We start from the raw sequence: 72,089 nt of genomic DNA, 5'->3' as shown, positions 1-72,089 counted from the left end.
TTACAACAAGACAAACAAGGTGCAGGTACAATAACCAGCTTGTACAGCTGCTACCAGTTTCAAAAATAAAGTATAGGTGCTGAAAATTAAAAAGGATAAATGGTCATTTCCAACCAAAGTGCTAGTTACTGAGACAGAAATTTGTCTGATGGATTAACTTTGCTCATTATAATCTCATTTTAATACCAAAACACACCTCCGTCTCTCAAAGGATACATGCCTCCAGCCTACCTATAAGCACGCATAGTGAGGTTTTTACCTTAAAAATCAAAGTGAGGATTTCTAAACGAATGCATAACAAAGTCATGCATGGCTAGAGTCACTCAAGCTCCACCTAAACGTAGAAAATAGTATAAAATTCCCTAACAATAGAGGAAGGGTGGGTGGGAGCCATCATCACTGAGAAGCAGACAGAAGAATATACTGGGACTTTTGGGACCAGTCGACGGGCTGAGCCCATCTTCTCTGCCCTCAGGAGGACGCTCTTGCATAAGATTTGTGCACTTAGTTATACCAGATTTTCCCCATAACACTTAGACTTCAAGCTTGTGTTTCGTAGTCACATTCATAGCACTACATAGTCATCTCAGAATTTTTATATATATGGTACCAATGCTTATTTCTTGCAACTAATATCTTGTTTCAACTGAAGTGCACTTTTGCAACTAAAGTGCGTTTTTGCAGACAGTGTATTTATCAATGGCATCTAAAAGAACTTGCACCTGTTGCTTTAATAAACCTCATTATTTGTGAATCTAGTAGTGAGAATTTCTCATTGAATGCACCCAGAACTATAGTATAATGTGCCCAGACCAATAGTATATAGTATGCTATTTGTGTATCTGTGCAGCACATATATTATACTATTCATGAATCTATGCAGCACAAAGATTCAATGATCACGACTGGCCTGCACTATTCATGAAACTAACTGTATGAAATAATGTTAATGTGCCCTGACATATAGTGCATATTATACTATTCATGTATCTGTGCATCAGACTGGCCATTGAGCACAATTAGACGTACAGTGCTGACTTTAGGTTATTTGACCTAGCCACCTTGCACGGGGCTTAATTTCTGCTAAATTAATTATCTTAATGCAACACCCACAACCCAGGTAAGCGGCTTCAGCCCTGAGCCCATGGTTTGCTGAGTACTTGAGGATGAAGAACATGCATTCCGCTTCAGTTTTCATGAAAAGCTTTAGCCTGAACACAAAAAACTTCTCTTAACAGAACTAATATATTTTCTTAATCAAAATGTTTTCATACCATCACCCCACCTCCCCAGCCAAGCTGCACTGAAAACCTCTCTAGCCAGCACAGAAAGGAAAAAAACCCACACTTAATCAAAAGTCTTTTTAATGAATTCGTAACAATGGCTGCAGATGGAAAGCCGACAGCAAATTAATTCTTTTAATTCTCAAGCTTCACTTTATAAGGATCAGTATTCAAGACAATAACCATCAGGAAAAGACCCTAAAATTCTTTCGTTCAGAAATTGCAATTCAGTAGTGAGAAATTTATTTGCATCTTCTACAACTACACACATACATCATTTCTGGAGGAGTCAGAATGCAATACAGACACTTTTCAGCTCAGTATCCTCAGAAAATAAGACTTAGACAATTACAGGTGTGGCTACTGTCCATCCAGCATTCATGATTTTTTACTTCATTGATGATTTCAGTGATTTTGTTCCTATAGTTATTTGAAAGCAAGCTACTGAAGAGGCCATTGTTAGCATTCTCATGATGGGCAATGCTACAGCAGGAATCTGTATTTTATAAGACATCAAAGAAATGGAAATGACATTATAAATTCTACAATTGTAGGAAAATCTTCCACCAAGAACCACATTTTATTATAGAGCAGGAACCTCCAAGGTCTCTCTCATATGTCTTACAGACTAAAACCATTTATAACTTTTCTTGATATTAAAGTACCGTGTTTCCTTTTTTTTTTTTTTTAATTTGCACAGCACATTCACCATAAAGAGTAATTTACAGAAAACTGGTTTATTTTGCTACCAATCTGACAAAACTGTTTCTTTTACAGGGTCCAAGGGAGTAGGAGCTCTGTTTTACCACCAATTCCTGTGCAGAGGCACTTGTATGTTGGTTGAATTGATGTGTAAATTTTTGTCAGTGTTATCACTAGTTACAAAATCACTAAGCAGTGAAAAAATGCTCTGCAATGAGCAGAGTATGACTACTTTCTCCTGGCTTTCCAGCACAGTTTGATCACATTACTAAAGGCTGAGACTAAGTTAGCAGAAGGTGTCTGATACACTCTGTTACACTAAGACACTTGTGTATTATCCAAGCTGATATTCAACCATCCTTCAACATCATATATAAACACCCATATCAAAATGAAGTCTGTAGAACAGGCACTAATTAAGATCTGCTTTGAAAAACAGATCTTGCATCACTGCTCATTCTTATTACACCAAGCTTCTTGCTCTTCTGAAGTGATGATTAAGAGGAAAAATCCACATTAATTAAGTCACTAAAGCTATAGAATTAATGCTTTGGTTCTTCCCTCACCAGTAGTACACTGGTGGAGCTTGTTTTCTAGTGGTCAGTGCAAGAAGAACAAAACACAAGTATGTTACATCATTCTGCTTGAAAGCCATTACCTATTGGTATTTCTTTCAACCATTTCTCTACTTCCAGGAATCTGCAAGGACAAATAATGATCCTTATCCATAGCTGGTAAGTGAAACATGAAAGGCTTCAGGAACACCATTAAATCAAGAAAAATGAAGCAATGAATCAGTCTCAAAACAGGAGATTTCAGATGACAGTGGTGATCTTCTCTGGCTCATGGTGGCTCTTCCAGGCAATATTGAGAAAGAAAGTCACCCGATGTAGCTAGTTTGTGTGCGATGGCTAAATTAATAACGCAGAAAAAGTCACCAAGTGCTTTTTAAGGTACCAGCACCCAATGGGTCACTGCAGTACAAGGAGTGCTTTTGAAAGGTACTCAGAAATGGCAACGTACTGAGAAATGGCACAGTTGTATCCACAGTGAAATACTTATGGTTTTAATCATCAAGCACCTCAGGTGCTCAGTGGACTGATGTGTCTTTCAGACACTTCACTAAATTTATATGCACATGATATACTCCTTTTGCACAAAGTCACACTGCTGTTTTTCAAGTACCATGCCACTGTGTGCAAAATCAGAGATACAATGCGGATTTCTGCGGGAGAGAGAAATAATACTGAAAAAAAAACAAACCACATATGAATCCAATTCAGTAGTCATTGATGGCATTTTTAAAATGCATCATAAATAAGCAATGTAGCATTATTGTCAGAAAAGCATATGATTTCCAGGTGAATTAATACTGTGAAATACCATGCCGGTTCAGAGATACTTCCCCATCATGTTAATTATTTCATTATACAAGCGGTAAGGTGCATCAATGCCGTAGATGAAATCCAAATGTTCCCATTCTGGAATGTTTTTGTGGTAAACCAAGTCTGTGATCTGAGTGAGCAGCATCGCAGCGTCCTTTGTGTCTGCCAGCCAGTCATGTCCACCAGTCCACACCGCGGTCGGCACAGTCATCTCCTTTATTTTGTAGAGAGGGGGAGTAGACTGAGGAGAGGGAAAGGGAAAACAAAGGCATTAGAAAGAACAAGTCTTCATTGTGATACTGCACCACAATGTAACATACGGCCAAATGCAAGAAGAATGTGTCAGGTTCACATTCTTTTCTTCCTCTCTTGGGCAGCTAGACATGGAGTCCTGACTCAACAGAAACTGTAACTCCAAGAGTCTGCGATATTACAGCATACGTAGCAGTAAAGATGTGGCTTGAAGTGTTTACAAGACATTACCATAGCAGAAGTCTCAGAGAATGCATCCCATTCAAGTTGTTTCTAACCCGAATGCTAACAGTGATTGCTACTCTGGAAGTATGATGCTGCAATCTGTCCCAGTCACTAAAGTCACAAGGGGCAAAATATTTTTTAGTATCACATGCAGCAATTTGGAAACAAACTTGTGTTGAGATTAAACAGGCTGAAGTAAGTAATACACAAGAATTGACAGTCTATGCCTTACAGTGAGAAGTGTAGTGGGATCTCATGACCCAAGCAGGCAGGACCACCCTCAAGAAATGTTGTGCCAGCACAACTTCATATCAAAGTGGGGGCTACATAGCAACTTAGGACAAACTCAGGGCAGTGTAGTCCTGTTTGGGGTTTTCTGGTATTGTTTGTCTAGTTTGGGTTTTTTTGTTTTCTTCTTATTTGGTTGGTTGGTTTGGTCAAAGCATCCAGAGAAGTGCCCAAGGACTTTTTTTCTGACACTTAAGAATTGTAACACATCTATAAAAGATGTCTACCTGGTTGTAATGAGCCATATTTGCAGCCTTGCTTCCCCAGTCATAAGCTTGGAATTCTCCAGTCTTCAAAGCCTAGAAATAAATATTCACACATACCAAGAAGAACGGCAAACTTTCTAATGCTGGAATAAAAAAGTACAGTTCATCTGGAGAACTTAAAAAGGCAACTGACAGAAGAAACGGATTTCACACTCTTTCATAGCAACAGTAGGAAAGATTAAGGAAAACAGATTGGCGTACCCAAAGCCAGGATGTGGAAGCTCCGTGCTTACTTCTGAAATATCTACCCTGCTCTCTAAATGTATATGAACACACCAGGGAGCTTTCTTAGCAATTCCACTCTATATGATTTACCATCTAATACTTTTCAGAAACAGAAGTCTATATAATAGTCATCTGGAAAAAAAAAAAATTAAAAAATCACAATTTTCTTTCTGAGCCAACACATGAGCAGCTCTGTACAGCACAACACATTGAACACATTGCTGCTGAGTGGGTGACCAAGTCCAGTTACAAGTTCACAAGTAGCACTGACCATTGCTTCCATGGCAAATGTCTTCTCGTATTTATCAGCCTGCTAAGCAAGCTTCAGGCACAAGAGCATCACAAGCGTGAAATTGTGCACTGAGTTGAAATCTGAAATACACTAAAAAAATAGAAAATGAAGCCAGACAGAATATAACAGAACAGAAAGCTCGCTGCTTTTCACAATTCAGGAATTTCACTTGGGCTATGCTGTATATATTTTGGCGTTTTATTCCATTTAAATATCAGGCACATCATTATTCTGCAAACAAGCTAGAGACAATGGACATTTTAGATTCTGGAAACTCTACCTGGCTCCAGTGGATCATGTTTTGCACAGACGTCCCCGCAGGGCAGTGTGTTGAATATACATCCACTCGGCTCTGCAACAAGAGAATTTGTATGCTGTACTCCTCACAGTGCAACAGTGCAATCATCATTGCTTCTTGAACAATTAGCAGAAATTTTCCATTCTTTTTAATACTGCCATAAAGAAAAGTTAACTGGAGCCATATATACAGATGAAGTAAGAGGTTCAAATGTTTGGGAGATTACCTACAATTAACTGCAGAACTTTAAAGCTGAACTTTAAACCCAATAATGATATACCTTAAGCATATATATATATGCTGAGTATCTTTTAATAAGTGCTAGTATTGTAAGAATTGTGAGCACATTAACTATCTAAATACTGATGGACCTCCAGAGAAACCTTGCATTACTCTACATCTAAACTAGCAGCTGTCAGTCCAAGGTGATTCAGAACTTCACACACTGAATCCAGAAGTACAAGATAGCCGGGGAATCTTAAATCCTGGCAGAAAACAAATCCAAACCAAACCAAACAAACAAAAAACAAACAAACAAAGACCAACATTAAACACATGATATTTGTATGTGCTAGACAAGAAAACATACAAAACCCTGCACTTTCACCTTGATATAAAACACAAGAAAATGTACATTTTTGCATGCAGAATGGTGAAAAAAAATCATGCTAATCCTATCTCACTCCCATCTAAAAATCCTCAGCCTTCATCCAGCTGTGGGTAAACTGATACCAGCTTCTACTGGTTTCAGGGAGTTAGAAACACTTTAAGATGCATTATGAAAAAAGGCAGTGTCATGCCAGTTGCTGTTAACTAGCTTTTAGATAACAAAACAAGTCCTAAAAACAAGTTATTTGCAACTAGAACCACAGATAAAGTCATCAGCAGGGTTAGAAACCAGTCCCCCAGAAGACAGTTGCACACATCCACCAAGAGGACACAAGGCTTCAGCAGTCCTCTTGAAAAAGCCTGAAAACTGTATCGTTGTTACTCACTTCACCACACCGTCATATTAATTCACTTCTCTTACCCATTTCCCCAACAGATCCACAACAATGTATTTTAGCTTTCCAGTAACTGTTTAACAGGTTAATTCTGTCCATCTAAGACGGGCAACTACATCTATATCAAGGAAAGACATTTATTCAAACTCAGCATGATGAAGAAGGCATTAGTTTTTTTCTAATTACATGTAAAGGGCAGTCAGTACAGGGATACACAGCCAATGCTGTGTTAGAATTCACAATAACTCAGCTATTAAAAGTTAGCAAACCATACCATATTCAAGTTTCTCTCGTTAAAACCACACAGAAGAAAGAATAAGTTGCCGCAAAGATCATCAAGTATTCTGTGGGTGCAAACATGGGTAGCAAGCCAGTTGAGCACAAAATTCTGAGGGAGGAATTGTTTATTTCCAAATATTTTCTACAAAATAAGAAACACACAGAACAATTGTGATTGCATTGAATGACCTGAGTTATTTTCTATACTGGAGCATTATTTCAATTTGCACTGGCAGTAGGTGTGTCATATGAAAACAATTTATCTCCTTATGAACCTTGTTTCCAGTTCAATGGGAAGGTCATGGTTTGTGCTTCTGCTACAAATGATGCAGTTCATTACCCCCACAAAAAGTACGTGGGAACTGCGACCACCTTAAAGATGATGTCCTCTTTAAACAAAGTTTATTACACAAGGAACAGGAGATCATATCTGTTTGTATCACTTTAATATATCTGCCTCTGGAGCAAATAATTGATAATGCATGGACACACATTAAATCTACACAAGGTACATTAGAGAAGATTTTACCTCACAGAGGACAGTGCTCTGTGTGATGGAAAGAATGGTTAAAAACTGATTAAAGTGGTTAAAGATGGTACACAGCATCTGACATCAGGCACTTCGTGCAGGCTGCCAGTCTGCATACATTCCCTTCGATGTTAAGGGGGAAAGGTAAACTCCTCCAGAGGATGATTCACGGCATCCAAATAAAGCCGCTGCTCTTAATGACCCTCTGAAGGATCCTCTTCTAATACTAAATGGTTAATGGTGAAACAAATCTGTTAATGTTCATGACAGTTCAAATTCTTCTAAAACAGAACTATTTAATTAATCATGTGATTTCTGTAGCATAAATTCTAGAAACATGTACATGGAAAACATAATATTATTCCACCCATTAAGTTGTAATTACAATATATTAGTTTAAACTGATGCCTAGAAAACTGTCTCTTTAGACAACAGTATAGCCAGAGAAGCCACTGCTTACTTCCATAGCATTACCATTGAAAAACTGGCTGTCCTCATCTCAAACATGTTAATCTCACCACAGCTCTTAACATTCCTTGCTATGCTGTTTTCAGCTAGAAACATGGGGACATCACATCTGGCTTAAAACACCTACAGTCAAATACAAACCTTGAATGCCAGGTCTGGAAACACTCTCAATTTTGCCAAAGGGCTAGTGGCAAACTGGACTGTAGCTACTGGTGCCAAGGCAAAGAACATTTTGATTTTCTTAGCCAGCTGTGGCAAAGTTGAAAAAGCAATGAAAGCTGTAAATAAGATGAGAATAATTAACAAACCTCAGTGACACAAGTTAGATGAGAGGGTTACCTGGCAGTGATTCTATAAAATCTAAGATGTTGAGAATACAGAAGTAATTTTACATTAATAGATTGATTGCTGTATTTTTGATCCATTTACATATTTTAGTTCAATCTAATTTCTATAGAAGTCAAATGAGGCAAATCAGAAGGATTTGTTTTCTTCTGAAAAAGAATTTTGTGCTAAGTAACCCAACACTCCTCCAGCTCTTTCTAACTGCAGCTTTAAAGCATCTGAGCCAGGCCTTACATACAATAAAATATTTGGGAAGTGGGAATCCTTATCAACTATAGCATAGTTCATCCTTTTGTTTTAACAGAAGCTCTACTGGTGGCTACCTGTGACTTCATTTTTTCATTTCAACTGCTTCCCAATCACAGTAAACACAGAAAAGAGATGTCTTTCCTTTTTAATGTTGATGAATAATTCAGGAAGCAGCTAAAAACCAGAAGCAGTAGATTTCAAAAATATTTCCTCATTAAATCATGCATGTGGAACTGGATATAACTTCAAACACAACATATTCTAACAAATGCACCTGTTCACATACCCATTGTGGTGCCCTGTGAATGGCCAACGTAAAATACTTGTTGCTGACCCGTCTTCTTCAAAATAAAGTCCACGGAGGCTGGAATGTCATACTTAGCCATTTCATCAAAGCTACAAAGCAAAGAGAAAAAGTCAGTTCTGTAAGTGAAATGGAACAGCTGCACAGAGCTTTACTGCACTGTAGATCAGTTTTTGGGATATAAAGAAAAGCTTCCTTTGAATGAAGCAGAACTCTCTGCTGATGGAGTCTTCCCAGCAAGCACCAGTGAAAGCAACTACTGTTCTAGTGATCACATATGGAGGCTGTCTCAGGACTCAATAGTGACCACAAAGCTCTCCTTCATTGCCCCTACATACATGACAGCACATGCAGACAGAAAGAAATATCTTGTCCATTCACAATGTGATTGAACTGACATGATGGGCAAAGAGAGGACAATGAGTCTGCTCACAAACAGCACGTATAGCTCCTCTAGCAAGTCAAGGATACCTGAAACCCCAAAATTCTTCTTGCTTCACTGTGAAGTGTGTATGTTTCTTGGACCAAGTGTTCCCTCTGCTGTTGCCCAGCCACACATCATAGCCAGCATCTGCCAGCATAAAGCCAAGACTGTTGTATTCAAAGTTTGCGATCCAGTTGCTGGCATCTGCAAGCAAACCATGCTGGAGAAACACAGCAGGCCTTGGACCTGAAAAACAGAGTATTTATCACAGCTTTCTGTTCATCTGGAATTGAACATCTAAGAATACTTCAGTAGTTAAAAGAACAACAGTCAAAATCCAGGTGGAATTTAAGAAGCCTCTCTCCTGACTTCTCTGTCCTGAAAAGGAAAGCGACACCTTCATGTGGAATATAGAGTAAAAAAATGGAAGATTCCTGCTTCTACACAAAGAAAATAAATTAACAATTAATCCTATAGGAGGTATATGACCTTCAGAAAAGCCAGAGACCCATCTCTGGATCTCACAGTAGCACAGGTGTTTTGGTGTCTTGGTTTTTTTTCTGCTTTAATACCTGAAATCTGATAACATGGTAACTTTAGCCTCAATGCCAGAGCTGACACAGCATTCTACTGCAATACTAATTCATGCAGTACTTCCTCCATTAATAATGTAAACTTGGATCTTTCAGCAGAACAGTCATAGCACAACTGTTCCAGTCACCTACACCCTCTGTTCCAGGTCATGTCCATAAACGTCTGCTGTGAGTTCCACAATCCAAATTACCAATATTCCTGCCTCCTGGCACTGCTGTGATGAGGAAGCTTTTCAATGCCTGCTTTTCCCTTTTTGTGGCGCACTATCCCTGCAACCAGAGCAGATCTCCAGCAGTGCCGAACTGGCACTGGAGACAGGGCAGCTCAACACAGCTGTTAACTCTGCTGCAGTAATACCCCATTGCCTTATGAACACTGTGAAGGATTTTCAAGCCTAATATCAAATTTGTTTTCAGTGATGTTCACTTTGATACCTTCTTGCCCTTTACTAAATTCAGATCCGCCAACTTCTGACGTTTTTGAAGAACAGGCTCTTGTCAAACTACTACTTGCATGTTTCATACCATAGGAAGAGGAAAACTGTTCAACTGCTTTAATGCCTTCATTCTGTTCTCCTACTAGCCTCCAGTTGCTGACAGTTCCTTTTTCACTTTACAAAGCAGTCACCAGATCTGCACATGAAATACACAATCATATGACAAACTGACTTGGACCACAATAACTTTATATCACCTCTGATCCTAAAAACTCCAGATGGGGAACAGGAAAGGTAGGTCCTTAAACCACCCTTTCTGCTATAGAGTATTTTGTTCTCTTCACTGCACCCCTAAGAACTGAAGACAAATTAATTTCCATGCCCTTCTTACCCATGCTATGCAGTTGGTTTAGGTTTTTAGTTAACACTAAAATAAAAAAAAAAAATGTTTTGCTTTTAGGTTCTCTGGACATTTTCCTTTCCTTTCCCCCTTTTTTTTTAGCTGAAAAAATTGAAGTTTTGTTCCAAAACATCGTATGATACATAATTCCAATGGATCCCATTCACATTATGTAGGTATTGCAAAAGAAGAATCATGGTATATATCTGCTAAGTCAGCAGAAACACATTAATCTTTCTCAGAAAAGATACCAAGTCTGTAAAAACTTAATATCAACATGAACTTTGAAATCTTCTTCTAGAAGACCACACTTCAAGGGTGTGGGAAGGGGAATGTGGAGAATTCCCACAGATCAGGAAACTTCTGTTTGTCTATGTCATCGATGAAGGATTCTGCACCAATGAAGGCAGCCTGTCTTTTTCCTGTGGACTTCTCTGAAATTCCAAAGTTCAAAGACACCTGCCAGGTTGGACTGGCCTCCTCCATGCACTGACCTTTACACACGCACCTAGTGAGAGACAGTGGACGGCACAACCATCCTAACTCATACCAAACCTACAAAGAAGGTCAGGAAGACTGCTGCTCGGCCTTTGACAGAGGAGATGGTTTTTCCACAGGTCTTGTTCACTCCCAGGGCTATAGAATAACCACCAATTTCTTTTGCAAACTCCATGCTTTTACCTCTCATCCCAGTTTTTTCCAGTCCAAAGGGTTCTGAGGCAGTCCTTAGAAGATGTGCATTTTCTATGCAAACAGGCAGCTGTTGTATGCAAGAGATTGTAGGATCTTTGATACAGGGTGGCAACAAGACTGATACCAAAATCAGCCATTGTTGTACAAATACACTGTTACTTCCATATGCAGTGTATGAGCATAGCAAGTCAAAGGCTACGTGTCCTCTTCTACACACATTTGACTCATTTTATAAGCATTCTATCATTCAGTCTTTGTCAAAACCTCTGCCCATAGTACTCCGTTAAGTTTCAGCTTACATTCCCCCACCATCCTTGCCTGTACACTCCCTGCATCTCATCCATGCTTTTATACCAGCTTTCACAGTAATTCTTACAGCCTTTAACAGTCCCCCATCAAATCACATTGATGAAACCACTTAGTCTGGGCTGACTGTTGTCAACTACTTGCTACATATCTTAATTTGCAACATATTTTAAATGTATTATACTCATTCTGAAGGGATTTTATGTTATTACATCATTTTACTTATTTAAGCAAATGTGAAAAACATGACACCCCAATAATGTGCCGTATCGGTCTGACTTGTACCTCACTGCAAAGAAGCTTCAGGGAGGTTAAAATTTAGAAACAAATTATCATTTTACGCAAAAATCAGGCAGTAATTCTTTTGTTAACATGTGAGTGGGAACACTTGTGCTTCAGTTCTATTTCACCAAAAGAGGTATGTAAACTGTACCTAATTCTGAAAAAGCTCAGGCATTTTTAACAAATGGGGTTTGAAATAACCCCATGATATTACAATCAATCTCTTCTAAAGAGACTTCATTACCTAAAAAACCTCAACAAATCTCAACCCTTATTCTCCACTGCCTACAAAATCCAGGACCCTCAGTCCCACAGAAAAGTCAAAGAACAATGAAAGGCTTGTACTAATGTCACAAAAAGGCAATGTCAGGAAAATACAGCTTTCTAACTCCCTTTCCCTTCCTTTACTCAAGTCACTCTACGTATGTGCCTAAACTTTTTTGGCCATAGCATTCACCAATAAAACATTCTAATAGCATAAGTCATACAGTCTTTAATCTTTTTCTCTGGATTCTTAGAGAAGCAAACGTTTTAGAAATCAGACAGAGATTTTTTGTGACTTCCTGTTTTTTCAAGCAGACGTAAATCTTACCTTTGCTGCTCTCACGGCCTTTTCTTCCATAAGGAATTCTGTTAATGGAAAGGATATAGCCATCTTCAGTTGTCACTTCGTACTCTTCACTAGGGTATCCCCGGAAGGTAATAATTTGACTCTGAAGAAGGAAAAGAAACCGCCTTGGAGTCCAACTGCCAGCCTCCTCAGTTCATTAACGTGTGAAAATTTCTCTGGGTTCCTTCCAAAGATTGAGATGTGAAATTAAAGATGTGCTAGCAATGTGTCAGACCAGCCACCTACTCGATGAAGACAGGTTTTCTTATAAGACTTAGTCCAGTATGGAATCAGGAACTTGCCAGAGCACAAAACTTATCCCCAAATTTCAGAGGACTGTCTCACCTGTCTCTATCTTGTTAGTCTTATTAGTTACATGCTGCTTACAGTGAGAAAGGAGACTAAAGTGTTGCAAACGAGATTATGATAACAGGGAAATCACCAAGATATGGATTTAGCAGACAAAAAATTGAAACTGTCTGTTCCCAAGGAAGGGCAGGGAAGAGTTAATCTCTCCTGAAGTGGAAGGCTTCTATAAAAAGCAATTCAGATTTATATCTGCACTTTATGCTTAATGTTATACAGAGGGCACAATCACGACTAGGCAATGTGCTGATATGACCCACAAACACAGCAGCTTTAAAATACTAAGGTTGCTAATACTGGTTATTAACAACAAATCTTTTCTGAGGTTGGTTATTGCAGCAGCAGAAGAATAAAGTTAAGAGAGTAAATGCCACACAGGAAGAAAAGCAGCTACGGGTGAGGACACGGGGGCATCGTGCCAGCAGGACAGGTATGCTGCATAAACACGCACTCCTATAGCTGTTATGAAAATGTCCTGATTCTAGCAAAAACCACAGATCTGTTTCAGGAAATGTGTGAGAGAAAGATCAGCCACAGGTTACATGGGACCGAGAAGGACCTGGCAGGAGGAGGAGAAGAGAAAGGCGACGTGCGAGCAGAGCGTGCGAGCAGCCGCCGCAGGCTGAGCGCTGAGCGCTGCCGAAGCCTCCGCGCTCCCACCGCGGCTGCGGAGGCCGGGAGGCGCCGGTTTGAGCCCGTGGAGCCGTAACGGGACCGCCCGCCGCCCAGACCCCCCTCCGCTCCGCGGTCCGTGACAGCCCCGCGGCCACAGCCGGTGGCAGCCCCGGGCGCTTCTGCCTCACCGACGCGCCCCGCCTGCACTCACGATGTTCATGTTCGCTTCGGGGTCCACATTTCTCCTGCCGGTGGCGAGAGCGCCTGAACCGGCGATGCTCTGCAGCAGAAAAGCGGCGACCAGCAGACCCCGCATGCTGGCCCTGCGGGAAGGAGCCGGAGGCCGCGGCGAAGCAGAACCCGGCGCTGGAGCTGCAGCGAGCGGGCCCCGCCGGGGCTTATGTGCCGCCTCCGCCGAGCGAGGCGACCGGCACGGGACCGCGTGACAGGGGCGGCCGCCCGGGTGACAGGGTGAGGAACGGGACGGCGATTAAGATTACATTGCAGTCAGCTGCCTTTGCCAGTTCCCCAGATGACTTATAGTTTTTTATTGCTGCAATAGAAGGGTTGTGTTTCTTCTTTGAATGGGTAAATATTTATTTCTAGGCTGCGAAAACTAGGGAACTCCAAGCTTATGACTGGGGAAGCGAGGCTGCAAATATGGCTCACTACAACTAGGTAGACAACTTTTATGGATGTGATACAATTCTTAAGTGTCACAAAAAAAAAAAGTCCTTGGGCACTTCTCTGAGTTAGTCCTAAGTCGGTATGGAGCCCACACTTGCATACCAAGTTGTGCTGGCACAGTGTTTCTTGAGAGTGTTCCTGCCTGCTTGGATCATGAGATGCCACTGCACTTCTCACTGTAGGGCATAGACTTACATAGATTACACAGATTGCTTACTTCAGCCTCTTCAATCTCCACATGTTTCTCTCTAAATTGCTGTATGTGACAATAAAATATTTTGCCGTTTGTCATTTTAGTGACTGGGACAGATTGCAGTATCATACTTCCAGAGTAGCAATCACTTTTAGCATTTGGGTTAGAAATAACTTGAATGGGATGCATTCTCTGAGACGTCAAAGCAAAACATCAATGTTTTTTTGTTTTAGAATTAACTACAAACCTAAACCAACTACATAGCATGGGTAAGAAGGGCATGGAAATAAGTCTGTCTTCACCTTCTTGGGGGTGTAGTGAAGAGAACAAAATATTCTATAGCAGACAGGGTAGTTTAAGGACCTACCTTTCCTGTTCCCCATCTGGAGTTTTTAGGATCAGAGGTGATATAAAGTTATTGTGGTCCAAGTCAGTTTGTCATATGATTGTGTATTTCATGTGCAGATCTGGTGACTGCTTTGTAAAGTGAAAAAGGAACTGTCAGCAACTGGAGGCTAGTAGGAGCACAGAATGAAGGCATTAAAGCAGTTGAACAGTTTTCCTCTTCCTATGGTATGAAACATGCAAGTAGTAGTTTGACAAGAGCCTGTTCTTCAAAAACGTCAGAAGTTGGCGGATCTGAATTTAGTAAAGGGCAAGAAGGTATCAAAGTGAACATCACTGAAAACAAATTTGATATTAGGCTTGAAAATCCTTCACAGTGTTCATAAGGCAATGGGGTATTACTGCAGCAGAGTTAACAGCTGTGTTGAGCTGCCCTGTCTCCAGTGCCAGTTCGGCACTGCTGGAGATCTGCTCTGGTTGCAGGGATAGTGCGCCACAAAAAGGGAAAAGCAGGCATTGAAAAGCTTCCTCATCACAGCAGTGCCAGGAGGCAGGAATATTGGTAATTTGGATTGTGGAACTCACAGCAAACGTTTATGGACATGACCTGGAACAGAGGGTGTAGGTGACTGGAACAGTTGTGCTATGACTGTTCTGCTGAAAGATCCAAGTTTACATTATTAATGGAGGAAGTACTGCATGAATTAGTATTGCAGTAGAATGCTGTGTCAGCTCTGGCATTGAGGCTAAAGTTACCATGTTATCAGATTTCAGGTATTAAAGCAGAAAAAAAACCAAGACACCAAAACACCTGTGCTACTGTGAGATCCAGAGGTGGGTGTCTGGCTTTTCTGAAGGTCATATTCCTCCTATAGGTTTGTATGTTGATTTATTTTCTTTGTGTAGAAGCTGGAACCTTTCATTTTTTTTAATCTGTATTCCAGATAGAATCATAGAATCATTTCAGTTGGAAGAGGCCCTCAGGATCAACAAATCCAACCATAACCTAAACCTCATCTAAACACCTTTTAAACACCTCCAGGGATAGTGACTCTACCACTTCCCTGGGCAGCCTGTTCCAATGCCTGACAACTCTTTCTGTGAAGAATTTTTTCCTAATATCCACTCTAAACCTTCTCTGGTGCAACTTCAGGCCATTTCCTCTTGTCCTATCACTTGCTGCTTGGGAGAAGAGACCAACACCCTCCATGCTACAACCTCCTTTTAGGTAGTTGTAGACAGCAATAAGGTCTCCCCTCAGCCTCCATTTCTCCAGGCTGAACAGCTCCAGTTCCCTCAGCTGCTCCTCATCAGACTTATGCTCCAGACCCTTCACCAGCTTCATCACCTCCTCTGCACTCTCTCTAGTACCTCAATATCCTTCTTATGATCAGGGGCCCAAAACCAAACACAGGATTCAAGGTGGGGCCTCACCAGTGCCAAGTACAGTGGCACAATCACTTCCCTAGTCCTGCTGGCCACACTATTCCTCATACAAGACAGGATGCTGTTGGCCTTTTTGGACACATAAAGGTGTCATTTCCCATTTCAGATGGAGATGTCAGGAGAGAGGCTTCCTAAATTCCACCTGGTTTATGATTGTGGTTCTTTTAACTACTTACGTCAAGGGGAGAAAGTCCTTTGAAGCAGATTCCCTGGTTGGTGACTCTTACTGCTCTTCAGGTTCTGCCAGAGCTTTGGTAATGGAAGGGAATTGCATACTGATAAACTGATTCTAGAGACAACAATAAACTATTAATGTAAAAATACTTGTGCACACTCAACATCTTAGATTTTATAGAATCACTGACAGGTAACCCTCTCATCTAACTTGTGTCAGTGAGGTTCATTAACGATTCTCATCTTATTTATGGCTTTCATTGCTTTTTCAACTTTGCCACAGCTGGCTAAGAAAATCAAAATGTTCTTTGCCTTGGCACCAGTAGCTGCAGTCAAGTTTGCCACTAGCCCCCTGGCAAAATTGGGAGTGTTTCCTGACCTGTTACTCAAGGTTTGTGTTTGACTGTAGGTGTTTTAAGCCTGATGAGGTGTTTCCCTTTCTAGCTGAAAACAGCATAGCAAGTAATGTGGTTAGATTAACTTGTTTGACGAGACGAGGGCCAAGTTTTCATGATAATGCTATGGAAGTAAGCAGTGGCTTCTCTGGCTTTACTGTTGTCTAATGAGGCAATCTTCCAGGCACACAGCAGGTTCATCAGCTAACAAAGTTGGGAAAACACAGGATTTAATACACCCTGCTATCTTGACTGCACATCTGCTGTATTCAGAATATACAGAAAGGTAAAGCCTGAGCGTATTTATTATTGAAGATGCCAAAGGTCAAAAGTTGGGTCAAATGTACCACAGCAAAGATATCCTGCCTTAGTATAGGGTTAAATGCTATTTATGAGATTACTAGACTGTCCACTAAGCAATCCAATTATCCAAGCTTTAAGAATGTGATACAAGAAGCTTTCCACCATGTCAGTGGTTTGAAAGGAGCCTCACCTGGAGGTTTAGAAAATTACTTCTTCTGAGTAGATATTTACAATTGGTACCTTACTTAAAAGTCTCAGAGAAGTCATCCAAAATGAGGCAAATGACCTTTTAGGCTTATGGAAAGCCTAATTCAGGACAAAAGTAAAATGGAAGCTTACTTAGCAATTTTACTTTTACATTATACTTGTTCTATGCATCAATCATTGTGAAAAGCAGACTCAGCTTTCTGGATTCTGTCCCAAAGATTCACATGCATTTAGGAAACAGTAAGTGAAACACAACACATCACTCTGCACTCCAAGCAGGTCTCCTGTTTATTGAAATTGCTCTAGCTTAATAAACGTGACACACAAAGCTCTTGCTGGATCACATACCCTCACAACTACTAAGTTAGCCACTTTCTACAGAAACTTGCTTTCAGCACAGCAAGGTGAAGCAAATACAGCTGCTACAAATACAAAGCAAAAGCAAACTCAGAGGTCCTGCTAGGAATTGCAACAGAAATATCATGAGCCGCTTTTTCCTTAAAAAAGCCTGAGGATTCCCTGAGTCTGAATTAGGAACAAGAGAGAGGCCAAACAAAAACACACTCATTTATGGCTTACTTATCTTTTTGCAATTTTTTAATTTGTTTTTGTGGGGTCTTTTTTTGGGTTTTTTTGGTGGTTTTTGGTTGGTTGGTGGGGTTTTTTTTGGGGGAGGGGGGGTGGTTTTGGGTGTTTTGGTTTGGGGTTTGTTTCTTTTTGTTTGTTTGTTTAGGTTTTTGTTTGTTTGGGGTTTTTTGGTTTTTTTGTGTGTTTTTTTTTGTGTTGTGTTTTGTTTGTTTGTTTTTGGTTGTTTTGTTTTTTTACAAAAATGTTTGCCTCAGTTTAAAATGCACATTTTTCTATGCCATGTAGAAAAGCCTTTTATCCTGTTGGGATTACTGAGAGAAATCCAGGTTGAATCTAATCATGGTACAGAAATTGTGAGCTGGACTGAGGCAACTGACTCCGGAGACTGTCCATACAACTAAATTTGGCACAGAACTTTTGTGCAATTCAGAGAAGTCAAACTCCTCTGTATACTTGATGGAAAGAGCAAGGCACCTGTATTACAGATGATTACAGCTCCAAAGTCAGACCCCTGAAGGAGATGTGAATCCTCTCCCCCCATGAGGGCTTAGCCCCATTTTGAAGTAGCAATTAAGACAAATGCAAACTGCTGTTAATACTGCCAGGTTTCACCAAGGTGTTGTACAGTTCCTGAAAACAACTGTGGCAAGCACCACATAAGCACCTAAAAAGTAAGCGGATTTTCAAAGCAGCAGGTGATTAAGGGGAAAAGTCCACACAAATCACATCACTCAAGCTATAGAATTAATGCTTTGGCTCTTCCCTCACCAGTAGTACACTGGTGGAGTTTATCTTCTAGTGGTCAGTGCAAGGAGAACAAAACACAAGTATGTTACATCATTCTGCTTGAAAGCCATTACCTATTGGTATTTCTTTCAACCATTTCTCTACTTCCAGGAATCTGCAAGGACAAATAATGATCCTTATCCATAGCCGGTAGGTGAAACATGAAAGGCTTCAGGAACACCATTAAATCAAGAAAAATGAAGCAATGAATCAGTCTCAAAACAGGAGATTTCAGATGACAGTGGTGATCTTCTCTGGCTTCATGGCAGGTCTTCTGGGCAATATTGAGAAAGTAAGTCACCCGATGTAGCTAGTTTGTGTGCGATGGCTAAATTAATAACGCAGAAAAAGTCACCAAGTGCTTTTTAAGGTACCAGCACCCAATGGGTCACTGCAGTACAAGGAGTGCTTTTGAAAGGTACTCAGAAATGGCAACGTACTGAGAAATGGCACAGTTGTATCCACAGTGAAATACTTATGGTTTTAATCATCAAGCACCTCAGGTGCTCAGTGGACTGATGTGTCTTTCAGACACTTCACTAAATTTATATGCACATGATATACTCCTTTTGCACAAAGTCACACTGCTGTTTTTCAAGTACCATGCCACTGTGTGCAAAATCAGCGAGATACAATGCGGATTTCTGCGGGAGAGAGAAATAATACTGAAAAAAAAACCAAACCACATATGAATCCAATTCAGTAGTCATTGATGGCATTTTTAAAATGCATCATAAATAAGCAATGTAACATTATTGCCAGAAAAGCATATGAATTCCAGCTGAACTAATACTGTGAAATACCATGCCGGTTCAGAGATACTTCCCCATCATGTTAATTATTTCATTATACAAGCGGTAAGGTGCATCAATGCCGTAGATGAAATCCAAATGTTCCCATTCTGGAATGCTTTTGTGGTAAACCAAGTCTGTGATCTGAGCGAGCAGCATCGCAGCGTCCTTTGTGTCTGCCAGCCAGTCATGTCCACCAGTCCACACCGCGGTCGGCACAGTCATCTCCTTTATTTTGTAGAGAGGGGGAGTAGACTGAGGAGAGGGAAAGGGAAAACAAAGGCATTAGAAAGAACAAGTCTTCATTGTGATACTGCATCACAATGTAACATACGGCCAAGTGCAAGAAGAATGTGTCAGGTTCACATTCTTTTCTTCCTCTCTTGGGCAGCTAGACATGGAGTCCTGACTCAACAGAAACTGTAACTCCAAGAGTCTGCGATATTACAGCATACCTAGCAGTAAAGACGTGGCTTGAGGAGTTTACAAGACATCAGCACAGCAGACGTCTCAGAGAATTCATCCCATAGATTGACAGTCTGTGCCTTACAGTCAGAAGTGCAGTGGGACCTCATGACCCAAGCAGGCAGGACCACCCTTAAGAAACGCTGTTCCAGCACAACTTCATATCAAAGTGGGGGCTACATACCAACTTAGGATTAACTCAGGGCAGTGTAGTCCTGTTTGGGCTTTTTTTGGTGTTGTTTGTCTGGTTTGGGTTTTTTTTTGTTTTCTTCTTGTTTGGTTGGTTGGTTTGGTCAAAGCATCTAGAGAAGTGCCCAAGGACTTTTTTTCTGACACTTAAGAATTGTAACACATCCATAAAAGATGTCTACCTGGTTGTAATGAGCCATATTTGCAGCCTTGCTTCCCCAGTCATAAGCTTGGAGTTCCCCAGTCTTCACAGCCTAGAAATAAACAAATATTCACACACACAAAGAAGAACTGCAACCCTTCTAATGCTGGAACAAAAAAGTAGAGTTCACCTGGAGAACTTAGATGGCAACTGACACAAGAAACAGTGAAATGTCAAGTATTAACAAGGACAAGTGTCACTGCTTTGCCCAGTGTCACAGGAGTGGAAATGTTAACATTCCACACCATTAGACATTGTCCCTTATGATTTCACATTCTTTCATAGCAACGGTAGGAAAGATTAACGAAAACAGATTAGTGTACCCAAAGCCAGGATGTGGAAGCTCCATGCTTACTTCTGAAATATCTACCCTGCTCTCTAAATGTATATGAACACACCAGGGAGCTTTCTTAGCAAGTCCACTCTATATGATTTACCATCTAATATTTTTCAGAAACAGAAGTCTATATAATAGCCATCTGAAAAAAAAAAAAAATCACAATTTTCTTTCTGAGCCAACACATGAGCAGCTCTGTACAGCACAACACATTGAACACATTGCTGCTGAGTGGGTGACCAAGTCCAGTTACAAGTTCACAAGTAGCACTGACCACTGCTTCCATGGCAAATGTCTTCTCGAATTTATCAGCCTGCTAAGCAAGCTTCGGGCACAAGAGCATCACAAGCGTGAAATTATGGACTGAGGTGAAATTTGAAATACATTAATAAAACAGAAAATGAAATCAAACAGAATAGAATAGAATAGAATAGAATAGAATAGAATAGAATAGAATAGAATAGAATAGAATAGAATAGAATAGAATAGAATAGAATAGAATAGAATAGAATAGAATGAAACAGAAAGTCTGCTGCTTTTCACTGGCTAAAAATACAGCTTGCCATCAAAACGCTGTTTACTGAAAGGGGAGGAAATTCTTATCACGGCATCTCTGAGTTAACATAATATGTTGTATGGTTTGTTGGCTCAAAGTACTCACAGTTAGCCTTTCTTAAAAAAAACAGGGGAGAGTGATGAGCCACCATAAGTCAGTATTATGTTATCAAAGCAGCTGTAGTAAACAGTTGCTCTTCTAACAGCTGTCAGTTCAGAATTTCACTTGGGCTACGCTATATATATTTTGGCATTTTATTCCATTTAAATATCAGGCACATCATTTTCTACAAACAAATTAGAGACAATGGACATTTTAGATTCTGGAAACTCTACCTGGCTCCAGTGGATCATGTTTTGCACAGACGTCCCTGCAGGGCAGTGTGTTGAATATACATCCACTCGGCTCTGCAACAAGATAATTCATATGCTGTACTCCTCACAGTGCAACCATTTTGCTTCTTGAACAATTAACAGAAAATTTTCCATTCCTTTTAAAACTGCTATAAACAAAAGTTAACTGGAGGCATATGTACAGATGAGGTAAGAGGTTAAATGTTTGGAGGATTACTTAAAATTAGCTGCAGAACTTTAAAGCGGAACTTTAAACCCGATAATGATATACCCTTAAGCATTTTTAATAAGTGCTAGTATTTTAAGAATTTTGAGCACATTAATATTTAGATGGACCTCCAGAGAAATCTTGCATTACTCTACATCTAAACTAGCAGCTGTCAGTCCAAGGTAATTCAGAACTTCACACACTTTCAGTTGAGAAGTACAAGACAGTCGGGGGAAACATAAATCCTGGCAGGAAAAAAAAAACTATTATTCACCATTAAAACCATACGTGCTGATCAAGAAAACATACAAAACTCTGCACTTTCACCTTGATATAAACCACAAAAAATGTACATTTTTGCATGCAGAATGGTGAAAAAAAATCATGCTAATCCTATCTCACTCCCATCTAAAAATCCTCAGCCTTCATCCAGCTGTGGGTAAACTGATACCAGCTTCTACTGGTTTCAGGGAGTTAGAAACACTTTAAGATGCGTTATGCATCTTAAAGATGCAAAAAGGCAGTGTCATGCCAGTTGCTGTTAACTAGCTTTTGGATAACAAAACAAGTCCTAAAAACAAGTTATTTGCAACTAGAACCACAGATAAAGTCATCAGCAGGGTTAGAAACCAGTCCTCCAGAAAACAGTTGCACACATCCACCAAGAGGACACAAGGCTTCAGCAGTCCTCTTGAAAAAGCCTGAAAACTGTATCGTTGTTCCTCACTTCCTAGCCAAAGGATCTAAATATTTGCACTGTCATATTAATTCACTTCTCTTACCCATTTCCCCAACAGATCCACAACAATGTATTTTAGCTTTCCAGTAACTGTTTAACAGGTTAGTTCTGTCAATCTAAGATGGGCAACTACATCTATACCAAGGAAAGACATTTATTCAAACTCGGCATGATGAAGAAGGCATTAGTTTTTTTCTAATTACATGTAAAGGGCAGTCAGTACAGGGATACACAGCCAATGCTGTGTTAGAATTCACAATAACTCAGCTATTAAAAGTTAGCAAACCATACCATATTCAAGTTTCTCTCGTTAAAACCACACAGAAGAAAGAATAAGTTGCCACAAAGATCATCAAGTATTCTGTGGGTGCAAACATGGGTAGCAAACCACTTCACCAAATAATTCTGAGGGAGGAATTGTTTATTTCCAAACATTTCCTACAAAATAAGAAACACACAGAACAAACATGTAATTGCATAGAATGACCTGGGTTTAGTTTTTATACTACAACATTGTTGAAGTAATTATTTCAATTTGCACTGGTGACAGGTGTGTCCTATGAAAGTGATTTATCTCCTTATGAACCTTGTTTCCAGTTCAATGGGAAGGTCATGGTTTGTGCTTCTGCTACAAATGATGCAGTTCATTACTCCCACAAAAAGTACGTGGGAACTGCGACCACCTTAAAGAATTGCAAGCCTAAACTCAAATTATAATCAGTCTTAAATTCAGTATTTTACAAGAGTATAACTCAGATTCTTGTCATCACATTTGTTTAAGGCTAAAATATTTTAAGCTGCATCTGCTAATGTAAAACGGCTTTGTGCTTGGAACTTCCTCTCTTCCAAACATGTAGGAAAAAACAAGTTGCACAAGCTGTGGTGGCCACTTCCTCTTGATGAGTATTTTTAAAACATCCAAGGATTTGAAAATGGCCCACCCAGCACTTCCTTAAGAAGTGACACAGCTCTTTAAAGACATGACTGACCCATGGGTTTGTAGCTGTCCTTTACTCCTTGCACTCCAGCTTTTTTGCAAGTCATGATGAGAATCAAGTTCCTTAGCATAACATGAACATCTACACAGGGCACTGGCCAGTGACTGTCCTCCTTAGACAAAGTTATCTACACAAGGAACAGTAGACCACAATTGTTAGTATCACTTTAATGTATCTGCCTCTGGAGCAGAAAATTAATCATGCATGGACACACATTAAATCAGCACAAGGTACGTTAGAGAACTGCGAACTGCTCTGTGTGGGAATCTCCATGGGTGGTAGAAAGAGAAGTGATGGTTAAAAACTACACATAGCAGGGTGTTCACAATATCTGACATCAGGCACTTTGTGTAGGCTGCCAGTCTGCATACATTCCCTTCGATGTTAAGGGGGAAAGGTAAACTCCTCCAGAGAATGATTCATGGCATCCAAATAAAGCCACTGCTCTTAATGACCCTCTGAAGGATACTCTCCTAACACTAAATGGTTAATGGTGAAACAAATCTGTTAATGTTCAAAAGTACTCTGTCTAAAGCTATCATATGACTTCTAAAACAGAACATCTATTTAATTAATCTCGTGATTTCTGTAGCATAAATTCTAGAAACATGTACATGGAAAACATATCCCATCCCTTATGCAAATTGTCTCATCAGACAACAGTAAAGCCAGAGAAGCCACTGCTTACTTCCATAGCATTATCATGGAAAACTTGGCCCTCTTCTTACCATAAATGTTAATCTAACATCAGCTCCTAACATACCTTGCTATGCTGTTTTCAACTAGAAAATGGGGATGCCTCATCTGGCTTAAAACACCTACAGTCAAATACAAACCTTGAGTAGCAGGTCAGGAAACACTCCCAATTTTGCCAGGGGGCTAGTGGCAAACTTGACTGTAGCTACTGGTGCCAAGGCAAAGAACATTTTGATTTTCTTAGCCAGCTGTGGCAAAGTTGAAAAAGCAATGAAAGCTGTAAATAAGATGAGAATCGTTAACAAACCTCACTGACACAAGTTAGATGAGAAGGCTACCTGTCAGTGATTCTATAAAATCTAAGATGTTAAGTGTGCACAAGTATTTTCACATTAATAGTTTGATTGGATCACTTTAGACATTTTATATGAATCTAGTGACCACAGAACAGAAACTAAATGAGACAAATCAGAAGGATTTGTTTTCTTCTGAAAAACAAGTTTGTGCTAATTAACCCAATACTCCTCCAGCTCTTTCTAACTGCAGCTCTAAAAACATTTAGGCCAGGCCTTACATACAGTAAAATATTCGGGAAGTGGGAATCTTTATCAACTATAGCATAGTTCATCCTTTTGTTTTAACAGAAGCTCTACTGGTGGCTACCTGTGACTTCAATTTGTCATTTCTACTGCTTCCCAATCACAGTAAACACAGAAAAGAGATGTCTTTCCTTTTTAATGCTGATGAATATTTCAGGAAGCAGCTAAAAAACAGCAGCAGTAGATTTCAAAAATATTTCCTCATTAAATCATGCATGTGGAACTGGATATAACTTCAAACACAACATATTCTAACAAATGCACCTGTTCACATACCCATTGTGGTGCCCTGTGAATGGCCAACGTAAAATACTTGTTGCTGACCCGTCTTCTTCAAAATAAAGTCCACGGAGGCTGGAATGTCATACTTAGCCATTTCATCAAAGCTACAAAGCAAAGAGAAAAAGTCGGTTCTGTAAGTGAAATGGAACAGCTGCACAGAGCTTTACTGCACTGCAGATCAGTTTTCGGGATAAAAAGAAAAGCTTCCTTTGAATGAAGCAGAACTCTCTGCTGATGGAGTCTTCCCAGCAAGCACCAGTGAAAGCAACTACTGTTCTAGTGATCACATATGGAGGCTGTCTCAGGACTCAATAGTGACCACAAAGCTCTCCTTCATTGCCCCTACATACATGACAGCACATGCAGACAGAAAAATACTTTGTGCATTCACAATGTGATTGAACTGTCATGATGGGCAAAGAGAGGACAATGAGTCTGCTCACAAACAGCACGTATAGCTCCTCTAGCAAGTCAAGGATACCTGAAAACCCAGAATTCTTCTTGCTTCACTGTGAAGTGTGTATGTTTCCTGGACCAAGTGTTCCCTCTGCTGTTGCCCAGCCACACATCATAGCCAGCATCTGCCAGCATAAAGCCAAGGCTGTTGTAATCCAAATTTGTGATCCAATTGCTGGCATCTGCAAGCAAACCATGCTGGAGAAACACAGCAGGCCTTGGACCTGAAAAACAGAGTATTTATCATAGCTTCTGGTTCATCTGGAATTGAATGCCTAAGAATAATTCAACTGAGTTACTGGAAGTCTGCTTTAGATTTGCACTTTGAATATTTAATCTACTTGACTTAATCTACTAAGTTTACCAATTTGTGTAACATTCATAGTGACATGAAATCACATCTTTGCACAAAAAGCTACTTTTTATCATTGAGAATTTTAAACTACCAACTTGTTAGTCTCCTAACTAGACTGAAAGACTCCTTAAAGTTAAAAAACAGACAGCAAATGTGCATGAGAAAAGCAGGAGGTACAAAATACAGGTAGCCATTACTACTGTTTCAAGCTCACAAATACTCAAAGTGATCCAAACACAGGGACAGCTAAACTAATTCTGACCCTTGCCCTGCCCCTAAACCTGGGGAAGGCATTCCCATATATCTGCTACTGATATATTTGTTTTTTACTTAAGACAATGCCAAATTAGGGTGCTGAACTGTGAAAATCTCGCAACTGGTACTGATATTATCTCCGTGCAACTCCCTTCCATTTAGGTTAATAGTTTATTGTTGTCTCTAGGATCAGTTTAGATATTATCTGTATGCAATTCCCTTCCATTACCAAAGCTGTGGCAGAACCTGAAGAGCAATAAGAGTAGCCAACAAGGGAATCTGTTTCAAAGGACTTTCTCCCTCTGACTTAAGTAGTTAAAAGAACCGCAGTCAAAACCCAGGTGGAATTTAAGAAAACTCTCTCCTGACTTCTCTATCCTGAAAAAGGAAATGACACCTTTATGTGGAATACAGATTAAAAAAATGGAAGGTTCCTGCTTCTACACAAAGAAAGTAAATTAACATATAATCCTTTAGGAGGAATATGACTTTCAGAAAAGCCAGAAATCCATCTCTGGATCTCACAGTAGCACAGATGTTTTGGTCTGGTTTTGTTTGTTTGGGTTTTTTTGTTTTGTTTGTGGTTTTTTTGGTTGCTGTTTTGTTTGGTTTTTCTGCTCCAATAACTGAAATATGATAACATGACCTCATTCAAAGACAGAAGATTAATCTTGCCTCTTTACATTTTTCTTTAAATGTCACTTACCTAGATAACCCTTCACAGCAACATATTTACAATATCTAAGGAAATTTAAAAGGATTAACTGCTTTATATCAATGGAGATTGAGTGTATTTTTACAACAAAACCCTTCCACATTAATCAAATTTCCTAAAATTATTTAGATTTTTGCAGTTTTACATGCTGTTGTGGGCTTGTTTTGCTTATCACCAGAAACATTCATTGAAGGAAACATGGGAAGTGATGGAGTAAATAAAGTTGCTCTGAGACAGGGACAAGTGAACTAAGGTCATTTTACCCAAAAATGTTTAGCAAACAATTTCTCAGAACTAGAACATTCTCTCTGAGGAATGTCTCTTACTGGAGGTTTTAAATTGTCTTATAATTAGGAAGTTTTCTGAAATACCTATCTTAAGTTTGCAAATAAATATATTTCCAAGTCAACATTATGCATTAGAACTGGGGAAGTTTTCATCATTATTCTCTCCTCTGCAACATGTTCTGTATTTTCAGACGGTATTGATGATCAGTAACTGTGTTCTTTGTATGCTCATTAGGCCCATTCTGTCAGCTTCTTTTCCTTGGCTGCTGTTTCCTTGCTTCCTTTAACTTTTGTTGATCTCATCTCACCTGTCTATAAAAAACAAAAATCTATCTTTCTCTGAGTGTGTGCCAAAAACAAGACTAAATACTCCAGCTAATGCCTTGCCAGCAACAAATTATGCAGAATATCAGCTGCTGTGTCTTGTCTATAATATTGCAAAATGAGATTTGCCTTTTTAAATGTTCTGTTATAATGTTCACTCTTCTACAGTTTGTGCCTCAATGCCACAATTTACTCAGAAATTTACCTCCTCCAATGGCACATCAGTCTGCTGCAATAACAATTCACACAATAGTTCCTCCATTGATAATTTAAACTTGGATCTTTCAGCAGAACAGTCATATCACAACTGTTCCAGTCACCTACACCCTCTGTTCCAGGTCATGTCCATAAACGTTTGCTGTGAGTTCCACAATCCAAATTACCAATATTCCTGCCTCCTGGCACTGCTGTGATGAGGAAGCTTTTCAGTGCCTGCCTTTCCCTTTTTGTGGCGCACTATCCCTGCAACCAGAGCAGATCTCCAGCAGTGCCGAACTGGCACTGGAGACAGGGCAGCTCAACACAGCTGTTAACTCTGCTGCAGTAATACCCCATTGCCTTATGAACACTGTGAAGGATTTTCAAGCCTAATATCAAATTTGTTTTCAGTGATGTTCACTTTGATACCTTCTTGCCCTTTACTAAATTCAGATCCGCCAACTTCTGACGTTTTTGAAGAACAGGCTCTTGTCAAGCTGCTACTTGCACGTTTCATAACATAGGAAGAGGAAAACTGTTTAACTGCTTTAATGCTTTCATTCTGTTCTCCTACCAGCCTCCAATTGCTGACAGTTCCTTTTTCACTTTACAAAGCAGTCACCAGACCTGCACATGAAACGCACAACCATATGACAAACTAACTCGGACCACAATAACTTTATATCACCTCTGATCCTAAAAACTCCAGATGGGGAACAAGAAAGGTAGGTCCTTAAACTATCGTTTCTGCTATAGAATATTTTGTTCTCTCCACTGCACACCCAAGAAGGTGAAGACAGACTTATTTCCATGCCCTTCTTACCCATGCTATGCAGTTGGTTTAGGTTTGTAGTTACCAATATAATTTAAAAAAAAAATGTTTTGCTTTTACATTCTCTGGACATTTTCCTTCCCCTCCAACCCCTCCCATTTTTTTCTTAGTTGAAGAATTGTAAGTTTGTTCCAAAACATCATGTGATATGTAATTCCAAGGAATCTCATTCACATCATGTAGGTATTGCAAAAGAAGAATTATGGCATATATCTTCTAAGTCAGCAGTAACACATCATTGGTATCTTTCTCAGAAAAGATACCAAGTCTATTGGTATCTCAGAAAAGATACCAAAACTTAAGATCAACATGAACTTTGAAATCTTCAGTTCTTCTACAAGACCATACTTCCCTAAGCCTGCTCAGTAATGCTTGTTTTTAAAAATGAAGCAATTTGCAAAACATGAACTTGGAGTCGAGGGTGTGGCCAGGCAAACGTGGAGAATTCCCACAGATCAGGAAGCTTCTGTTTGTCTATGTCATCAGTGAAGGATCTGACAAAAAATAAATCAACAGGTACAAAGGCAGCCTGTCTTTTTCCTGTGAGCTTCTCTGAAATTTTGAAGTACAAATACACCTGCCAGGTTGGACTGGACTCCTCCATGCACTGACCTTTACACATGCACCTAGTGAGAAACGGCTAGGGGTTCCTCCTCTTCCATATTATTTCTCTCATTTTAAAAACATTCCATTATTCAGTCCTTGTCAAAACCTCTGCCCATATTGCTCCCTTACTCTTCAGCTTATGTTCCCTCTATTCTCACCTGTACACTCCCTGCATCTCATTCATGCTTTTATACCATGTTTTATATTATTACATTGTCTTATCTATTCAAGCAGATGCGAAAAACATGACATCCCAATAATGTCCTGTATGGGTCTGACCTGTACCTCACTGTAAAGAAGCTTCAGGGAGGTTAAAATTTAGAAACAAATGATCATTTTTCACAAAAATCAGGCAGTAATTCTTTTGTTAACATGTGAGTGGGAACTCTTGTGCTTCAGTTCTATTTCACCAAAAGAGGCATGTGAACTGTACCTAACTCTGAAAAAGCTCAGGTATTTTTAACAAATGAGGTTTGAAATAACCCCACGATATTACAATCAATTTCTTCTAAAGAGACTTCATTACCTAAAAAATCTCAACAAATCTCAACCCTTATTCTCCACTGCCTACAAAATCCAGGTCCCTCAGTCCCTCAGAAAAGTCAAAGAACAATGAAAGGCTTGTACTAATGTCACAAAAAGGCAACGTCAAGAAAATGCAGATTGCTACCTCCCTTTCCCTTCCTTTACTCAAGTCACTCGACACATGTGTCTAATCTATTTTGCCCATAACATTCACCAATAAAACATTCTAATAGCATGTCATACAGTCTTTAATCTTTTTCTCTGGATTCTTAGAGGAGCAAATTTTTAGAAATCAGACAGAGCTTTTTCATGACTTCCTGTTTTTCCAAGCAGACGTAAATCTTACCTTTGCTGCTCTCACGGCCTTTTCTTCCATAAGGAATTCTGTTAATGGAAAGGATATAACCATCTTCTGTTGTCACTTCGTACTCTTCACTAGGGTATCCCCAGAATGTAATAATTTGGCTCTAAAGAAGGAAAAGAAATTGCCTTGGAGTCCAACTGCCAGCCTCCTCAGTTCATTAACCTGTGAAAAGTTCTCTGGGTTCCTTCCAAAGACTGTGATGTGAAATTAAAGATGTGCTAGCAATGTGTCAGACCAGCCACCTACTCGATGCAGACAGGTTTTCTTATCAGACTTGCCAGAGCACAAGCCTTATCCCAGAATCTGGGAGGGACTCACCTGTCCGCATCCACTGTCATATTAGTTATTCACATGCTGCTTACAGTGAGAAAGGAGACTAAAGTGTTGCAAAGGAGATTATGATAACAGGGAAATCACCAAGACATGGATTTAGCAGACAAAAAATTGAAACTGTCTGTTCCCAAGCAAAGCAGTACATTCCAGTAACACACAGGTGAGGACAGCAAAAAGCCACTGGCAACACAATGGTGAATATGAGAGGCAGGGAAGCGCTAATGTCTCCTGAAGTGAAAGGCTTCTATAAAAAACATTTCAGCTTTATATCTGCACTTTATGCTTAATGTTATACAGAGGCCACAATCACGTTTAGGCAATGTGCTGAAATGACCCACAAACACAGCAGCTTTAAAATACTAAGGTTGCTAATACTGGTTATTAACAACAAATCTTTTCTGGAGTTGGTTATTGTAGCAGCAGAAGAATAAAGTTAAGAGAGTAAATGCCACACAGGAAGAAAAGCAGCTACGGGTGAGGACACGGGGGCATCGTGCCAGCAGGACAGGTATGCTGCATAAACACGCACTCCTATAGCTGTTATGAAAATGTCCTGATTCTAGCAAAAACCACAGATCTGTTTCAGGAAATGTGTGAGAGAAAGATCAGCCACAGGTTACATGGGACCGAGAAGGACCTGGCAGGAGGAGGAGAAGAGAAAGGCGACGTGCGAGCAGAGGGTGCGAGCAGCCGCCGCAGGCTGAGCGCTGAGCGCTGCCGAAGCCTCCGCGCTCCCACCGCGGCTGCGGAGGCCGGGAGGCGCCGGTTTGAGCCCGTGGAGCCGTAACGGGACCGCCCGCCGCCCAGACCCCGCTCCGCTCCGCGGTCCGTGACAGCCCCGCGGCCACAGCCGGTGGCAGCCCCGGGCGCTTCTGCCTCACCGACGCGCCCCGCCTGCACTCACGATGTTCATGTTCGTTTCGGGGTCCACATTTCTCCTGCCGGTGGCGAGAGCGCCTGAACCGGCGATGCTCTGCAGCAGAAAAGCGGCGACCAGCAGACCCCGCATGCTGGCCCTGCGGGAAGGAGCCGGAGGCCGCGGCGAAGCAGAACCCGGCGCTGGAGCTGCAGCGAGCGGGCCCCGCCGGGGCTTATGTGCCGCCTCCGCCGAGCGAGGCGACCGGCGCGGGACCGCGTGACAGGGGCGGCCGCCCGGGTGACAGGGTGAGGAAGGGGGACGAGCGCGGTCCTGTCAGCGGCAGGGAGGCAAGCCGCGGGCCGGAGGCGTTTTCGAGCCCCGAGTGGCTCAGCGAGCGCGGCTGGCTCCACCGCACAGCACTGCGCGGCTAGACCCGCGAATGTGTCCCGCACCCCATCGCACCTCCCTCTTCGGGTGACGCCGGCGGGCCCGCCCTCCGCAGAGCGCTGGTGCCTCGCCTTCCTGGCGCTTCCAGCGCAGCTGAGCGTGGTGCGGCGGGAGGCGGGCGCTCGGCCGGCGGCGCTTCTCAGGCCATGCGGCGGGGCCTATCAGCGGCGGCGGGCGCCGCCCGGCCCAACGCGCCAGGCCCCGCGGGGCGGGAGGCCGCCAGGGGGCGGTGCCTGCCGAGCCCCGTCAGCCCCCGGCCGCGGTTGGCGCTCTCAGCGGCCCGTTACCCTCGCCCGGCGGCGGGTGGGGGGTGCGCTGCCTTGGGCAGCCTGAGCCGGCGCGATTGTGGGTTTCTCAGATAAAACCTGTGCCCCCCGAGCTCCATTTGCAGAAACCTCTCAGCCCTGAGGGTTGCGTCCATGACTGTTAACTGCCCAGCCCTCCTCGTCTTCTCCGTGCGGCCGTGTGAGGTCTGCGGAATCCCCACCGTGCTGCCCTGCGAGGGTGTATTTTATTTGCTGCCCTGATCCGCCGCAGCGGTCCGAGGGCGAAAGCAGCAGCGAGCACAGGGTGACCCAGCGCCCCCCGCGGCCTCTCCCGGCAGCGGCAGCAGCCCCGGGGGTGCCTCCCCCATTTCCCGAGCACCTGCACCTCGGGAAGAGCCGGCCCTGTGTACGGGCTATAGTGCATTGCCAGCAATCGCTGTTATTCTTAAATAGATCATCTTTGAGCATATTCTAAATATATAAAATTTAACACAGGTGGGTTTAAGTTACATGCGGGAACGCAGTTCCAGCAGGGTTACCGTCAGGTTTCTGCTCTGAGGCAACTCGTTGGCACTGTTTGCATACCTGTAATTTCCCAGAGAAGTGTGTCTGTGGTCAGGGGACACATGACCAGGCTTGCAAAAACTTGGAACAAATTCAATCCTGTAATATAAATATTAATGTTACTACATCCATAGCAATATCTTCACAGTAATACAAAAACCTGATATAAAATATCAGAACAGAAATGTTTATTTACAAAGCATTACGATTTTAACAGAAAATAATTGAAGTTTTGATAGAATCCCCTTGTTTTGATACATGAATACATCACTTAATACAAGTGACACTATGCAACCCTTTGCATTCCTGGATCCCATTTCTGAGGGTCATTTTGTTTAAAAAATCTTGGACAGCAAAAATATTGCTTAGTGATTCACTTCGGTTTGCAATCAATTTAATGACAGGGGAAAACCCAAGTTATAAAGTGCCACAAATGCTGCTGTCAAACATAGTAATTATATGCTAAACTAGGCTAATTTGAAGCCAGCATAAAATAGGATATTTAAAGTGATCCTGTCATTTACTATAGTATAGTTCATTTACAATATTTTAATAATAAAAACTGCTTTTCAGGCAATTGTTTGGCTTAGCTAATGATACTAAGGGAGAATTATTTCTCAGCAGGTATCCATTTCAGCGCCAAAGAAATGTACAGAGATGAGTTTTCTCCCTAAAACATGTATATCATTTTGAAGCCATTCCCTATTCTTGTATCTGTACAGAACGCTCAAGTAAACAAAGTCTTTGTATTAAATATGAAAGCAGTTGTTGTTTTCAGCCCATTTCTGCACAAGTGTTTTCCAGGAAGCTCTCGCCTTTGCTGCTGTGAAATGCAGCTCTCTCTGATTCCAGTAAAGCCAAAGTGGAAGCAGCACGGCTGTGGAAGTATTTCTGAATTTTCCTGTGCTGTGCCAAGAGAGTTACAAAGATGGCTGTGAAAAAGCATTGCATAACTTTTCACTTACTCTATTTTAACCATTTTTCTACACTTATTCAATAAACATTTGTGTCAAACCAAAGCATATAGATGCAACTAAATTTGTAAAAATATGTATACTTCGCCAAATTTTTTGCATTCCAGGAGGGAAATCCCCGCATTTTCCCATATGCACTAATCTAGGTACCAAGCAACAGGAAAACAACCACTTGGGACAGAAGCAGAGACAAGAAACTCATAGATATTTAGTAGCATCGTAAATCATTAGTGTCCACATTTGATTTTGGCCTTGCAGAAATCTTTTAAATGCATCTTTTTAGAACTACTTGCAACCTTTATTTTCCATAAAATACATGAATCTGTGTAGATACCCTAATCCTTTTTCTTTCCTAATTTACTGCCTCTTTTCACCACTTATCAAATACCTGATCGTTAGAGGGTTACAGAGTAGCAGCCATACTAGCCTTTATCTTGAGCCCTGGAATACCAGCTCCAGCAAAAAAACCCCAAATATACACAAACACAAAAAATCACTTAAATGAGTCACAAGAGGTGTGTATGTTACTAAGGCTCTTCAACTTCTTGTAGAAACTAGAAGTTCTCATATGTAAGACTGTTTTGCTTTGTTTTTAAAATAAGGAGGAAGGAGGAAAAGAAGGGAAAGGAGCGAAAGGCAAAGGACAGCTTTGTTCTGAAGTCACTGCCTCCCAGAATTCACTCCATGCAGGCTGTAACCTCCCAAGCCGCCAGGCTCCTTCCCCAAGGAGGGCTTCCCTAGTGGCTTGTAGGCTGCCTCGGCTCCCCCTGGACAGCCTGAGGGTCGCTGGAGCCACCAGACAGAGCCACGACCTGGCCACGCCCAGAGGATGAGTGCAGCTTTTACCACCAGATCCAGGGGTTCATTCATGTCCCATGTAGATACTTCCCACACACTTGTGAGGGTGGGGATATGGACTGTTCATACCACAGAAGATAAGCTTTCGTAAGCTAGAATCTAAAATTATTGGAAACATACGAATTGGCAGTCAGAAATCATACAGATTTTTAAATAAAAATGTGGCATACTGTTAATTCTGGTCTGTAGTTACAGAGATGCATGACGGCAACAGCAGCAGTTCTGAGGTGATAACAACATTTGATATAAATGACTTTCTGGCTTGTTGGGACCAAGGGATGACATCTGCTAAAAACCTCACAAAGTGAGGGGAGCTGACACTGTCATATACCAGGAACAATGAGAAGCCTGTTGAAGGACCTTTATATGCATTTTTATTTACTTATTCCTACAAAATATGGTGGGCCACCTCAAATTCTGCACATATTAATTATGAAAGGACATTAGACAGTATCTAATTAAACATATTTCTTAGCAAGATGCTTTCACATTTTAAAATTGAATGGATTCAAGAATGGAGAGAGGTTCTGTGATGTTATTTAAAGATCTTATTTAAAGATCTTATTTACGGGTAAAGTGGAAGCAAATCTTATATAGATAGGTAAACCCAATTTTTTTGTTGTATATAATGTATAATGACAATCTTAGTTTAATGCAAGTATTATCAGAAGTCCAGATCTGATTATTACAAAAAGAAAAATAATGCAGTTAAAATACTTATTTACAGGAAAAGTCACAATAATAGTAATATTGTGGTTAAAATTGATACACACACACATATGCATGGACATTTCTTTGTTTCTATTCCTGCTTTTCTGGACATTCAGATCAGTAGGTTCAGGCTGTTGAAGGGAAAAATGCCAACAGTCATCAGCTGCCAACTTCCTATCTTGGGAGAAACGTGGTGCTAATAGTGCTGGTTTCTCCTTCCTCTCCCCAGGATCCACTTTGGGTCATAAAAAGAAAGGCCTAAAAGCAAGTTATCAAATATTTAATATATTGCATATACATATATACAGGATATATTATACATATATACAGGATACATTAAATATTTGCTAACATGCTTTTGCACCTTTCTTTTTCTTCACTGGTCTACAGCTGCAGGTTACATCCAAATTTACTACATATACATATTTATATATATTAGATACTATTTCTTCGATCTCTTTTTTACCCCTATAATCAATTTTATCAAGACAGGTATTAATTTCTTTTTTTTTTTTTTTTTAACTAAGCATCAGTGAGTTGTTCATATCTGTAGGTGCTCCAGTACCCAGCCCATGCCCCATCTCTTTGTTAACCTGTGGCCCTGTAACATGGCATTGCTGATTGCTGGCAGCAGGCCGTAAGCTTTGCACTGAGTTTGTATGGCCTCGGGACAGAGCCTTGCCAGGCTTGCTGCACCTGGGCTTGTCCTGGCCTGCCTGCAGCTTTGTTTTGCTTGGGAGATCTGTGACAACAGTTTATTGAATTGATTGTCTGTATCTAATTTGTTTTACTTTTATCTTTGCACAGTACAACTGCAGTTTTACGTAGAGAGCAGCAACAAACAGTTGTTGTAGGTGGGATTAAATATTTGGTACTCTTACACAGTTACATAGTGCAGAGAAATACCAGCTTGGTACAATAGCAGAGACCTTGCAATGTGGAGACAGCAGGACCTGCAGGAGTGCAGGCAGAGGTGATGAGATGTTGTATGTTATGTGTATGACACGACACCAATAAACCGGGACCCCAAAGCATGGTGCAAAATAGTGCAAAGATGCATCAGCAGAGACAAGAGGGGTAAATGACCCTTCCCTAGCCTAGGCATGATAACCAGGTCAGCCTACAGTAGCCTGAAACATTCTCCTTATCATGGATACCTCTGAATTTGAACACAGTAAATGCTGGGAGCCGCTAGGAGCTGTTGTGCATTCTCCACAACACAGTGTAATGTATGGCACAGAGCCAGGCTGAAAAAAACAGCTCAGTGACTCATAAGTTTCGATTCCCCTGCTGGTAGTTGTTCCAGCTTCTTTTACAGATTCTGACATAAACTGAAGTTTCACTTTCTGGTTCTCATTAAATTGGTCACAGACCATATGAGGGCTGGAGTATATAAAAGGGAAGTCACAAGAACACTGAGTAGCAGACTTCTGACTTTCAAGCTACCTTAAGACAAGTGAGCGGAGAAGGAAAACCATGAGGTAAGCACACAACCCAGTCTCTGAAAGATGCTTTTTTGCTATGATGCAGAAGATAATGCTTATTATTTACATAAATATATGCAGTGAGGGGCTTTATTGATCCAAACAGCAGAAAATACTTTGCAGAATATTTACTGGAAGAAGCAAAATAAAATAAGGATGTTATTGAATATGGTAATGTTATTGCATCTCCAACAAGGGACAGTCTCTGAACAGAGCTGACAGTCAGAAAAACTGTGTTCATGCAGCCAAATGTGTAGCTGGCACTTATGCATCTGAGAATTTATTTTCTGATCTCTGTAACTGTGAGGACCAGCAAACAGGATAGTGTAGCTTCTGGGCTACAGCGTGGAGCACAAGATGCTGTCAGGGGTGACACTGCTGTGGGCGTCTATTACAGGCCACCAGATCAGGCTGAGGGAGTTGATGAGGCCTTCTATGGGCAGCTGAGAGTGGCCTCACAGTCACAGTCCCTGATTGTTGTGGGTGATTTTAACTTCCCTGATGTTTGCTGGAAGGACCATTCAGCCAGCCAGCCACAGTCCAGGAGGTTCCTCCAGTGCATTGATGATAACTTCCTCATGCAGATGGTGGAGGAGCCGACTAGGAGAGGTGCACTGCTGGATCTCATCCTCACTAACAAGGAGGGTCTGGTCGGAGCAGTAAAGGTTGAGGGCTGCCTGGGTTGCAGTGACCATGAGATGGTGGAGTTCAGCATCTTGTGTGGCAGGAACAGAATAGCAAGTAGAATTGCAACCCTGGACTTTAGCAGGGCTAACTTTGGCCTTTTCAAGCAATTGCTGGGGGAAATCCCATGGGCAAGACTGCTTGAAGGGAAAGAGGCCCAAGATAGCTGGATTGCATTCAGAGATTGCTTCTTCCACGCTCAGGATCAGAGCATCCCCACACGTAGGGAGTCAAGAAAGGGAGCCAGGAGGCCTGCGTGGTTGAATAGGGATCTGTTGGGTATGCTCAAGCAGAAGAGGAGAGTTTACAGGTCATGGAAGCAGGGGCTGGCCACTTGGGAGGAATATAAGGCTGCTGTTAGAGGATGTAGGAAGGCAGCTAGGATAGCCAAGGCCTCCTTAGAATTACAGCTGGCGAGAGGGGTCAATGACAGCAAAAAGAACTTTTTCAAATACGTAGCAGATAAAACTAACACCAGAGGCAACGTAGGCCCACTGATGAATGGGGTGGGTGCCCTGGTGGCAGAAGATACAGAGAAGGCAGAATTACTGAATGCCTTCTTTGTCTCTGTCTACTCTGCTGGAGGCTGTCCTGGGGAGCCCTGTACCCCTGAGACCCCAGATGAAGCCAGGTCAATGGAGGAGTTTGCTTTAGTCAATGAGGACTGGGTTAGGGAGCAATTAAATAGTCTGGACATCCATAAATCCATGGGTCCAGATGGGATGCATCCGTGGGTGCTGAGGGAGCTGGCTGAAGTCATTGCTGGACCGCTCTCCATCATCTTTGCCAAGTCTTGGGTAACGGGAGAGGTGCCCGAGGATTGGAGGAAAGCAAATGTCACTCCAGTCTTCAAAAATGGCAAGAAGGAGGACCCGGGTAATTATAGACCGGTCAGCTGCACCTCTGTCCCTGGGAAAGTAATGGAACAACTTATCCTTGGTGCCATCTCAAGGCATATCAGGGATAAGAGGGTTATTAAGGGCAGTCAGCATGGCTTTACCAAGGGTAAGTCATGCTTGACCAACCTCATAGCCTTTTATGAGAATGTAACAAGGTGTATGGATGATGGCAGAGCGGTGGATGTGGTCTACCTTGACTTCAGTAAAGCCTTTGACACAGTCTCCCGCAGCATCCTCACAACTAAGTTGAAGAGGTGTGGTCTAGACAATAGAGTAGTGAGGTGGGTTGCAAACTGGCTTAAAGAGAGAAGCCAGAGAGTGGTAGTCAATGGTGCGGAGTCTAGTTGGAGGCCAGTATCTAGTGGAGTGCCTCAGGGGTCAGTACTGGGGCCAATATTATTCAATATATTCATTAACTATTTAGACGGGGGAATAGAGTGTACTATCAGCAAGTTTGCTGATGACACTAAGCTGGGAGGAGTGGCTGACACGCCAGAAGGCTGTGCTGCCATCCAGTGGGACCTGGACAGGCTGGAGAGTTGGGCAGGGAATAACCTAATGAAATTTAAGAAGGGAAAGTGTAGAGTCCTGCATCTGGGCAGGAACAACCCCAGGTTCCAGTATAGGTTGGGAGATTACATATTAGAGAGCAGTGTAGGGGAAAGAGATGTGGGGGTCCTGGTGGACAATAGGATGACCATGAGCCAGCACTGTGCCCTTGTGGCCAGGAAGGCCAATGGCATCCTGGGGTGTATTAGAAGGGGGGTGGTTAGTAGGTTGAGAGAGAGGTCCTCCTTCCCCTCTACTCTGCCCTGGTGAGACCACATCTGGAATATTGTGTCCAGTTCTGGGCCCCTCAGTTCCAGAAGGACAGGGAACTGCTGGAGAGGGTCCAGCGTAGGGCAACGAAGATGATTAAGGGAGTGGAGCACCTCCCTTATGAAGAAAGGCTGAGGGAGCTGGGTCTCTTTAGTTTGAAGAAGAGGAGACTGAGGGGGGACCTTATTAATGCTTATAAATATATAAAGGGTGAGTGCCACGAGGACGGAGCCAGGCTCTTCTCGGTGGCAAACAATAATAGGACAAGGGGTAATGGGATCAAACTGGAACACAAGAGGTTCTACTTATATTTGAGAAAAAACTTCTTCTCAGTGAGGGTGACAGAGCACTGGAACAGGCTGCCCAGGAAGGTTGTGGAGTCTCCTTCTCTGGAGACATTCAAAACCCACCTGGACATGTGTGACCTCACCTAGGCGTTCCTACTCCAGCAGGGGAATTGGACTAGATGATCTTTTGAGGTCCCTTCCAATCCCAAACATACTGTGATACTGTTTTCTGAAAGCAATCACACATGCATGCACACACACGCATAAAATAAACCAATATGTTTATGACAACTTTGGAAATTGTATTTACCAATTATCTGTGGAACTAAGCTAACTATATTTAATCTGCATAATAAACCTGGTTTTGTGATATTCATGAATATTCATTTTCCAGAAATGTCTTTTCATTACTTACTCCTCACTGTTGCTGTCATCCATGGACATTATCATGGGTCTCAGATGAGGCAATAAAAACATAAGTTTCATTTTGAATCAAATAGGATTGCTTAAATACTTCAAGATATTCCTGTTGATTTGGGAGCCAATATCTGTTCTGTGGTATTCACCTGTAGGCAAAGGTTTCTAACAAGATAGTTATGATAATAATAGGAACTTACTTCTCCTTCATTCCAAAACAGTGGGTTTACCTCACATACAGCTTTCTGATTAGGAACTGTTAATACCAATCAAGCACATCAGTTAGTCAAAGGAGATTATTTGAGGAAGGCAAAGAAGTCTGTAAGGCAAACTTATGCATTAAGAACATTAATAAATACCTTTTTTGTTTAACCTCCCTCCAGTACCTGTGTCAGATGGTTTGGCTGGAAACGTGTATTCAGAGATGCTTTCCCCAGTGTCCTTCCCACTGTCCCAGAACCTGTAAAAATTGCTTCCCGATTCCTCCTTGGTTTGCCTCTTCGTACTTTTCCAGTGTTTCCACTCCTTTTTTTAACCCCAAAGACGTCTCTTCTTTCACATGATTGAGCAGTTGGGGGGGGAAGCAGACATTGTACCGTGCAGGCTGTTAGACCCTCTAGGTCTTACAGGAGAGAGAGCAGAGAAATCTTTCTAACAATGAAGGATTTGATTAACAAGCCCTGGTTATAAAGGCGTGTACCATTCTTTTGTGAAGGGAGAGCACAATATGGACTGTTCTCTGCACCGTAAAGGTTTATCCTTGATAGATTGTGTGATAAAAGCTGGTCTGCATACCCACACAGAGGCACAGGCAAGAGGGGGAACCCAAATAATACCCTGCCATGGCTGCTCCCAGAGCTGTCCCAAGAGCCACCAGCCCATCCATCTCCACACATATGGAGGAGCACAGAGGCACAAGGGTGGGTGGCAGCTCTCCAATGCCCCAGCCAGGGACACAAGCCCCCACCCAGCCCTGCCAAGCCTGCCTTACATGAGTGCCTTACAGTCTGAACTGCCTAGGAAAATGGGAGTACAGGGTGCAGGGGAAAGCATTTGGGGATTGAAACTTATTATGGAATGTTTGGGGAGAAGACCAAAGGCAGGGAAATGAGGGATGTGGGTGATTTGGGAAGGAACCACTGTTGAAAAATAGAGAGGGATAAAAAGGTATTAAGGACCAGTTGTATGTAAACAGGGTCTAGTCAATATGTGTGAGAATGTGTGTGTCTAGGTGTGAGGCAGCTGGACAGTGAGAGGATCCCTGACCAACTACTAGATATCCAGAGCTGTTTTCTGGGTGTCCATAGGGTTAGTAGAGAGTGCAGTCTGTACCAGCAAGTGAGTAGGGCTGCACACTTTCAGGTCCTATACATCCAAGTGCCAGCAACTGTGGAAACTGGTAGAATCCAAGAGCCAGCTACTGGATACATCAGTATCCGTAAGATTAAAATAGCACTGTGATCTAACAAACAAGGATTTACAAATGCAAGAAATTCAAAACAAAATTTATAATCCAAACCATAAAATATACAGAAACATGGGAAAGGCACCATATAACTTTATAATGAGGAGAGTTTTTTATTTGATTACCGCTTTTGGGTAGGCTTCAGCAATTGTTCCCAGTATAGGAAGTATATTCTTGAGGCCCAGAGGTGTGCCAGCTTTACCACAGAAGCTAGCCCTCCTCTTTGATGTCCAGACCACCAGCTCTGTTGCCACATAAGAGGTGTTCTCATACACTGGCAAGCATAATTACTAAAATAACTATTAAACTCTTTAGGCCTATGGTTTCTGACAGCTTTGGCTTGTTTGCAATATAGGTGACTAGTGGGACCAGGTGAGGTATTGTCTGCTTTTGAAATACATCATGCCTGGTTTAAAACAAGGGTAGCAGAAAGCAAATGGAGTATAAGTAAGTTTTTCTTTGATTTCTTCTAGTACCATTTCCAATAATTCCTTGAAGAGCTCCCTGCTGAAGCTAGAATGTCATTTTACCTGGACTTTGCTGAAGCAGGATGTGGATCTTGATGAACTGGAGGAAACGATAGAAGATCAGGTTGAGTTTTTCATAACATCCAACATAAGAAATTATAATCTACTATCCTATGTATGCCACCTAAAGAATTCAAATGAGGAAGCCCTGAAAAATCTCCAAATAGCTGAAAAAGAAATTAAAAAAAATCATCCAGATGAAATTGCCAGGAGAAGTCTTGTTACTTGGGGGAACTATGCCTGGATCTATTACCATATGAAAAAATATGAAGAAGCACAAACTTATGTGAACAAAGTAGAAAACAGCTGCAAAGAGCTTTCAAGTACAGCTCAACAGAAGAATCAGCTTCCAGACATCTGTGCTGAACAAGGATGGGCATTTTTAAAGTTTGGGAGAAAATACTATGAAAGAGCAAAGAATTGCTTTGAAAATGCTCTGAAGAATGAACCAAATAACCCTGATTTTAATGCTGGTTATGCAATAGCAACGTATCGTTTGGAAGATCTTTTTGACAGACCTTGTGCAGATAAAAGCCTGTCCCTCAAGCTCCTGAAGCGTGCAGTGGAACTGAATCCAAAGGATACTTTCATTGTGGCATTACTTGCATTAAGACTTCAGGATGTAGAGCAAGTTAATGAAGGGGAGAAATACATTCAAGAAGCGATGCAGAAAACCCCTGATTTTCCTCATTTCCTGCGATACGCTGCTAAATTTTACAGAAGGAAAGGAGACGTGGATAAGGCACTAGAGATTTTGAAAAAGGCCCTAAGAGTGACACCAAAATCTTCCTTTTTGCATCACCAAGTAGGAATCTGCTACAGACTAAAGCTGCTTCAGCTGAAAAGGACTACAAGACAGCCACCTCAAGAGCAAGTGGAGGAACTCATCCAACTTGCCATTTTTCATTTTAAAACAGCAACTGATAAAAAGTCAAAATTTTTTTTTGCCTGTATTGACCTAGCAAGGATGTATGCAGAAGGAAAGAGGTATGAAGAAGCAGAAGAGGCTTTTCAGAAAGCAATTCAGATAAGTATTCTATTCAATAATGATAAACAAGAATGGTACTACCATTATGGCAATTTTCAACGTTTTCATATGAAATCGCAATCTGAAGCCATTAGGTATTACAGAGAAGGGCTAAAAATTGAAGAAGATTCTTATGCAAGATGTAAATGCATTCAGGCACTGAATGAATTGTTGGGATGGAAAATTCAGAGAGGTTTAGGAGGTGCAACAGATTTTGCTACACTTGGACTCATTCATAATCTAAATGGTGAGAAACATGAAGCAATTGAGTGCTATGAGAAAGCTATTGAATTGCATCCTGACAATGAAGAGTATCTGAGTGCATTATGTGAACTACGACTTTCCCTCTCAAGCTAAAGCTCCCGAAAATCCTTCACACCAAAATAAACCCCAAACCCAAGGGCATTTCAACAGGCTCTCAAGTTATAACCAGATGAAACATCTGGTAGCATCGCTTTCTGGTGATAACATAGAAGCTGCAGATGATGACTGTTCATTTGTTTGTTTATTCACCAACAGAGAACGTGCTTGGAAAGACTAAATAATAGCTAAGCTATCTTAGTCCTCAGTGCTAACAGTGGTATACAGGTTGTGTTTAAGTGATGATCTGTAGAACATAGAACTTCTAAGCTGGACATCAGATCTTACCTTCTACTGAGAAAAAGATAAGAGAATGATATTATAGTACTTCACCTATCTACTAGAAAGGCATGCTTATACACAAATGGATTTTCTGTTTTGTTTTGGTTTGGTTTTTTTTTCTTTTTTTTTTTTTTTTTTTTAAAAAAGATGTCTTTTTAAAGTGGTATTTAGAAGAAATATTTGTTGGAGACCTGTTCAGTTTTCTACTTCATATGTTGTTTAACTATGAAAAATAACTACTGTTTGGCTAGTTCACTGGAAAGCTTACAAAATGTGCATTGTTGTTGTGAACTATTAAAGAGCATTGCATCCATCAACTGTTGCTTCTGATATCTCTCTCCTGACCAATCCTCATATTAGTAGATGAAAGAAAAGGAAACAGCTATTTGAAAAAGTAACAGGGTTAAAGTTTTGGCAGGATATGAAAAGGTCAGGAGATAGCCCCATTTATTTTCCTGAACTCTCAGCAAAGCTGGCTTCACCAAAGCTGTTGCACCAAAGGATTAAACTGTGTGCAAAACAACATCCATCTAGTTTACTCAAAACAGCACTCTCAGTAGCTGCTACAGCAAACATCTGGAGTGGAAGGAAAGGCAGTCTTTGAGACACCAATGAGCTGGCTATCTGCAGCCATGCTTGTGAAACAAGCCAGGGGTAGAAAACACAAGAAATGTGCAGAACTGGACACAGAAGGCAGAGCGCACCTACAGCAAAGGGCTGGGTGCCCACAGAGCCTATGTGAATGGAAGAAAGGTCTGAAAGGACAGAGTGAATCAGTGGAGGATACTATTGTCTTCAGATATGAAACTGAAAGACAGTATTCTTTACAACAGGGTGGCTTAATTCCATTATATTGTACCTTGGTATAACAGAACACGGTTCTCAGGGAAAACTAATGCTGTACTTCCAAAACATTTCTAAGCCCTAATCAGTAGTGTAGGATGACGCAAACTGGTGACTGAGCCCATCAGGAAGGATGTGCACTTTTGTTTCCAGCCATCCTGGAGCATTCCTGCCCCTGCAACAGCAGTCCCTTGTACAGACACTGTGACAGCCTGAAGGAGTGCAAAATATGATGCCAGATTGTGAAACATCAAGAAACCTCTCCCCTCTCAGCTCTCACTGAAAGAATCTTTCAGTGACATAATAGAAGAGAAAGTGATCAGGAGCTTAACAGTGCATGTACTACAACCACATCTTCCTAAGGGCTGTGGCACAAACCATCCTTGTTTTCCAGCCACCTGCCAGCTTATCTCTTACAAACAAAGGTGGCCCTACCTAGGAACAGAGCAGGGAGGGCAAAGAAGAGGAAAGAGTGTGAGCAGGACTGACATGCTGTTCCTGAAAGCTGGTAGGAACAATAGTAGGGTTGAAGTGAGGAACTAGTGACTACCTATGGTGTTGTGCTCAGCTATGTGGACAAAAGGGTACATTAAGTGACCTCACTGCCTTTCTCAGTCTTGAGGCTTCTAACATCAGCATTGTTTCCATCCAAACCCTCCCGAAGGCACAGCAGGCAGCAGAAAGGAATGAGGAAAAGGTGGTGTGGGTTCCCAGAGCCATGGTGGCACATCCATGCTCCCCTCCACACACTGCCACCAGGGCCTCTCCTGCCTCTCTCCTGGAAAATGAACCTTGCAGAAATAAGAAGCAGCAATTAAGTATTTTGGGAAAAAGATGAGCCTGAACTTTTAGCTCAGAGTCAAAGTGGCTCAGTCTTCTCCACAGTAAGGAAATTGATGGTGAGGCGCAGTGACGCAAGAAATCCATTTCATGTGCTTTACCTTCTTTGGACTCTGGAGGATTGTGCTGGACGGCAGTAGTCCTAGCGGTGCTCTGTGCATACACTGACTTTTATTTCTTGCCTAGTGTCTTGTAAATTAGTAGAAATGTTATTTCCCACACGGTGGTGCTGCTGTATTGCCTGGCCTGTCAACATAGGGAAGGGGCTGAGCTTGAGCCTCACGAAGCAGAGAAAACAAAACCCAGAGTTTGCAGTGTCCAATTCCAATGGGTAAAACCAGAACCACACAGAAGCTAAGCACCTCTGAATTCACACCCAAGTATGAACACATCAGTGGAGCCTACACTAGGGATGCAGGGAGAAAAGGAGTGAAGATAACCCTTCAGGAACTATTCATTTATGGATCAAAAGCACCTTCTAAATTATTAAGGAAACTCTGCTGGAATATCACAGAACAGTCACTCAGAAGAAGGTATTATTTATTAAGGTGATCCTGACTAAGGACTTTGTTATGCTGTACATGAAGTACTCTTACAGCTTAACTTAAACAAGCTTTTCCTTCTCACATAAATTTGTAACAGTTGAGAAAGCAAACAAGGAATTCTCATGGCAATATAAAATATATTCACCATATAGCAGCACAGACAAACTTTTTTTTTTTTTTCCAGGAGATAAATGATCATCCAAGCTGGCAAAACTATTTAGGGCCTTTCCTTTCCTTTCCTTTCCTTTCCTTTCCTCTCCTTTCCTCTCCGAAAACAGAGTTATTTTTCAACAGAAGGTACTTGAGTTTTTCAATGCTGCTTTCACACAAATTTTCAAGGTACAAATTATTAAATGTTCCAAGACTGATTTGATAAAAATTATCACTAAAACCTAAGCAACTTAAAAAGAATGATGATTTCCCCATTTCAAACCTCACAGAATATAAATATGTAGGATAACTTCAGCAGCTGTAAGCAGCTTCACTTAGACTGAATTCCCATTCACTGCAGAGAACAGATGATTATCCCAGGCAGGATTCATCTGAGGCAGGATCCTTCTGTTTGTGTCTCAGACAGATGTTACCCTAGCCAAGTCAGACCATGCTGTCCTGGGAAGCCAGCCAGGCTCAGTGGTGTAGTGGTCCATTCATTCCTGTATCCATCAGTGCTTACCGGGGCTGGTGGGACCATGAGGTGGGAGCTGGGGAAATTGTCCACAGCTAGCCCAGGTATCTCTGCCTACAGCTGCACCATGCCATGCCAGGAAATAGCCCCTATAGAGAAAAGCATGAATATTATAATCTCGAAAAAAACCCCAACATTGCAGATACAATAAATATATTTTTTGTAAATAGTATAATCCAGAGAATTCTATAATATGCCACCTGAAATATTTCACATGGCAGGATGAAAATGAGCTGTTCAGTTTGGGTTGTGTAGACCAGCAGGCAGAAGTTGGGTATGAGGCTTCACAAACCTGGATTGTATTCCCATTTCTTCCACTCGCAGGTTATTTCTTGTTATGCTTCCTTCTGTCTTTGTTTCTTAATGCAGAGATTCATGTCAGCACTGGTATTTCACAGTGTGTTTTATGCACAGAAAGCATCATTCTGGCATATAAACTTTTGTCTATTGATGAGTTAGAGCAGAAACAGTGTCAAAAAATCTTGAAATACTTGTACCATTTTCCACAAAACATCTGTGGTTAAAACCATTTGAATATTTTCTGCTGAATTAGACATTTAAAACAATAAATAATGCCTTAATTTTAAGTTAATCACAAAACAGAAAAGCCTGTGAAAGAATATATTGAAATTTAAAAAAAAAATCCAAAAAACATTAACAATGTATTACATGGTATTATTTACTAGGATAAAAATGCATATAGTATTATTCCAACGGGCTTTTAACATATGCAGTTCTACCATGAACAACTGCTGACATGTCATGATGTGGTAAAAAAAAAGTAATTCAATGTTTGTAAAGTAAATGACAGCAGTAACTTATAGCTTGTTGAAACAGCTTATCTTCTTTATCGACCACAAGATTCCCTAGTTTTTGATGTGAAACTTTTGCAGTAAGATCTAAAACTTCTTCGACACTACTAATTAATAAAGCAACCTTTTTTCCCCCCCAAATGTGCATATTTTTCCTAACTCATTAAGAAATACTCATAATTCATTTTTTATTAATGCATGTTAAACAGAATTAGGGCCCAGGACTCGGTTGCCACACAGAGCTGAAAAATGTTTATGTTATTAGTTTGAAGCAATTTTTGTATTCTCATCTGATGTTCTGTGATCTGTCCACGTAGATCATGCTACTGATTGCGACCATGCTTCTGAAGCATGACAGCAAGAAATGCTTTGTTTGAGCACAGACAACTGAAGAAAAATTACTTTAATATGTTAGATTTGAAATATGCATGAATAATAGAACTACTTGATACACATACTATTGATATATATGGAAAAATAGATTATACTCCGATGGTTTTACTCTCGATCTAAATCAAATTTGTGAATGTCAGCCTGTGTTGCTTTCCCTTCTGAGGCACAGAGTGGAATAGGACACCATGAGAAACCATTGAGTACACTGCAGATGATTAACAAAACTAGTAGTTCAGCATTGGTGAAAATTATTTGGACACTGATCAATTTGGTAATGAACAGAATGCAGCTTTATACAGTATCAAAACACAGAAATTATTTGCATTGTGAAATGTGAACTTCTGCTATTGCTGACAATGGTTTCACTCTGGAAATGTAGAAACATTCCATTATTTATTAGTTTTTGACACCTGTAATTTACCACATGAACTACATTCGGTCCATAGCTCCTATGAAGCAGCCAGCTGGAGTATGTTCCTCATTTTTGGAAAAACACAAGCATCTCCTCTGATCTCCTGGGCTGCCTTTGGACTTCTTCCAATTTAATGTAACTAAAGCAAGTTTGTCTATCTGTGTGCCTAGTCTAATGGCACAAATTTATCCTCTTCAGACAGTAGAGCAGCCACAGCACCTCCTCTACCCTCTGAGACAAGGATCTGCTGGGGGATCGTACCTAGAAGGTCAATGTTTAGAAATTCAAGCTTCAAAGATATCCAGGAAAAAAAGCAGCAACAACCTCAAAATGTTGCTCTAGGGGGTTTGAGGAAAGGTAGGTCTAAAAGCATATTTGAAATGAAATTGCAACATATGTACAAAATTCAGACACACTGTAAAACTTAAAGCTGCTCCAGAAGTACTTTCATCATAGATCCAAGGCTTTGGCACTTGAAACAGTTATTTGCAAATCGTTTAGTGTGGACTGATAGATGTGGAGGTTTTTTGGTGTTGTGCGTGATTAGTCCATTGAAACACAATAGACCAGAACACCAAAAAGCTTATTTCATTAATATTAATTTTTGAAATAATTTTAACTTTATTGTTCTGTTTTGCTCACTACTTTGTAGTTTTCTTTTGATTTATAGCCAATTATCATCTTTGAGATTACGTGTGGAGTTAACATACTGCATTTCAAATAAATCTGTGAACATTTGTCTCTAAAAACTCTCTTTATTTTCAGTCTAGCTTTCTTCTATTACTGCATTAACTTAGTATTACTGTTGCTGTATGTAGATTTTAGTCAACTAAAACATGACAGAAAAATCTGAGAGATGCCTTGTTTCACAAGAGGAATATCTTTAACAGCATAACACTATAGAGCCACCTCCATCTCAGTCACAGCTGTGTAGTATTAAATCTTGAAAGCACTTGTCATCTCTTGCTGTAGCTGTTTGTATCCACAGCCAAAAATTCAACATCCTTTTGGTCTAATTCTGCTGTGACAGAATAAGCTATTGCTCCATTTGTCCAGATGTGCTCTTTGGTGCCAGTATCATTAGTGAGCGACTGCAAATGCCTTCTTTTCATTTTCTTTGCTAGCCTTGCAAAGCACAATAATGTTGAACTAAGTATCATAGAAAATCCACACAAGAGGAATGATGCAGTATAGCTGCCAGTTGTGTCCACAAGCCAGCCTGTAGGAAAAAAAAATCATGGGTTTTTAAAGGCCCACCAGAATTCTAATAATTTACAAATCATGTGATCAACAGTTTTATAAACTTCTGGATTTATCACATAAAAATATAATCAAACAATACAGGTTTACATCACCGTCACTATAATTTTATCTCCTGGGGCAGGGAGAGATTTGTCTTCAGCAGGTGGATAAGGTTTTTATGGGCTTTCGATTATAGGTCAGACACATGAGAAAAGGCACAGCAGCCTTCCCCACAACACTAAATAAACTAACTGCATGGATTTAGCTGTCAGTCTTTAGACATGCTTAGAGAGCCACGGGGTTAAATATTGTGTGCATGAGATCTTCATACAGAAACATCTAGTGAGCTATGCCATAGGCTCATGCATCACTTAAAATAATTCCATTTTGCAATAATTTTTGCTATGGAAAATTAAATTAAAAGACTCAGAAGCAGAGATTAATTAGGAATTGATGTGAAGGTAGACAAAATATGCAAGATATTTATATACATGTCTGTTTGAAAAAAGATGTCTGTCCTTTCACAGTATGTAAAATCATGTCAGGTTCTTTCTAAAGAATAATAGGAGTAGAGCTCTCATTCTTCCTTCACTGTAATGGAACCGATAGGGAGAATGGTAGTTAGATATTACAGTGATGAGCTTGTGACCAAACAGTAGTAAAGCTGACATGCCTACCTGTTCAAAGCACTCTGGAGATGAAAAGTCCTCCACACAAAAAAACCAACCAAACAAAATCCAACTCAACCAACCGAACACCCCCACACACACCCCTACCCCCTTCCCCAAAAAAACCAAACTCTTGGAATGAAACACTCTCTAGGTTACATTTTCAAAATTGTGTAAATTCATAGTGAAATCTGTTGTTCCAACCACTTGCAATTTCTGTACTACATGAACTGGTGATATAACAGCTCTTAGAAGCCCATTTCCATTCTGGTTTATTTTTTAAATTTCAACTTGCTCTATATGTAGAAATCATTCCATCAACACAGGGCTTAAGTGGGATCTAGAGTCTTATGAAGGTCTAGGTGTGTTATATCCCTGCCCAGCAGCTACCTCCACAATCAGTATGCATCTGCTGTCCTTCCTCTCCTTCTATATCAAAGCAATAGGTAAATCTGAAGTAGTGATAAGATTATAAGAAAGTCATTTTATGAACTGACCTGCAACAGGTGGGCTCACTAGATATGGTATGGCATGGAGAAAATACACGACACCCAGTGCTGATGATAAGGAAGAAGTTCCCACTACGTCTGCTGTCACAACAGGGATCAGTGTTACATAGGCTCCATCAAAGTAGCCAAAAGTAAATGAGAAAGGCACAAGCAAGGGGAAGTTTTGAAGAATTGGCAGGAAAAGACAGCAGAGGCCATCCATCCCCACAGCAAAGAGGTAGCAAAAGTGCCGATGCTTCTTCAGACACCTGCAAATTTCAAAACAGAAAAGAAAAATATTATCATTGTACACAGTACCTCAGTTTCTATGCCCTGGCATGTAGCACTTCAGTCTCTCTCTCTCTCATATAGTTCAAAATTAAGTCAATTTTCTTATGCAGTCTTCAAGATAAAAAGCTCAACACTGACAAGCCCAGACAGGGAAAGCTGCCCACCTACAGCTGCAGAAACATCTGGTAAGCAGCAGCCCATGCTGCCTGCCAGATTCTTTGGGCTGTCCCTACCGAGGGGACCCACTCTGCTGCCAGGATTTTGCAGCCCTCTGAAGTTTCAATGTTCAAAGCAGTATTCCATTGGGCTTTACATCCCAGCCCAGCAAGGTGCTCCCAGTATTATGCCTCTGTTAGTTGTCATCCTTCACATCAGCCCTTAAACACTGGAGTCAGTGTGAGCTAAGCAAGATGGCAAACTCCCTTTCTCCCTGCCCCACAAAACCAATAATTGATTTTTCCCCACAAGCTAAATAAGCACAAATAATATTCCCTTTAGTATCAAAAACCGTCTTAATTTAGCCAGTCTCTACTGATGTTACAGATGCTGTACACAAATGTTTGGAGTGAGATGAGTTAGCAAAGGATGGTGAGTTCTCGCATATTGGAAAATGTATAACAATTTCAGGTCAGTCTTTCTGGCTATATGCCTTACAGTGTTGGGCAAGACCCCTGATCCTTTTCCATGACTTCCGTGCCTCCTCAGCAGCACAAAAGAGATGGAAAGGCAGAGGAAGTAGGGTGAGATCCTGTAGGAAACATGTACAGAGGATCACGCTCAACATACTTCAGGCAGGGGGTTATATTACCACTGTCAAATGCAAAAGTTTTGCATAAACAATTTCTTCAGGTAAAACAAAACAAAAAACCCACAAACAAAACAGCAGAATTGAACAAACTCAGAAGAGATATACATTAAGTAGTAACCATTTCTGAAAGTTAGGCTGTGTGGGGGTTTTGTTTTGTTTTGTTTGTTTGTTGTTTTTTAAAGTTACACATGCTACAGAAAAAGTCCATAATGTTGACTTTCATGTGTTACACCTTATTTCCACACAGCCTCCCAGCAGCTAACGTTTACGCTTGCTTAGCAGTAAGCCATTACCTTCTGTCTGTTAGCCATCCAAAGGTGACATTACCAATGATGTCTATGACACCAAGTATGGACATGAGGAAGGCAGCCTGGTGATGACTCACTCCAACACTCAGAGCATAAGGCACTAGGTAGACAAAGAGAGGGCTACAGCCATATGCCATAAATAAAATGGACACTGCCAGCACCATGAAACCTGGCATCAGTAAAAAGTCATATTCCTTCCACGAACAGTAGCATAAACATTCACGAGACCATGCTTTGATTAAAGGTGAACAGATGGACACTTGTTTTAAGTCTCCTTTCTGCGCTTTGGGGACATAATCCTGTTCAAGAAACTCAGGAGTGGTTTTATGGTCTTCCTTAAGAGCAATAGGTCGCATCAAGGCACCACAGACGCAGAGGTTTAAAACAAAACCTCCCAAGATGAGTAAAGCTCCACGCCAGGAAAACTGCTCGATTAAGAGCTGGACCACAGGGGCCAGGATGAAGGTACCAATTCCACTTCCTGACATGGCTATTCCATACGCCAGCGCTTTTCTTTTGTTGAAATATTTGCCCACCATCGCGATGGCTGGAGAATAACAGAGTGCAAACCCAAGTCCTAGAAGAGAAAGCACAGTGCAAGTGGCTTAATACTAAGCATGACACATGGAACAAACTAAATTAAACCACATAACCCACTTTCATTAGCACGAATGAATAGGAAGCTTTTTCTGATGCTGTATCATGCAGCCCAGTCACAGTGTGAAGAGAAAGCAGGATGACTCCATTCTTCCATGGTCAGGGTCACTGACTTGACAAATCTAACAGGTCATCATTAATCCATGATAACAAGGCTCAGAAAGAAGTGATGGGGTTCACTTAATAAAAAGAACAAGGAGGATCAATAAACATCAGAGAAATGGTGTGTCAGTTCTCTTGAATGCAAGATGAGGTCTTGCCCCAGGGTCTGCACAGATGCTGGCACTGGACACACTGTCCTGATGAGGCACCATTTTGCATTCCAGTCTGTTGCAACCCTGAACATTAATTTTCAGGTCTCTGAAACACAGTACAAAGAGTCTGTCTCTGTTACTAATATTCTACAATAAACCTTTATTAGTCAGCTAAACAAACTCCACACAGCAGCTGCTTGGCATCCTGACCGTTTAAAATCCATGCCTACAGGTAAAGGGCAGGGGAAAATCCTTAGGAAATAAAGCTATGTCCAATTTAGTAAAAAATAAGATCCATCTCTTGGACTGACAAAAAGATTGTGGTCTCTGCTGCAGAACCAGAGAGCAGATTTTAATCACCAAATGCTTGCCCTAACACTAAAACATATATTTCTGAATCAGCTGCAGAAATGAATTCCTGACTAGGGTTTTGGAGTGTGTCCTACATTGAGGTTAAAACAGTCCCCAGTGCCTTTAGTAGAACTTGCCAATAGGAGATAATCACTCGGTGCCGTAACCAGCTTGCCACGTCCTCTTCAAAGGCCGCACTGTGCCAGGCGAGCACAGAGCCTGCCGGGACGGGATAAGCGGATTAGAGGGATGTGGGGTGGTGGGTGCCTGTTCTGGCACCCCTCAGGAGGCGGAGGAAGGAGCAGGGCAGAGAGCTGGGGTTGGACCTGTGTGGGCAGCAGAGCCAGAGGAACAGCCCTGAGCTAGATAACATCACTCAAGACCTGTGAAAATGATCCTTTATTTGGTGCACATCCCGTTTATTTTTCAGTGAGTTGGCAGTAAGAAACAGGTCCCAAAAAAGGCAATAAATGTCCTGTGAAAAGTGGAGATGAAGAGTTTGGGGCTGAAAACATTTTCATATCTCTTAGAAGGCATTCTGCTACTTATTGCCTCCTTTCTCACCTCACCTCTGCTTTACTCTTCACAGTTTCAAGTCCTGCAGCTTTTATGGATATAGACCTTCACCAGTTATGCTCCCACCTCCAGCCTTTACCAACAGTTCGCCTTTCCATTAATCAGTCCCCACAGACTAGAAGTTCATTGGTTGTAGAACTGACTCTTTACAACTCCATGTACAAAGTGCAACCGCTTTTCCACTTCAGTATTCACAGCGGTTCTTGCTAAGGAAGCCTCGATGGCATTAGCATGGTATGTGACACAGTCCCATGAGTTACAAGAAGCCTTTTTATCTGTTATGAACATGTTTGTCAAAGATTAACATTGTAATACAGGAGTGACACGCACTACAATAAGGATTTACTTTTTTTTTTAAACAAATAAGCTGTTGGCAGCATGTGAACTGCAGTAATTCCACCAACTTGTTACTAAACAACAGAGGACCAAGTGCAAGGGCTTATATCACCGTGGCTACCACGTCAGTATTAATGAGGAAGGAATGTCAGTGTAACCATGGGCACCTCTCAAGTTCCTCTGTGCACACCAAACACAAGGAGATAGGACAGAGAAAAGATATTTGTTACCACCATACCTGAATTCAGATGTAGGAGCTGTTACCGCAACACTATCAATCTACAATTTGTTTACTTTTCAAATGGAATGCATGCAAAAATAAGGTGCACAGCTGAGGTACCAGCTTTTCACCCAGCACTCCTCTGCCCACTTACTCTTATGTCTTGATTTAGACTTTTTGTTTTGATACACAAATATTTTGGGGCAGTCTAGAACTCCTGCTCTAAAAAAACTCCTCTCAAATCAGAGTCAAAAAAAGGAAACCTTCTTGTGTATCACCAGCAACAGCAGTCCTTCCTGACCTCCCATAATTTCTGAACTCTAACAATAGCCCTCTCTCTAACAGAAGTTAAAGAGTTGCTTTTGCAGCATGTGGCATTTGGGCTGTATGAGACTCGCTGAGCGCTGGAGCCCTCACAGGGCCAGTCAAAGCCTCTCTTTTACAATGACAGAAACAGGTCTAAGTATCTATATGTAGCAGTGTGCTGGCAATATGACAGGGAGAAGAGATCATCCCTCTTGAAAGGAAGGACCATAATTTTTAACATTCCCATGTTGCTTTTGTTGGCAGGAACAGAGGGGCTGAATGCCTCCTACCTGTAAGGACTCCTAATGATAAGTAGAGATGTTCCAGACTGGTGGCGAATGAACTCAGAATTAGTCCAGCAGATGCAAGCAGCCCTCCTAGCATGATGCCAACTTGGCAGGATACATGATTACTGATTAAACTCCCAAGCGGTGCTTCAAAGAAATAAATAAAGCTGGTAGTTAATGGCAGGTCCTCACACACAGTTAATTGCAATGGTCATGAAGGAAAAGAAAGCGGTAGGCAAGCGGGAGAAAACAGTGATCACAGCTACACAGAGCGGTCTTCCAACATCCCTCTTCTATCACAATGGTGTAAGCTCCAAAAAACTTCTAAAAATTGTTTTCCTAAAAGTCAGGATAAAACTGAAATTCACAGTACCTTTCTCAGCAGCCATTTTAGTAGATCAAAGCCATTAAGGAACATAGCTACTCTGCAGTTTTGGGGGTCAAGGGAGGCCACAGTGACAGCCCACACTGTTCATTACTCCATGCTTACAACACTGAGACCTTCCGCCACCTCAAACTTGCACTTCAGCCCTCAGTAACTTCAGGCATCCTTCCTCACTCCTCCCTGGCCTTATGAGTTCTGCATCAGACACAAACAGGAGAAGTCTCACATCTTTTGGACCATCTCTGGGACTGCTACCTCCCCTGTACTTCTCCAGTGTTGATGGCTCCCAGATCACCCTGCCTCTGCCACGGGGTGTCATCACCAGTTCTCTCCCTCTCTGCTACCTGCAATGCCAGGGCAAGGTTATCCTTATTTTTCTTTTTCCCCTAAGATATAAGCTGGCTGACATAGGAGAATTGCAGTATCTCATTCCAGCTGCATCCCTGTGCCCTCATAGCAATCCTCATGGATTAACCCTCTTCCAAAGTATTAGGGCATGGATTTTCACCTAACGGTACAGTTTTAAAGTAAACTAATGAGAAATTCAGTATAAGTACTGCATCAATGCATGCCATTTTTCAGCAACACTGCATTTTCTTTTAAAGGAAAAGACTATTTGTATACATACAAGTTTGCTAAAAAGAGGATAACTGTGACTTGATCCAAAGGCAAGATGTACATCCTGTGGTAAGTCTCATATATGATTCCAATCAAAACGCAAAAGCAACAAGTGCTCAGTTAGTAGCTCTCAAACACAACTTGTCCAACTAGACCTCAACTAAATTACATTTCTGAAAACTTAAACCATTTAACAAATCAAAGTTCTGTTTCTTTTCAACAGTATGAAGACACTCCCTTCCTGCACAACTATGCTGAGGGAAGCAGCTTAGATATACCATACCCCAGAGAATTCACGGTACCTATCTTTCCCAGCTAACTCCAGCAACTTGTGAACATGCTAAAACCAGATGGAGCTGAAGAAAAAACAGCCACATTCATCTTCAAAGGATAATACGCACCACAGAGCATCGTTGCACAGTCAACAATGGAGTGGATCCAAGCTGTTCTGGCATAATCCTGCCCAAAGTACGCCTGGAACTCCACAAAAAAAATTGAGATGCACCTAGGAAAGAAAACATGAACACCATTCTGTTGAACATGGGATATTTGCCTCACAGAAAACACCAGTCTCACTTCTCAGGTATAAGGAGTATCCACTTCGAGGTCCTCTCCAGCTCTAAGGAAAATCTAATCTGTGGCTTGTCTAAATCCCAATGAGATGTAGAAATTTTTAGACAGTTTCTAAGGGATATTGGAAATGGAGGGTTACCTTAATGCACGAGGGACAAGACATGAAATGATGTGTGCAAGTTGAATAATTCCAGCAGTACTCTGTGTAAAGCACCTAGGCTAGGGTGATTCAACCAGAGAAGAATCCTTGCTTTGCCCTGGCAATGAATAAATCATAAATTGTTGTCCAACTATTATCCCAACAGGGAGATTAGGTGATTAGGCTGATGTAGAACCTAATTCAGACTCATACCTACTCCAGAGAGATTATGAACACTATAATACCACATTTCTCACTGTGGTATCTGCTGCTAGATTTTTATAATTAATATTATTTTTAACTGAAATGAAATAGAAGTTGTAATTATCACCAGCAATTTATAGCCCACATCACGGTGTGACTTTCCTGGTATACAAAGCCACAAGTCCCCAGTTCTTCACTGATGTGGTTGTTTGATAATGGTGGCATTCACATCTGCACAAACTGGCAGGGCAGGGCCAGTGTATTACCTATAGTGCCAACCCCAACTATAGCTATGTGTTCATGGCTGCACAAGTGCAAAGCAAGTGAAAAGCAACTCCTCATGAACAAAGAATCAAAACATAGCAGGAGCCCATCGAACTTCCAACAGTTTATTAAAATGTTTCTATGAGAGGTTATTTTGCTTTGCTTAACGAGTGTTACTGTTCTACCTGTCTCTGCAGGGGAATGGATTAAAAGGCTGCATAGTTTCATTCTGGTTTCTGGATCAGCAAGAGATCCCTTTTATTTTTTCTTCCTGCAAATCAATGAACACCACTTTCTTCAGCTTTTTTTCTTGCACACACTTCATTCTTGTATATACTCTAGATATGTGCCAGGCATTAGATGATTTCTTTGAGATAACGCATTCCACACATGAAAAAGGAATCAAATCCACTAGAAAATCTCTACTGTTATTATGGAATTGGTACATTTGCATGCATAGACTAACACTGTATCAATGTTTCTGTGCCTCTTTTAACGCTATTGACTCCGAGAGTCTAGATTTCAGATCCCTAAAATCTGGCAGCTTTATTTTAAAAGAAATATAAAATTTAGCTAGAACACACTGTACTTACACTATACTAGCTGTTCAACAAGACACTGTCTCACTGTTCCTCACTTACCAGGGTGATTTTACTTCTCTGCTTAATATAGTTTAAATGTCCATGTTTGCACACACCAGGCTCCTCTGCTTCCAGTTGACATCAAAGCCACCCAACAGCAGCTGTGGAAATCATTTCTCTCCAGATGCATACATTATGTTTATGCAAGGCAGCAGTCTGTTCCTGTTCTATTTTTGAGAAAATACTTTCTGCATATTTCAGATACGAGAGGGGCCTCCTCTCTAGGGCATAGACCTCAGTAAGAATGGTACCTGAAATGCTTGCAGTAGGAGCAGGGGTGGTATTTATGGGTTTCTCAGGTAGACTTGGGAGCAAGGCAAACCCACTGGGACTGGCAAAAATGTGCACAGCTGTGGGGCCAGAGGGACACGGCGGATGCGAGGAGACCCTACATGATTCTTTTCTCCCTGACTAAACCAGCACAGCCTGATGTAACACTGCTTGTCTGAGGCTTTGATTCTGTGAAGAATCAAGGAGAGGGTGTTGAGAGACAGAGCAGCTGTCAGAGAACACGAGACTAAAACCAGAGGGCTCATAATCCCTCAGCCATCCCCCCTGCCAGCCTTACAGATTTCAGGAAGCCTTTAAAAATGTAGCAACAGAGAGGTTTGTAGCTAGCCAGAATAACCCCTGCAACTGTGGGATATCAGGGGAGATCCCAAATCCTCTTCCTAAGGAAAAAGAACAAATTTAAAAAGTGAAGTAACACTGCAAACAGTTCCGAAAGACAAGCAGCAGCCCCTTTACCTCGTCACAGCCCTGGTACAGATAGTGACAAGAAAGCAGCCAGCAACAATCATCCACCCCCAGCCTCCATCAGGGGGCTCGGCGTGCCGGGGCGAGGCCATGCTGCGGGCTGGGGCGATTCCTCCCTCCTCCTCGCCTCAGTGGCAGAGGCCAAATCTGTCTGGCTCACAGAGCCTGGGCTGCCTGGTACATGGGTCACCAGCCATCTGAAGAGAGAGAGAGAAAAAAAACAGGTAGAGAAAGAATCAGGGGATATCACACGTGCTGTAACCTGCATGGCTGGGCTAGGACATACTGCTTCAGCTTTATTGCATAAAAGTGAGGGTTTTCTTTCAAATGCAGTCAATGACAATTTGTTGGAAGCCAGAATGCCATCAGAATTTGGCCCCATGTCTGGTATCATTTATTTCAGGGTAAATTGACTGGCAATTGCATCCTAGCACACGATACCCTTTTCCCCCACAAATGTCACAGTACAAACATGTAAGTCACACACTTTACTGGTGCTAGTCACTGAAGCTCATTTACATTCAGTGGTCTCTCCTCACTAACACCAGTCCCTGATTGGAATTATATTTTCAGTTGCATTCTTGACTCAAAGCAGCTATTCTTCCTTGTACACAATTTAGTGTAAAATTTTCGTCTGAGGGAACACGGTTTTCACGTTTGCATGAAAAGGGAATATTCACTGCAAAATCAGAGCAGATCTAATGATGAAATTACCTCATTGTTCTCACAAGTCAAAACTTAGGTGAAGTCTGTAATCAGGTGGGACATGGTGACTTCATATTCTGAGCATGGACAACTGATTGAAGGTTAGAACAAGCCTGTCCCCCTCTTCCATCCACTCAAATCAAAGGAGTGCCTGCATCCAGCCCATGACATGTTCACTGAGTGACTGAGTCATGTGTCTTGGAGTAGCTTTGCTGATGGTGAGGGTATCACCAGCAGCATGGGACCAACAGCCTTTAGTCCCTCCTGTGTCAGTGACTGCACAGCAGGGCTAGTCCGAGGGATCTGAGCCAACCCGCTTCGCTCGGAACAGGCACATGCGGTGCTGGCTCTCAGATCATGCTTTTGCCATCACCAGCAGGCAGCTAACCTCTGGGTCAATCAAAGATTCATAAGACATAAGCAAACTCTCTGGGATGACTTCCAGTTTTGTTTGGAGAGAAACCTCTAAAAGCTTCTTTGTCACCTAATATGCTGAATATGCAACATCCCACTTGTCAAGAACCACAGATTTCCCAGGAAACATTACCTGTTACAGCACATAAGAGGTAAGTGGTTGCAGAGCTACTCAAAAGCACAACTCAAGAAAGCAGCTACATGGCTGCATTCCAAAAGCCAGTGGCTATGCTGTTGTATGAAGCACCTGAACCACCATGGGAAGTGAATAGCAAAGAGAACCACAAAACATGTGCCTGTCAATGCTTTTGAAGAGGGATTTAAGTTTGAAAGAGTATCCTTGAAAGAGTATCCTTGAAAAATACCAGTGAATAAAAATATCCACAAAAGATGCCAAAATTTTATTATACCACCATCTAGTTTTACAAGCTAAAAAAGCTAGCATTAAATATCAGTTCCAGGTCTCTGTATGTTCCTCAATTGCCACTTATTGGTGTTTCTGTGCTAGTCACCCTGTTAGCTATCTCACATTTTACTTTAGGCCAAAAATGCTGTATACTATTTGGAAATAAAAATTACTGTCCTATTTTCTCTCCTTTTATAATAGGCTTTCCTAATATTTATCTATAAGTAAATATATATATAAAGCTTTCTAATGATTCAGAGCCCAAAGCAATACCCACAATAAGCATTAGAACATGTATTAATACTGTCTTTATTGCTCTCTTCTCATCCATTGTCATGAATATCTGTCAAATCGGAAGTTAAATGGTATTATAGGGTCTTTGCAAAGTCTGAGTTATTCTATATGTTTATACAGGGTCTAGTACAATGGGGATCTTCACTACAGCATGAAGTACTATTACAATATAACCCGCACTAATGAACTAGAAGAGAGCTCAAATATAAAAATAAAATCTCTCATGACCTGCTTTTCTTGTCAATTCCATGGCTCTGTGGAGAAATACACAGTGCTCCACTCTGCCTGATTACGGAAATGCTTCACTCTTTGTATAAATAGGCAACATGTCAAATGGGACATCTGACATAGCTACAGTTGGGACTGCATAGCAATGATCACAAAAGCTCACAAGGGTCAAGCAGGAATTCATGGCTGGGGTTACAAGATAAGCAGCCACCAAGCCTGGTATCTCATGCATAGAGGCTCCTAAGTGAGTTTAAAGGGTTGCAGCTGGGTGCAGTCTTTATATGCTCATTCCTACAGCTGATTAGAAAAAAATACACAAAGCAAATGAGATTCAAATGAGTTTAGAATTTCAAACCTCATCTGTGAGGTATTCAATTGCCAGGACTTATGTACATAAAAGATCAATGAAAGCTCTGGAATGGAGACCAGGACAGTTCGCCTTTTCTGACACAACTTTCTAATACACAGCAAAAAATGCCAATGCAGCTGGCAGAGCTTTCTGAGCAGCTTCTGCAGGTGTCCACATGATCCCAAGGACATTACTGGCCTCTTCACAAGCCTTGTGACATTTTGCTTGAAGGGTAAAGTTCAATTTTTGACCTTACCTATTTGCTTCAGGGCAAATACACAGCAGTGCCATGTGTACCCGCACCCTCCTTCCCTCCCCACTATGTTCTGAAACAAATTCTCTGATGCAAACACAGACAAATAGAGGAAAAAAAGGTATGTAGGCAAGTATAGCATTATTCACAAAACTTATGAGGGAGGCTGAAAATGCCTGCAGTCAAGAGATAGAGGACGGGCACATAATCCATGGACTTGTGCTGCTTATTTGTGAGCACACCATACATCTCATGTGTTGAATCCACCCAGACAACAGACAGTTTTGCAGGGTTTATGTTACATTTTGAGTAAGCTGACATGAACTAATGACTGATTCTTTATTTTTATTTAATATTAATTAAACAGTTGTCATAATAAATATGTTCAAATATTGGCTTAACTAGTTTTCTGATGGCTAAGGCAGTGGTTATATGATTCTTCTTGTTCAATCAGTGAATGACCAAATCATCAAGCAGTACAATTTAATGCAAACCACTACCACATCCCGGTCTACTTAGACAGAAAGCAAAATTCAATGCTTTTGTGGATATCTGTGTCTAACCTAGCCACAAAAACAAAGCTGACATCAAATCTAGCATGAAGCCAGAGTGGCACAAAAAATTATACCCCCATTTGGCAATAAAATCATATAATCCTACCAAATTAATGTCACCAAGGAGAGCAAGTGCCAGTGCTTTGCACCATGTGGGCACCACACTTTGCCTCTAACACAAAGGGCCTCAAAAGTGGATTTATTGTATTATTGCAAGTATAATATGTTTTGTTCAAATGTCTGGATAGCCCATAAGAACCCATGACAATCACCTGAATTAACAGGGCATGGATAAAGTTCAAATTATTTTGTTCAAGGATTTCCTGGCAATCATAAGTAATGCTGTTTGGTTGAGTTTGCATGATATGTTACAGACATATCCTGAACAATTCAGATGTACCCCTGCAGCATTTTTGCAGTGTCTTGGCAAGGCAAGGGTTCTTATTTTGTATCTGAGCAGTATTTTTCACTGCCCCTTCTGAAGGGATGAAGGTTTAATTTCAAGTTCTGATCATTAAGGGTGGAGCAGGCAGTTACAGGAATGCAAGGAGGAATAACAATAACCCTTCAATAAGCAGAAATATACATAAAATCTTTCAGAGGAGTCAACAATTTCCACATACAGAGCCCTAACTAATTTTAATGCATGTACAGCAATAGCTGGGTGCTAGGACCTCAGCCTAGATCCCTGGTCCAACTTTGCAGGCAAGCTTCAGATTTGGTCTAAGACCCTAGTTAGCATTTTAGCTGTATGTCAACATACTTGGGAAGAATTTGATGACATATCAGGCTCAGCAAACATAGATTAGGTATTTGGTTACATGATCACTTGCTGTTATTTTCACAGAACACTGCCTCCCAACATACACATGAACAGTAAATATTTAAGGAGGTTACAAGCAGCTAAAACCAGCCACATTATAAAAAATGCCTGACCAACAGAGAAATAGGCTGCCCAACCTCTCCATAGTAGGATCACTACAAACCTCATCTCCCTGACTGTCATAGCCACTGAACTAATAGGTAAATTAAATCACTACCTTTCTTGTTGCTGCACCTGTCTAATAAACAGTTATTATGGCATCCTGACGATTTTATTCTGAAGTGAGAAAACTTCATTTGCTTACACACTGATGCTGTTTTCTAATTATCCGGATCATGGATAGTACAGACTGTGGACTCTGTAAATGAAGTTGAACAGGGGGAAAGCACATACTTTGTCTGAGCAGCCATGTTCTCCCATTCCCAGTTCTGCCTTGGTTTGCTCTCATGTTGCATATTTTTCTTAACATTTCTGGTACAGAATTAGACTTATTGCATATCTACTCGCCCTTTAGCGCTGTAATGCCTGATCCCCACTGGCAGTGCTGGTTGCTACTATAACATCTCAGATGTGAATAAAAGTTCTTGCTGGTTGAGGCAGCTAAAGAAAAGATGGGTTAAAAGAAAAGCTCATGAAAGAGCTCTTCACTTTGTAACCTCTGCTAGATAATTTTCACTGAAGCATTAAATAAATGTGCTTTGCCATGAGTTCAAAGATGATATAAACGAGGTGAACATGGCAACAAATTCTGCTGATCTCTAAGAAAGCCTCAGTTACCCAGTGTGCCCTGACGGTTCACTAAACAGTGACTCTTCCCCAAGTTAATACATTAGGTTTTATTTGGCAGGATAAATAACCTATCAATTGCTTCAGCACATGTTTCTGAGAATCCTGAAAAGAAAACAACTGTTCCTGAGAGCATCTCCCCTACTCAATCTGCTCAGTCAGCAGAAAGTAGTGGATGAGGTTACTAAAAAGGCACTGCTACAACCTTGCACCTCATCACGAGGTCCCTTTTTCCGGGGAAAGGAGCACAGAAATCCACAGCAGCCTAGCAACTGGCCAGCACAGCAATGGGAGCCACTCACCTTTGAAAACACAGCACAAAGCCAGCAAAGCACTTGCTGCCCTCCCTTCTGCCACCATAAAGATTTTCTTCTCCAAACAAATTGATTCAATAATGGTATCACAACAGTGTGAAGATGAGAAGCATTTGCGTGGCAAAAAACAGAGGAAGGGCAAGTACAATCCCACCAGCCGGCCCGTGGACCAAGAGGTTGCTTCTTTCCTACCTTGTTCAGCTGCTCCATTTACTGTGCTGATGTACCCGGGCATCTCTAGAAATGTTTCCTCACCTGCCAGACAGTTTGAGTGCTTTTTGAAAATACTCCATTTGTAGAAGGATGTGGCTTCAGCCAGAAGAACAGGCACAAGGTCAGGTTAGTATCACAGCTGTCCTGCCATGGGAGCACACAGCCCCTAGACCATACAGGGGGTCTCACCCCACTGCTTTTTGCTTCTTCACATTATCCTGGCTACACAAAATTAAAATAGCTGCACATTAAGATGTCTTTGCAATTTTTTCAGAACCGTATGAAAGGATTTTTTACAGTTTATCCCAAAGGAGTTGGCCCAAATACGTATACCAGCATAAGCAAGCACAGAACCCAACACTTACTTTTACCCTATTGGTAATACAGAGATGTACATGAGAGAAGAATTTCTTCTCTGCTTGAAGATGTCTTTGTCCAGCTTCTAAATAAAAACAAAGTGTATGCTTTCCTAAGAAGACTGGCAGGTTGTTCCACCGAAATTTTCCTTGTGCAAGCCAGTGAGCCTGAGGTATAGCTATATAAGCAGGATACACATTTAGCTTCTCAGATCTCCGTAAATTCAGTACCTCTCCAGCACTGTTACAAATTGCTAAAAACAAGAACCATTTAACTGAAAGTTAATGTAGGGAATTGTACCAACTGAAAGTTAATGTAGGGAATTGTACCAGAAGCAAAGTAAATAGTAATAATAAATAATAATAATAATAGTGATAATATTTTTAAAACAAACAAAAAACAACCCAACTTTTAGTTGCTGTCACAGCACTAACACAAGACAGGTTGTAAACACTTTTCCCAGTTTTTATGTATAATATACCTGCTTGAATCTGAATAGCTTACTCTGCAAATCTTTAAACTCTTGCATTTTTAAGGAGCGGTTTTCCTATGATACAAGATAAGAGAAGCATTAAGAATGTATTTGTATTTTAGTAGTACTTTGGGACTTCTAATCTGAGAGCTGGTGTCACGGTACTAGACATCATGCATATATCTAATTAAACTTGCTCACCATCCAAAAGGTATCAAGACAGAGAAGATGAATCCTGTCAGAGCCCAGCTTATTAACACCCATAGCTATGTTGAGCAGCAAATGTTCTTCATTTGCTTCGCTTTGTGTGTATGAGAGAGGGAGATGGCTGTTGAAGGGAGCATAGACGTGGGAACAGGAGAAGCAACATGGAAACCACAGGGATGTTAAACAGCTGGTAGCAAAGGGAGGTGCCTGAGTAGGGCACAGATCAGTGGGGTGGCACAAAAGAGGGACAGGAATTGAGAGAACTCCCTTTAACCAAAAGCAAAAATACTCAGTGAAGAACATGAAAAAGAGGGTAAAAAGTAAAGGTTGTAGAACAGCACAACATCCATTAGTTTCTCCCCCACTGAGAAGCATGTCACTGGGAAAGAAGGAGCTGTGCTGGCTCCTGCAACAATCGCTCTGCAACACTGGATCCTTAATTTGTCAAATTTACCAGAAATTGCTAAAACAAATGGCATGGTTAGAGCCCTAGCAGAAATAGTTACCGTCTGCTGAGTTGATAGCACTCAGATGAAAAATGCATTATGAACTGCTCTTTTCTCTGGAAACCGTTGTACGAGGCTAACAGAACAGCAGCCTGACAGAAGGGCTCTACAGCAAAAGGTTAAGCACGTTATAACAGAAACCTTTTGACCCTCTAACATAGTTTCTGGCTAGGTTAGTCCTTAAATAATCCAAGATAACTGTAGAGGTTAAAAATATACAAAGAAATATATTTGTAGGAAAACCCCTTTGCACAGAAACTTGACTTTAGCCTACTTAACACCACCTGGGAATGTACTTTTTTGATCACCATTCTGAAAGGTTTTTAAACTAGTAAGCACAGTGCTCACCATTTCACTTTTCACTGTGATGAAAAGAACAGAGGGCTCCAGTACTTTCCTTGAGCACACGGCTGTTACTGACATCTAAGCTGAGCCCATCAGAGTGCGTACCCTTAGCAAGGTTCTGGTCATACGTGTTTCATCAAACACTTATTTCTCCCCGACAGGAGAATGCTGCTAATGACTGATAGCCAACAGCTATGCTGCTGGGGGCAGGGCATAGTACCATCACTCTCTCCATTTTAACATCTTTCTTTCCCCTTCCTGCTAATAAGGGAAAATGGTCAAAAATTGTTACAAAAAGTATCAAGAAGCCTTGTAGGGAGGAAACAAACAGTCTCTGCTGACCAGTAACTGCAATTATACAACAAGATTTCTAAGACAATGTTTTGGAATTTTTGACATTGAGGGGTTGTTGATGACATATTGATATATATTGAGAGCATAAGATAATGTCAGAACTGTCTGATGCTTGTTGTTTCTCTAGTATCCCTACATTTAAAAATATTTCTACATTTTCCTAATATTTCTAACATAATTATTTTTAACACATGGTAATTAGGCAACAGTTGTGGAAGGTTTGTTGTTTGTTTGTTTACAAAACTACTTATACGTTTATTGATTTATTGTGATTATCTGCCATTTTTTAGATTTATGACATACTATTCATGATGATTAAGCATTTTGTTAAGCAATTCTTGTTCACAGTTAAATTTCAGTATCATAGAATCATTTCAGTTGGAAGAAAGCCTCAGGATCATCAAGTCTGACCATAACCTAACCTAACTCTAGCACTAAACCATGTCCCTAAACACCTTTTAAACACCTCCAGGGATGGTGCCTAAACCACTTCCCTGGGCAGCCTGTTCCAACACCTGACAACCCTTTCCATAAATAATTTTTTTTCTAGTATCCACTCTAAACCTCCCCTGGCCCTCCACTTAAGGCCATTTGCTCTTGCCCCACCACTTGCTGCCTGGGAGAAGAGACCAACACCCTCCATGCTACAATCTGCTTTCAGGTAGTTGTAGACAGTGATAAGGTCTCCCCTCAGCCTCCTTTTCTCAAGGCTAAACAGCCCAAGTTCCCTTGATTTCCTGAATTATCAGGCACTTATTAATATTTCATTATAACCTAAAAGAAATATTGACATGCAACCATAATTATTTTGAAATGCTGAAAAAGGTTTTTATTCAAAGTAGTCTCCAGCTGACACTTTTCCTGCAGCTGGTATATTAATTTTTCCTTCTTCAGGAAAATTTGCCCTGAGAAAGAACACCACTGCAAAGCTGCCATAGAACATGTGGGAACAGGACATTTTTTCTTAAACCATTACACAGTCAGTCTGGAAATCACTACTCTCCCCTTCTTTTACAGATTCTTCACCTCAGATTCTACTTTGGCAATAGCGATCCAAAAATCAACCTCTCTTAGGCTAGCTGGAGGTGACCTGGCAAAGGAGATACCAAGTAAATGCTCATCTGATCCCTCCAGAGAAAATTAAGATGTCATCAGCACCCCAGGAGTGCTCAGGCACCAACAGTGCAGCTGTGCCTGGATAAAACCAAGTGGGTGAAGTCTGAGGAGACATCTTCCTGCGCACATCTAGAAGTGCAAAGGACACCCAAAAGCTCTTGTTGCTGCCAGCTTTTGTGCCTCGTCTCTAATAAGAAATCAATGCAGATGGGCACTGGCTCCACCACAACCCCGGTGCGGTGTCACAGCCTGGGGAGGTGCTGGAAACTGTCCTACAGTGTCCTGGGAGAGCAGATGCCCAGCACTCAGACACCCCTCAGTAGAGGGAAGCCAAAGAAGCAGGGGGCAGAACCATGGGAAATTCACATGCTCTCACCTAGAAATCTCAGTGATGTACTTACAGAAAATGTACTTGTACTTTGAGCTCTTTCACAGTTCTCATCTTTTCAGCTCTTCCGTTTCTGGAAAAGCCTTATTCAAGTTATGCAAAACTAATTTGGTTTGTAATGTCCTTGAGGTTCCTGGCTGTGTTTTAGTAAAATGAGGAACTGCACTTAAACAAAGACATCTTTTTCCCCTGTTTTGAAGTGTTCAACAATTCACAAGGAAAAACACTTGTCACTGTTTTCAAGATCTGAGCCTTACACAAGTGCTTTCTAAATGGAAAGGAGATGACTATTTTACAAAACAAATTTGGTACCTACAGAACAAGCTATCCAGAAGATTGCCTCTATTTATCTGATGTTCTAGGGCTGCTGTTAGCATCAACTCATCATCTTCTCTTTCAATATGCAACATTTGTTTGCAAAAACTAATCAGGCATGAAAAGGCAAGGCAAGCTATTTTGTTTTGTTCACACAACCTTATACTCTGAAACAAAGCTATTAGGATACTTAATGCCGTACGTGCTCTTCTAGTGGACAATATACACCATATGATAGCAAATTGTCACCATGACCATTATCTTTCTTGACAGGTTTTCAGCTGAAATGTTGAACTCTAAAATTAAGACAGATCTACTATCATTTCAAAGTGACTATTAATTTTCCCTTTAATAACAATAATATATAATTATTGTATATACAATGCTGCGTTAATATAATCCCCATCAGGAACAGAAGAAAAGTCTCTAAATACTGGAAAGACAACAGTTTAAGACAAAAAACAAGATGTCTGCTATGTTCTGAAACAGGCTTCCAACAAGCAGATACTGATGGATGTTGCTTTACAGCAGGGGTGTCAAACTCATTTTAATTGGGGGCCACATCAGCCTTGCGGTTGCCTTCAAAGGGCCAAAGGTAATTTTAGGACTGTATAAATGTAGTAGTTACTAGTAACTACTCCCCGATGAAAATGAATTTGACACCCCTGCTTCACAGGGTTAGGTATTTCTGAGAAATCATTGCACAGGTCACATTTACTCTATTTAAAAAAGCATAATATAGTATATTCTATGTATTATAGAAAATAATATAGCCATAGGTATATACCAATGAACACATCTCTGCACAAGAAAGCTTATAGGTGTGTCACTGTGCACAAACTTCAGAAAATAACGAAGGGAAGCTACTAAGCTGGGAAGGAAACTTCAGATACTAAAATGAAAGACAAGGAAACAGATGGAGGTCAAGAGGAAAAATCCTTAGCATGCCATAAAAGAAAAAAAAAGTCTCTGACCAGGAAGAAGGTATTTGACAGCATTCACATTGTGAAAACATGCATCTATTCACAAGTAACAGTTTGTCTTGGTGAAATCACACACTGAAAGTTAACAACCAACCAATATGTCTTGGGCAGATCAGCACATTCTTCATGTTGTATTCCATTCAGTCTCACCAAGCCATCCATATTTCAACTAGATACTTAATAGCTTATTTTAGCTTTTAGGGAATCTTCACAGCTTTGAGAAAAGTGTCTCAAGTTCCCTCTGCTGAGTGAATACTGGTGCAGCTGCTTGGTTACATCATTTTCAGCAATGATCCACAGAACTTCCGTGCTACTTAAGTGTGCACATGTTCTAATTAGTATTGCAGCCCAGAAATACAGTTTCTCAGTTTATGCTAAAGAATATTTCTCTCCACAGAGAATGTTTTTGGTTTTTTTAAGTAAGACATGAAAAAAATCTGCCTGTCCCATTAAATATGTTTTACCTCCCCAGATTTCTGGCTATTTTAATTCTTTAAAAGTTAATTTTCATTTTCTCTGGTGTTCCTATACAGCTCCTCACCTTGTATCCTCTTGGCTCCATAGACACAGAACTTTCAGTAAGCAGAATATTAAAACAAGTGTTCAAACATGCCTATGTTCACATTTAAGAAATGGAGACATAATTGGAGAAAATGCTTAAAAAAATAGCTGACCACAAGCAGCATGGAATTAGCTTAACTCACAAAAAGCATGAGACCAAGGACTCTGCAGCAAAGGAGTCAAGGGTGTCTCTGTCAGGAAAACTAACCTATAAGTAGGGAGGACGGAAGTTTTACAGAAGAGAAGTTTGAGTTATGTTAAGTAATGAGACAGTACACAGAAAAACAGGAAACCACTTTCCCTAGATTGTATCATGTTTGTCTTTTCTCTTCAACAGCTACGCTGAAAAGGCAGACAGCTGTAAAAGAAAGAGCCCATATGGAGCAGCAAGACAAGACATTAGGTAGTCATCCTGTTAAATGTTAGACAGCAATGATAAGAGAGCCCATAAAGAGTGACATTTCAAAGGATTTCAGAAGGGGGAAAAGAGAGAAAGAGACTGATCCTATCTAAGACAAAAAAGACCCTAGAAATTTATCTAAGAATTGGTCATAAAAGAATTGATAAAAACACTCTCTCTCTTCTTCCTATTAAACACAGTCCTAATTACAGAAATTTATAAACCTCAGCCCCCAGAACCAGCCCAGCCTGCCAAATCTCCTGTAAAACACCCGAACACTCCTATCAGCAAGATCTCAAATGGAAACACTTCAAAAGCAAACTACGCAGGCTCTGTTGCTTCATACCACAGACCAACTACAGCCCATTCGGTGCATCATCTTGTACCACTGTATTAGCAAGTTTATAACACCAAACACCTGGCTAAGAAATGCAGGAAAATATTGTAGAAATAACTATAGACTTTCAACCTGGTACCATTCTCCAATAGGATTTTGGAGAAAGATACAAAAAAGAAAAAAAAAAAGTAACCTAGCTACTCTATCTCAGCTTCCTTATTGATGTCACTGGTCAAGGAGCCATTGTGAATAAATGCATTCGCTAGCTGCTCAGACTGGGCAGTCATATGAGTATCATTTTGCCAAAGTCTCACCACTTGTCGACCTGGGAAACAAAAAACAAGAGACTTAAAAGGAGGGCTCAACAGTTATCCTCTTATCTTGTTACTCCAGCCAGCCTTGTAATTGTCCCTTAACTAGATCCCATTATCAATAATCCTTTTAGGGGGATCACTTTCACTTTAAACGGTTTATTACGTGGATGACAAAAGCAGCAAAAATAGCTCAAGAATTATCAGACAACAAAAAATTACATCCAAAACCAATGTTTGTATCTTGATACACAGGGGATTATATTCTTTAAAATCTTCTCTAGGTGATATTAAGTCTTTTCCACGAAAGAGAACAGGTTCTAGTGATCTTTTTGAAGAACTTCTTCAACCCATGTAAGGAATAAACTATAACTATTATGACAGCATTATTTAAATTGCATCTTCTGAATTATTTGAAAGAGTAACCTGGAGTATCCCAAAGAAGAGTTGTTACAGAGAACTGTTGGTTCATGCATAGGTTTCTCAGCTAAGACATCTCTCACTGAGCTAAGTCTCCTTTTCCAGTTAAGTAACACCTGTGTATGTTGGTAGCCTGAAAAACACCTGCAAGATGATGTTAGCAATGTCCTCCTGTCAGCATTCCTGAAGAAAGCTTTGTTGCATGCTCCAAATCCTGCATTGTTAGATCTTTTTTATTTTTAAGCAGGCATTTTACATTAGGGCAGACTGCATTTGATAAATTTCAAATTACTACAAACAAATCCTATCCAACTTTTAATCAGTCCTCAAGTGCCAGCTGATTTCCTTTTCCTCCTCCACAGCCACCCTAGAACACACTCACTTGTTTCACACATTATCCTGCCTGTCACCACCTTCACATCCTCTGCTGTGTTTGTGGGTTTTTTTTCTTTCCACTTTTTCACCACCCAGTTTTTATTTAGTGCTTCAGAGCCAAATGCATAGTCCTTCCCTGTCAGGAGGCATTGATATATTGACATCATTTACATGCTTGTTCTATTCTCTAGGAGTGATAAAACTAACTTTTCTAATTTTCAAGGAGTTAGTCCAAGGACTAGCTTCATGTACCAGGTTTTCACAACTATCTCCCAAATCTTACTTTCTCGTTTGGATAAAAGTAAAAGAGTCAAGTTGCCTACTAAAGGAGTCCACTGCAAAACATCTCTGCCAACAAGCCCAAGTTGCCCATTCAGTAGCTCTCATTTGAAGTATATTTTGTCCCACCCTTTCTGGCAAACAAGCTGAACTTGGAAATTCTGACAAGTGTCATTTTACCATCAGTCACATGTAGGCTGTTTCTACATAGCGTGAAGGCAGAATGACATCATGTCATCATGTGGGTTGCAACTCCCCGGAGATTATACTCCATTAACTTCATTAAGAATAAACTAACTGTGTGGGATAATTTTATTTATTTTTTCCAACTTGCTACTCCATCAGGCTAAATTAAATGGACACTGATAGAATGAGCTCTGACCACAAACGAGAAAGAGATGAAACACTGGCTTCATGCAGAGTAGAGAATGTTGTATCGAGCAGGGGATGAATCACAGTTCATCCTAAACATCTTGTTCTCTCTTCCACTGCCTTGTTCTACTGCCCTACATACCCTGCATCTGGATTCCCTAGGCAAATCAATAAGATAACTGTTCAAAGCCTGGGATCTGTGCTGTGCACCACTGAGCTAAAGAACTGGGTACAGAAATAACAGTGCTTGCTTCTACAGGAGGCCAGCTCTGTTTGGGATGCACAGGGATGTCTCTGCTACAAACATTTTGTTTTTTCCCTGCCAATTTGCATCTTAGCCACATGTCAATTTGCAAAAATGAAAATGAAATTTGACCAATTTTATCATTCTGCAATTACATCCTGTTTTGACTGCTGAGATTTTCACATATTTAGGGTGGAAGCCAGGTCCTTCAATACATAATGGCAAAAATTGTGTCTTTTTGCTGAGAGTTTGAGGGCTCCTTATACAACCGTGATGCAGCATTCAATACATTCTTCATCCAATTTCTCTGCTGTCATCAAGTTGTATATTATGGCAGCTGCATTTCCCAAATTAAATATTTGGGTCACTTTTAATACAAAATATCAGATACACAGAGAAATAGTCTAAACTGTTTTAGATGAGGAAATAGCATTAATTCCATACTTAATAATGAAAACAGCTTTTATACAAAAAGGCCCAGATGTTACTGAAGCACAGTACTAATATTGCTCAAGTGGAGAAATTACCTGGTCTTCGTATTAATTCAGTCCCTTCAAGAGGGGAAGTGCTGCTCCTCTCAGCTAACTTTTCTTGCTCAGCTGATTTCCATTTCAATGGAAAAGGCACTTTTGCTTGCTATTGCTGGTATCATGCCCCAAGGATCATT

General features: G+C 41.0%; 4 protein-coding genes across 4 annotated transcripts; 1 reads left to right on the top strand and 3 right to left on the bottom strand.

The window, feature by feature from the left end:
- Positions 1-3,377: 3,377 nt before the first annotated feature.
- Positions 3,378-13,436, bottom strand: LOC308042264 (putative lysosomal acid lipase/cholesteryl ester hydrolase; the record flags this gene model as incomplete). Its single annotated transcript, XM_080347532.1, has 9 exons — positions 3,378-3,611; positions 4,363-4,434; positions 5,199-5,270; positions 6,495-6,641; positions 7,638-7,774; positions 8,377-8,486; positions 8,866-9,064; positions 12,122-12,242; positions 13,332-13,436. 9 exons carry the CDS (start codon positions 13,434-13,436, stop codon positions 3,378-3,380), a joined length of 1,197 nt encoding a protein of 398 aa, XP_080203658.1.
- Positions 13,437-17,146: 3,710 nt separating this feature from the next.
- On the bottom strand, positions 17,147-31,221 carry LOC308042557 (putative lysosomal acid lipase/cholesteryl ester hydrolase). Its single transcript, XM_080348068.1, has 9 exons — positions 30,814-31,221; positions 29,559-29,679; positions 25,141-25,339; positions 24,654-24,763; positions 23,919-24,055; positions 22,376-22,522; positions 21,120-21,191; positions 19,872-19,943; positions 17,147-19,290 (listed from the first exon to the last, which is right to left on the bottom strand). Exons 1-9 carry the CDS (start codon positions 30,916-30,918, stop codon positions 19,057-19,059), a joined length of 1,197 nt encoding a protein of 398 aa, XP_080204194.1. The 5' UTR covers positions 30,919-31,221; the 3' UTR covers positions 17,147-19,056.
- A 140-nt stretch (positions 31,222-31,361) lies between these two features.
- Positions 31,362-42,554, top strand: LOC308042637 (interferon-induced protein with tetratricopeptide repeats 5-like; the record flags this gene model as incomplete). Its single annotated transcript, XM_080348225.1, has 2 exons — positions 31,362-31,525; positions 41,117-42,554. The coding sequence occupies 2 exons, from the start codon at positions 31,362-31,364 to the stop codon at positions 42,552-42,554; spliced, it is 1,602 nt and encodes a 533-aa protein (XP_080204351.1).
- Positions 42,555-48,325: 5,771 nt separating this feature from the next.
- Positions 48,326-57,833, bottom strand: SLC16A12 (solute carrier family 16 member 12; the record flags this gene model as incomplete). Its single annotated transcript, XM_080347864.1, has 6 exons — positions 48,326-48,588; positions 49,777-50,036; positions 51,160-51,751; positions 54,165-54,308; positions 55,566-55,669; positions 57,733-57,833. 6 exons carry the CDS (start codon positions 57,831-57,833, stop codon positions 48,326-48,328), a joined length of 1,464 nt encoding a protein of 487 aa, XP_080203990.1.
- Between the last annotated feature and the right edge of the window lie 14,256 nt (positions 57,834-72,089).

Source organism: Nesoenas mayeri (genome assembly GCF_963082525.1).
Source record: "Nesoenas mayeri genome assembly, chromosome: 7".
In the NCBI taxonomy this organism is placed as follows: domain Eukaryota; kingdom Metazoa; phylum Chordata; class Aves; order Columbiformes; family Columbidae; genus Nesoenas; species Nesoenas mayeri.
The sequence above is the reverse complement of the archived record's forward strand: the minus strand, read 5'-3'. Positions and strand labels throughout refer to the sequence as shown.

Coding starts and splice junctions, on each gene's coding strand:
- LOC308042557 (XM_080348068.1), bottom strand. CDS start 30,918: ATGCGGGGTCTGCTGGTCGCCGCTTTTCTGCTGCAGAGCATCGCCGGT. Junction 22,523..23,918: donor TTCCTGACCTGCTACTCAAG/GTTTGTATTTGA, acceptor CTTATTTTGTAG/GAAATGTTTGGAAATAAACA. Junction 19,944..21,119: donor ACATGATCCACTGGAGCCAG/GTAGAGTTTCCA, acceptor GTTTATTTCTAG/GCTGTGAAGACTGGGGAACT.